The sequence below is a fragment of the Apteryx mantelli genome, chromosome 6 (genome assembly GCF_036417845.1).
Source record: "Apteryx mantelli isolate bAptMan1 chromosome 6, bAptMan1.hap1, whole genome shotgun sequence".
Classification (NCBI taxonomy): domain Eukaryota; kingdom Metazoa; phylum Chordata; class Aves; order Apterygiformes; family Apterygidae; genus Apteryx; species Apteryx mantelli.
The window spans coordinates 36380585-36450029 of record NC_089983.1 but is presented as its reverse complement, the minus strand read 5'-3'; the positions used below and the strand labels follow the sequence as shown (position 1 = coordinate 36450029).

Sequence of the window (69445 nt, the reverse complement as noted above, 5' to 3'; positions counted from 1 at the left end):
TAAATTTCTGGATCCCAATCAGCTTTAGATGGGTGTTACGTGCTGAGCTGCTCAGCCCCAACAGGACTGGGGCAGCTCTGAGTTGGAGAAGTCGCAACAACTCTAAACGTCTGTGGAGCTTCAGATAGGGAGGTGCCGTTGGAGCTGACACATGCTGGAAATCTGTCAAAAGCTGAAGAGGGATTTTTCAGCATCACAATTTTAGATTTAGGCACCCCCATCCCACTTTAGATTTAAGTCCTTTATAGGATCTTGCTCATACTACTTAAGTTAACTTCAAAAACTCTTCCCTTATTCTATGTCTAGGTCCATTTTCCAATGAATGTTCCATTTGCCTTCAGGCTGACAGCCTAAAACACCCCAATTTAAGATTCTTAACTACTAAGTAACATATATTTGACATCAAAGCAAGTACAACTTTTGAATGAGGTCTATATTCTTACCAAAAGTTTAGCTTTCAGCTATTCTTGCTGTATCCATTTATAAAGGTGCAAGTGGGGTGGTTTTTTTTTTTTTTTAAAGGATAAAAATTAATTTCTTCTTCAAGCTCCTGTAATTCAAAAAGCAATTTAAGGACTACAAAATAAGACCCATTCTAGTGCTTTTGACTGTGTCTGCCTATTCTCTCTCTCACACACAAAATTTAAGAACAAAATCCTCAGCCCCAGAGGAGCATCTAGGATGGCACAAGCATGTGAAAATGAGAAGACATGATGCTCAGTGTTTTGTAGCTTTCTAAGTAGGTCTAGAAACATTTACAGCCTTAGCTAATCACATTACATTTGCTTAATTAATGGGAAGAGCCTGTGTTAGAAAGCTGACAGGCTTTGATGGATGAGTACAGCTGCCCTGGCTTCCAGCAGCATATGTGAGAGCTTAATGGGAATTGGGGGGAGGGGGGGGGGTGTCGCAGGGGGTGCAAAGCAGAGAAATAAATGTATAGTAAATATGCATATAGCATATACTATACGCATGCAGAACTCCAGAGACTAAGCAGTAGCTTTAAGTCACCTTTGTGTTTGCTACGGTCGGCGGCTGTGCAGGGGCCTGGCACATCGCTGCTGTCTGACAGACGAGCCTTTGGGCTCCTCGGTGGTGTCCTGAACCGCTTGCCTTGGCCTGCAAGCCCTGGGGAGCAGCCGTGCCCGCTCCCGGTCCTGGCCCCGCACAAGAGACCGAGGGATGCCCGAGATCGCCGGCTCCCACCCGCTTCAGCATCGCTTCAGGCTGCTGGAGCGCCTTCAAAGAGCCTTTTTGTAACGAGGAGCTGGCTATAAACAAGAGCTACAGGAAAGGGAAAGCAGTAGTGGTTTCCTAGGAAGGGGAAGAGAAAGCCTGCTGTGGGTGGCATAGAAAAGCACCTGTGTCGTTCAGGGCTTCCCCTGTATTTAAATCGGAAAGGCGGTCCCGTCTCTTGAATTGTCTTCTCCATTCCTGGCTAAATGACTTCTTGCGTGCTTACGTTATGGCACACGAGCCTGAAACACATATAAGCAGCTGCCAAGCCAAGCGGTCTGATGGTACTTGAGCCAGCTGTACGTAGCTTCATACATCGTCCCCTATCACAGCCTACTTTCACTCACCGTGTTACCCACTGCTTTTTGGCTATTTTCTCCAGAAAATGGACTTTATCAGCATAATTTGCATGAAACCCTCTGGACTCCAGCTATGGCAGCAATGCAGTTTCTCCCTCCCCCAAGTTCCTTCCACCGCTTTCTTCAAGGCTTTAAGTTGCGCGGCAAGGCCAATTAGGAATTCCGGCCAGGTAGAAAGTGAATATACAGTAGCAATAACAGCCAGCGGCATGATTGATGAGGCTTGTACAAATGCTACTGGCTTCAAAAGCAGTGTCTGGGTTGATTCCAGAAGCTGTGTCTAATTTCAAAAGGATCTTCTGAAAAAAGATGTTTAGCAGTGTATGGTACAGCAAGCAACTTCCACAGATTATTTCATCCCCAAAATATCAACCAATTACTAACAGTAATGCGTGAGAGAACTAACAAGAGCTTTCACTCGTACTGATCCTCCTGCACGTTTCCTGAAATAGGGACGAGGCTTTTTTTCTGTGAGCTTCCCAATAGTCAGAGTTGCATTGGTCTGAGTATGATTTTAAACTTAATTATTTACATATATTAGGAATACTGGCTGAAAATTAAGAAAAATTGAGAGGCTACTCACCAGAGTGAGAAAGTAAACACTGGATTTCCTGCTGATGTAACTGTATCTGTGCAATTTTTTTGAGGAAGCAAGACCTTTTCTTGCGCTTCTGTCAGCCTCCAATTTTTACTGAGACCTGCTGGTGCATGCCCTAATGTGCGTTTATGCACAGCTTCTACATAGTTAAGCCCAAACCTGTCATCCCCTGTCTGTCCTTCCTCATCAATCCATGGCCCCTCAGTGCTATCCTGCCACATCCCCTTCTGCCAGCCAACACAGGAGGGGAGCCAAAATGCTGCGGAAAGGCGTTGACCCGGGTTCGCCCTGGGAGCAGGTGAGCCCAGGAGCGATGGAGAAGATGAATGCCGAGCAGGCTTTGGGGAAGCGTGTGCAGACCTGCCAGCTCTACAGAGAGGTGGGTGATGAACTAGTAGATGTTTGGCTCTTTGCCAGCCTGGACTTCTGGACATCTGGAAACCCCAGGCGAATGAGGGGGAACCCCGTGTCCCGGGCACGGGGAGATGTCAGCTGTGCCTGGGATGCGTTAGACTTTCCACGCAGGCATGGAGACTCCGCTGAGCAGTCAGGGTTGGGATGCTTTGAAACACGCTTTTAGACCCAAACAAATTGTTAGGATTGTGTGTAGAGGCTGCAGCGGGATCGGGAGATCCCAGAGGGGCAGGGTGAGCACACGGGCAGACCTGCGCTGGGCAGGGGAGCCAGGGGACTCCGCCGAGTGGTGTTGACACCGAGGCGAGCACTTGCACAAGCCAACTTGAGGCATTTAAACGAGGTGTCCAGTTCAGGAGTGCAGTCTCTTTAGGCCCTTGTATACGCTGTGGAGAGAGGCAGGCTCTTCCAATGGGGCGTCCAAAGCACAGCTCGTGTTTCTCGAGACAGGAGCCCATCTCCCCTGATAACTACAGAAGGACCTCGGTGGCGCAGACTCCCCACTTGCACACTTAAGCCAAAACCACAGAGTTGTGCGCTGTGACGAGCACATTGAGCCAAGAGGGAAAAATCATCATACATATGTGTTTTAGCAGATGCCTGGATGGGGCCGGACATCCTTGGCGTTAGGCACGAGACCCCCTAACCCTCTGCTGGAGCATATCCTAGTGGCCCAAACAAGAACTGTTTCCCCCTGGGCTGTACCGAGCAGAACCGCTACTCCTGGCCAATTCTAGCTCTTGCCAGCATTGTAAAATGTTATTTCCCTTTAACCAGGCGTCTGAATAATAGTGGGATCTGACTGGCACCTAGCGCCTTCAGCCTGTTTCCTGAACTGTGGTGCAACTGGTGTGTGACTCAGACTGGTGGATCATGATTCTGAGCACCATTAAGAGCGGTAAGACCTGGGGCAGCCTCAGAAGTCTCACCTCTTTGAAAGCTTTTGCTCCTTTGGGGACTCCTGCTTCTTTGCATTTAAAGTGGGGGAGCACTTTATCAAACAGGTTTGCATTTTTGAGGGTGCGGGCCATTCTTTTATTTTGTAAATACCTAGTAAGGGAGCTGCAGCTAGATGGGTACGTAGCTAATCACTGATGTTTCATTTAAGGCCTTGTTGTGTGCAGCAATTCATTAAAAAGCCCTGGGGAATGAGAATGAGGGCTTTATTTTAAAAGCTGTAATCTCTAGGACACACACAGTGTTTTCTCGCAAGCCAGATTCGTCACGGCCGGCTGCTATAAAGCAGCCATTCTCTGCTGTAAGCCATCTCCCCTGCATTGTCATTGTCATTGACAGCAGATTTTTTCAAGTGACACTCGAGGAGGATTGGCGGATGACAGCACATGACTGAGTAAAATTATAGTTACGGAAACATAGGAAGAGCCGACTCTTCCCAGAGAGCTTGCGGCTCTCAGGCAGGCTTTTCTTTTTGTGTCTGAAGTGGGATTAAGCCAGGAGGCTTGTAGATTTACTGCTGTTTGTGCTTTGGTCCTTTATAAAATCAAATAAACCCAGGTCTATTCTGAAAACACTAGATTAAGATCTTCAAATTTTGCAGGGGTTTGGGCATCAGTGCACACCCCTGTGAGGGCCCTGTGTGCACCAGAGAGGCTGGAAGGATGGAGCGAGCCCACCCCACTGACCTGTGGCTTTGCAGCGCAGTCAGAAATGGGCTCCTTGGGCTTGCCACGAATGCCTCACGTGGCAGGCAGCTGCGTGCTGCCTCCAAATCTGATTGCAGAGGGTAAATGATGTCTCTCTCTCTCACTAGTGTTTCGAACGCTCAGCGTTAAGCTTGTCTTTGTCTAATTGCTGCTTCCTGTCCCTCTATAAACTCCCACCGCTCATTGAAATGACCAAGACTCTTCTTTGGTCAGATGAAGGCCCTGCTTTGGTGCCACCTTACAGGCACAGCCCTGAGCAAAACGCTCCAGCTAATAATAAGCCTCAAAGAGACGGAGAATCAGTGACAGAAAAATAAAACAGAGACTGCTGCAGAAAGGCAATACAATGAAGAAAGGGTCTTACACCCGCTACGGAGGGAAGATGGAACCTAGTGATGGATGAGTGAAGGGAATGGCTAGGAGAATTAGGGGCTGAAAGGGAGGAGAAAAATGTAAAAGGGAATATGATCCAAGTGCTAATTTGTAGTGTGTGTGTTTACTGTTGCGTGCTGCAAAATACAAGTGCTCTACTTGAAAGTAGATCCTGCACCAGCTAGGCAAAGCAATTTTATCTGTAATGCATGCATTTGTTCTGCACTTTGGAGTATGTTGTAATGGCCTACCATAAGTCTCTTAAGCATAGGTGAATGTACATTCAAGTGAAATGGTTTCATGAGGGCAGCAGATCGGATAGACTACAGCCCCTCTGCAAACCATGAACTTACTGCACTGGCTCAGCAGATATTACCTGCACTAGCTCTTAGAGCTCAGATACATCTCTTTTCAGTTTCACATGGCAAAAATGTGGAAAATAAATGTTAATAGTCTGCCTCTGCAACTCACCACTGCATGTCGTTAGTATTATTAACTGGTCTTGTATTAATAACCCCAGGGAAGACAAGATCCGTGACTGAGCAGGGTACTGTGCAAACAGAGCAGAAAGGCAATTCTCAAAGCACAAGAACTAGCAGCACTCATAAGGCAGATAAATAAAAACAAGCTTTTATTTAAAAAAGCATAAACTGCTGTGATTGATTCACCTGCATAAGCATCTTTCTGCCTGGTAGAAAGATGTTACCAGATGAAGACAGGAATAAATTATGTAGCAGAACTGAATGTTTTATAAAGAGGTCATTTCTTAATTGAAATTGTCCGGTAAGAATGATGGCTATGAATTAAGGGGTAATTGCAGAATTGTGTGCCTTTTTGCAGGAATAAAGAAGCTGGTCACAGCTTTTCTGTCAAAATGATTATTGAATTGAAAATTATTGGTGAAGCTGACACTTTTTGTGGCGTGTGTGTCATTTCATAGAGTAAGTGTCCAAGACTGTTGTTAGAAGGCCAGATGCTGCAACGTTTAAGCCACTTTTTTCCACTTCACAGTTTTTAACTGAAAAATATCAGAATTATATTTTGGCTTTCTTGAAGAAAGTCAACATTTTTCTGCCTTTTTCTCCATTGCCCTCCCCCGTACACTGACTAAGAAATGAAAAGCATAGAAATCGAGCAGCTACAGAGTACAGCCTCACACTACCTCTGAATGGACAATGTGCTTTTGCAGTGACTGAGGGCTCCTTTGAAACCAACAATAAAAGCATCTTTTCTGTCGAGGAGCACAAGGCTCACAGGGGCAAGAGACTTTAATAACACCATTATCTTTCAGGCAATTAGGACTTGCTGGCACAGTCCAGCATCGGTACAGCCACTGTTTTGATTGCACTGAAATGGCTTTGTGAAATATAAACTGCTGAGACTTCTGAACATCGTTAAGTTGCTTTTAATCTCAAACCACCAGCATGGACAAAAATGTACTTACTCAGGCAGAAATAGAATTCACAGGCATATTTTCTCTTTTAAAAACATATGCTCAGGAACAAAGTTCTCCCCCCTTCTCCCTGCCTATATGATCTTTGCAAGCCTTATTGTTTCTCTTCTAACCCGCTGCTAAAATGGGTTTGAACCTGCCAGCTGCGTGTGTTTGTTGTGCATTATGGATTATGCTTTAATGACATACCCTAAGCCTCTTTGGCCCAAATGCACGGGCATTTAACTGTCTGTGCGTTTGTGCTGGTTTATAAAGTAGAGGGGTTAGACAGATTATCCCAATTTCTCCGCGAGGGAGCTGTCCAAGAATTTTAATGGCGCTTTCAAAAGCCTCCCCGCTTGCAAGGTATCCTTAACAGAAAGTAGTCCTGGCTGTGAGAGTTCCCTCTCGATGCTAGCTGCGACGAGCCGCAAGCCACAGGCTCTGCAAGGAGCTCCCGGCTAGCTGGTGGCACAGGCTGGAGAGCCGAGGCGCAGCACGACTCCCACCGCCGGCCTGCCGCAAGCGGGGGCATCCATTTCATTAGTTTGGAAAGCTCTTTCGGAGCGCGGGGAGGTTACGTGGGTCACCCGTTCATGCCTGCTGCCTTGCAAAGAGAATTCATTATGAAATTTCACTTTAATTAACGCAGTGCACCGGCTCTTAATAATATTTCATCAGGACATCTGGTAAAAGCACATTAGCTACGGTTTTATGTTAAGGCATAATTGAACAGAACTCCTGGCAGAGCTTGGCTTTTGCAATATGTTTTACTTCTGCGGCTCCTACAAGCTTCTGATTAAAGGAATTGGGGGACTCCTTTGGAAGAGGGTGATGTAGCCCGATCCAAAGCCTGTTAAACTTAAAAGAAGGGCTCCAGTTAACATTCGCAGGCTCTGAAGTGGACCTCTGAAGAATAAAACAAACATCCATTCTATATTTACATACCAGGTACTCTCGGTACTGCTGCTGCTCTATAATCCTGAATATAAAGCAACTCTGGTTCTTTGTTCTGATTTTGTTTGAAAGGCCAAAGTCAAATGGTCTTTATAAACCATTTTCTTTCGGCTTAACTTAGAGCTTTTTTCCATCCTAATTTTATCTCTGCATAATTGTTTGTTTTAATACTTATTTGATTATCCTCCCAAATTAACATCAGAGCAGCAGCTTTCCAAACAGCCATATTAAATATTCACATCCAAATGAGATTTTTCAGCGCTTTGTTTTACAATGATCTCCTGCAGTATAAACGTGAACTCTCAAAAGATTTTAGTTACTCAGTATGCGCTAGGTCATGACTGTTTAAGTCTAATCAACAGGCTAAGAATCTTTGGAAGATTAATGCATTCAGAAAAAGTTTGTGAACCATTTCAAATCCTCTGTTTTGTTTGAGCCTGACACCTGCACTTTTTTCTTACTTTTCTTTTTTTGGGGGGGGGGGTAAGTGTCTGAATAACAAGTAGCAGTAGTAATAATAAACACCCTCTGCTAAAACATTTCAAAGCAAGCGAGGATCTTGGTTTCTCCTTTACATTCTCGCCCTTCAACAGTTTTTCACCGTTGTTTCCCAGGTAGTTTTACTCCCAGCCTTTGCTGAGAACTAACACAACGGAGTAAGATGTTTGAGATGCCTTCTCCTGCTGCTTATTTATTCTTCGGGTTATTTTATGCATGGGTTTCCAAAAATCCCTGTGGGTTGCCTGTGGTGCCTAGCACCTGCTAGTGCTGCTGGCAATGATGTTCTCACCACCCCTGAGCAGAGGGGTCCTGAGGACATTTCCACGTTCCCAGTTACTCCAGCCACCGTTAGTGGTACAGGTGGGCAGTGACCTTGATGCTGTCCTAGAAGCTGCTCTGCACAGTGGCCACAAACACAAGCCCGCACCACCAATTTGAAGCACTCGTCTATCTCCAGGGAGAAGCCCCAGCTCCATCCCACCTTCCCAGGATCTGTTGTAAAAGGATATTGCAGAGAAGAGGCAGCTGGGCAGTAAAAGATGCTGTGATGGAGCTGAACCGCCTCTCTAGTGATCTTTTTCAATGCTGCAAGCCCCATACTGACCGCAGCAGGAGGAAACCCAACTGAGACCATTCCTAAGGCTGAATAAACCCGCAGTTTGGCTTTAATCAGCAATAAAGTATAGGAAACATAGGCAGCCTTCCTCACTGTAGTGTCTGTCAGGCTGATGCTAACTCTGGCCCAAGGGGTGGAAGCAGAAGGAAGTTTGAACAGCAGTGGCATCATTAACATTATTTTACATGGCCAGTCCTGAAAGTCCTCTTGATGTTAAGAGGAATGGCCACTCTGGCATCAGATAGGATCTTTTGTTTGTTGTTGCCTTAGGACAACATTGCCAAAGGACGTGTTTTCATTTTAAAAATAAGCATTACCCTCTGCCCCTTGGAAACTTGAAACTGCGACCCAGCTGTGTGCTCATGTGGCTTATGCTGCATGCTTGGTACACACTTATATGCTCTCCTAGGGCAGCCCATCACCCATATAGCCATCAGTATAGGGGACTTCATGGAAGAAGCGGGATTCAAGCTTTTGTTCTATAAGAAAAAACAAAGCAGTCATGTAAATAAGTCCAGTGGCATTTTACAGAGTTACAAAACATTTTGTGTTTTTTTTTTCCTAAATTAAGTAGAACTTGTGTCCTTTTCCATTCTTAGTTATCTCCACAATGTGATAAGCTGAATTGCAAATTAGGAAGGAGATTGGTTGTTCAGGAAAATAAATCAATTGAAAAACCTGGGAAATATGCCATTTCTAGAAGGAGCAAAGATCTGGTAGGTATTTACAGTTATGTATCAGGGACTGAATCTTGCAAGATAGCTGGTCCTTAGACCCTTTCTTTCAGCATTTAGTATTTATTTTCAGTTAAATCTATGCTAACTGTAGTTTCTCAGCTTGAGGCAAATTGAGCCCAAGCCCCGCAGTGCTAGGTGCCCAGACATCTCACCAGCTTCAGCTCCTTCTTTCTCCATGCTGCTGACCTCTGTACTCTCATTTCTGCAGCTTATAGAAGGAGACCTGCTGCTTCTGAGTGTCCTGACTGCAAAGTTGTGAATGCATGCCTGAAAAATGCTTTAAGATCCTGCAATGAAAAATCCTTAGTGCCACTTAGCTGTTCTTATGGGAGCAAGTATCTTATGAATTTTCCACGGGTAATTGTTACATGCGAGAGTAAAACCAACAAAAACCTAGCAGAGGCTCTGCTCTGACTTTAAGGAGTTAATGTCGGTGGTGTGAATACTTTGCTCGACTCCTCTCCTGCTGCACACATCCTCCTCCCCATGCGACACCTTCTGCCAAAGGATGTCCAGACACCCACGCATCAGAGATCTAACCTTTCTGGCCAAAGGGTGGTAGAGGAGACAAAGAGACTTCACCATGCTGGGCAAAAACATGGGAACGAAATTCTGTGACCAGCTCTGTGGGAAATTCAATGCCAGACACCAGCTTAAAGCTCTTCTCAAGGTTTGGAAACCAATATAAGGGAGAGGCAGGAAGTTCCCGGGGGAGGGAAGGGGAGCACTCTGTCCCCTGCGCACACCATTGTGCTTTGTTCAGCCTCCACAATTGTGTGAGCAGAGCCTGGTGCATCAGCCTTCGCTTTGAATTTCCTGCTTTTTGTCGGTTTGCATCCAGGGACTGTTGTTTCAAACACAGCTTTTATTATGAAGCTTACGGAGAAGAATGCCCGGCACCATGAGCATGTGCCCAGGCCTTTCAGCAGGTTCCCAGCACTAAGGCACTGCGCTTTAAGGGGACACGGGCTATTGAGATGCAAAGAGGCATGCCAAATACCTTGGTTTCAGACTGGTTAGGCATGATTACTGCCGTCAATAGGAACTGCTGTTAGGCAAAAGTTACATGCTAACCACCGGGCGCATGCAAGAGTACCGGTTTAGCTCGGCTGACTTTGCAGCAGAGATCGTCCTAACTGTCCTACAAGCGTCTCTTACCCAGACTCGCAGAGTGATTGGGGTTCGGTTTTACAGAACAGGCTCCCATCTCACCAAACCCCTTCTTCCTCCTCTTGCTCCTGGTCTTTTATTGAGCAAATCTAGGATTTTTGATGATTCCGTCCTCTTTGGCTTCTAGACCTAATCACATACCCAGTTTGAGCACTCAGCCTACGTTGTCCATGCCCCAGTCTGCACGATAGAGACCTGGGAGGAGGGATGGAAATCAGGCCAGAGAAATAGTAACACTTGCGTCAAGTCCGGCTGCTGTGTTAGGCTTGGCACTTTGCTCTGCCTCGTGACATTGCTGGTCCCCCTGGGATTTGGCAAAAATAAAGCGTCCTGGATTCAAAACAAATACAAAAGCTCTCCCCAAACCGCCAGGCTGTGTGCAAATGGGACGAGGTGATTTTGTACTCTACTCTGCACGCACCTCTTCTTGCCATACCCATCCCCGTCAAAGAGGTTTAGCCCTCAGCCCTGCCCTCACTGCCCTGGAGGGGCTCACGGGCTAAACATGAGCCTTCCTCTTCGCTGTCCCCCTCCCTTTCCCCAGCACCGCAGGCAGCTGCGACGCAGCACCCACGCGTTTCTCCTGCTGCGGGAAGTCTTGCGCCGTAGGCAGCCGTTGGCCTGTCTGATCTGCTGGCCGCTTACGTGACTTCTCGGAGCTGAAGGGAAGCCGTTGTGATTTGCCACAGCAGTGGGAAAAATCAGACGCGAGCGTACCTCGCGCTGCAGCTCGTCTCCGCTCCCCGTCCCGGGGTCCTGCACACCCAGCACCGTCTCCCAAGCCTGTTCTGTTGCAGGCATGTTCCAGGTCTTCACAGAAACTTGAAACTGTGTCTGTGAGATCATTTGTGAGACATTTATTCCCCTCACATGCAGGGGGGGGAAAAAAAGCCTGCATAATATCGATGGAATCTCTGATAGCCAAATATTGAACTATTTATAGCCTAATTGTACAAGCGATACCCACGAGAACGCTTAGGCTGCAAGATGCAATTAATGCATTATGCAGAAAGGGTGACTTCTCTTTGAGGCTTTGTTTTGAAGCAATGGTGAGTCCCTAAAAAACAGGTGAGATCACTTTACAGAAGAGAAATGAGAGTATACACAGACTTTTGCAACTTTCCTCAGGGCACTGCTGTGAAATAGGAAAGGGCACAAAAGCCTCTCAGATCACCTTGGGCTCAACTAGCTGTCTAAAGACAGGCATCTAAAGCAATTTCAGGTGCTCAGGAGACTCTCACCCCTCCTCTAGCTGCTGCTCCAGAAAGGCTCAGGTCTCCCATAGGTCCCATGTTGCATCTGAAAGTCCCATCCTGGATATCTCAAGGCACCCCAAACGGCACTAGATAAGTATGTGTGAGAGACAGAACTGAGCCTACGTGATGGCTGGCCCCAGCACACCTTCCAGCACTGGGAGCTGCTTCCAAAAACTTCAGCTCTCCCTGTGTAGCAGCATCCTAAGTCTCCCTGTTACTGTAGTGATGAACATGGAGATGTAATGCAGCACTTAATACATGCTCCTTCCTGCCCAACCTACAGCAGATACAGTAGCTTTGGCCATTGAAATCCAGCTCAAAAAGCTTGGATTTCCAGATGCAGAGACTGTCCACTTCCATGAGTTTTTATGGCAGTTGTCACAGTGCCTTGGATGTTTCTCTACTGCCAAGTTTTTCTCAAGCCCTCCACATCCTTAGTAATTAAATAGCTGAAGCCTGACATGCGGAGCAGTCTGTAAGCTGAGCTTCTTAAAAAACTCTTATATTCTAATGGCCGCTTAACAGAGCTCTGGGGCAATCACTTCCTTCTCAAGCACTTCAGCAGCACTTATAGTGACCATCCCTTGAAACTACCGGGGCTGAACAAGGCTCTAGGCAGTCACTATTCTGGCTCTAGGATGGTAACAATTAAAAAAAAAAGTCTGAACCAGTATTATAATGCTGTCCACTCCATGCCTAATAAAAAATGCTGCCTGCTCATTTCCTCTTGAGACTAGACACATAATACATATCTAAACCCCTCAGCCTATCCCAATTTACAAATTCAAGTAGAGCTGTAGGTTTAAAGATTCAGCCAAAATTAATTATGACAGATTAAGGAACAGAACAGCATCCTGCAGTGGCCTCTTGTTAAACGGAAACATGTGATTCATGCCAAGTAATTTCAGCCTCCTGTTAAGTTCTTGCTGTTGTCGTGTTCGCCATCTCTGCTCTTTCTGTGCTGAGCACCATCATCTGAACATGGTTCGTTCAGACACACCCAGACCCTCATGCAACAGCTCTGACAGTGATAGCACTGGCCTTGGCTGAGACAGCCAAGAAACGACATTTGCAGGTAGCCCGCCACCTGTAGGCATGAACAGGCTTGTATTTTTTTTTTTATTCTGTTATTTATATTGTTATTTTGTTCTGTTTTGTTCCATTTAGAGTTGGCAGGGCAATTAAATCCTCTGCTCATGTCACTCACATCAGAGGAAAATGTATTTATTTCAGCCAGGTCCTTCCCTTCCCTTCCATCCCTTTTCCTTAAGTGAGGGACAAAGGTAGACAGACAGACTACTTTGCTTGTACAATAAATGCTATACATCTCAAAAGCCTATAACAAGACAAGCTGGTGTCGTTATCCCTGCTTTACAGACAGAAGACTTGAGGAAGAAAACAGTGCTGTGATTTATCTAAGGCAATGGCACATCTGGGACGAGATCCCAGGTTGCAATTTCTTTCATAAAATTTGGAGAGGTGAAGTATGCCTTTTACGAAGCCAAAACTTACGTAGCTTAAGAAAATTTTTGTGTTTGACAAATACTGTTCAGTGTCTAAAATGAAGAAAAGCTATTTGGTTATCAAATACAAATAACTGCAGAGTTTTATCCCCTCTCCTCTCAACATTTTCGCTTTCTTTGAAAATACATATCGAAAATAAGATAAGGCTCTGGTCGCCTCTACTTTCTAAATTGTTGTCTAGTGAAAGAGAAAATAGATTGCTACGAGACAAGCGAATGCAGATTTTACCCAGAGGCCGAAGGTGAGGTTAAATCACTTAGACCATCAGCTTTTTGGAAAACAGGCCCCCAGCACACGCTTACGAGATCCTTCCCCAGACTGCCCCTGACAAAAGCAGAAATATCCTTTTCCATTGGATATTCCACAGAAAAAGTAAGCTACCACCAGCACACCTAGTGCTTTCCACGGCGTCCGTAACAGCAACCACTGTCTTGCAACCCTGGGCTCAGGGCGCTGTACATAGCGGGAGAGAGGCTCTTGGTTTGGTAACGGACCTGGATGCAAACGGGCCAGTTGGATGGCAACAGGCTTTGTGTCCCTTCGCTGTTTGAGAACCCCGGACTGCTTATATCCCTCACAATGTTCATTAGAGGTGTGATCCCCCCTGGAAAACACACCTTGCTCTGGACTGATTAAGAGGAGAGAACACGTGTGCTTTCCTCATTTGCCATTATACATATTGAGTTGTTCAGCCGCTTCCCTCCCCCCCCCGTTATTCTGCAATAGCTGCTAGTTGCTAAAGAAGCTGAAGAAACAATTAAGATGCTTCAGAAAAAGCAGATAATTTCTCCCATGCTGCGTTGAGTACCCAGCAGATGTGACTCAAGATACACACATGCTGTTTTCAGGCAAGCGTTCCCAATGGTTTAGATAAAAATAATAAGGATGAAGGGTTTCAGCAGAAACCAGGTTACTTTCAAGTGGAAGGAGGGCTCTAGGGCCTATTAGCAGCCCTGCCTGAAAATACCATCATCGTCTTGCATGGGGGATACCATAGCATTAGCTGTTCATAATTAAAAAAAAATAAAGAAAATCAAGCTAGTAGCCAGACTAGAACGGGATTCTGGCAGGGAGGCAATAATGGGGTTAAAGTAAGTTGCTTTGGTTGTAAATATTAGATACCTTGTGATTTGCTAGAGGTTTTCACGGCAGACAAATGAGGTATCTACAGGGAGATCTCCACCCCACAGAAGATAAGGGCAAGTCTGAAGAGTCAGGATTTTACTTTTATGCTTTCAGGCACCACAGTTCAGCCAACAAGGAAACAATTTAGTGGGAGAAACCCTGTGATGTGTTGGAGCCAGATCTCAGCTGACACAGGGCGTTGAAACTGTACTGGAGCATGTGGCCCCTATCCAAAATAAGAGTCCATGAAAAATATTTTTCCAATATCCCCTCCCTAATCCATCCTCAGCATCTGTCATCACACAAAAGAGGACGGAGACAGTTGAGACAGCATTATGCTAAGCAGCCTGTTGAGATTGCTTTAGACATTTGCCATCTTTTGGTCACAATGAAGAATGACAAATTAGGAAAATGTTTTCATTAGCTGCACTCACCTGCAAAATAATCAACCAGCCAACTCCAATTCCTCATCATTTTACAAGGTGGCCTGGCAAAGAGTCAAGAAATGAAAGCCGGGGCAAATAGATCACACAAAGCAAATATAAACAATTAAGTTTGTGATGATCCACCATGTTGAAAGTACTTTCAGTATCCAATACCAGGATTTTCTGCACCCAGACACACAAATCTCAGGCATTCACACTCTGCCAATATTTTAAGCCATGCCCATAAAGCATATTTGAATAGGATTCAAGCTGATGAAAAGCAAGTTGTTACTTTTAAAGGGGGTTGGTGACCCAGTGAATTGAGCTGAGGGCTTCAGTCCAGCAGATGACAATCTATTAAATTATGAAAAAAAATTGCCACCCCAATTCTTAGTGCCAGCAGAGGTGCGAAAGAAAATGTGGCCCCTCCAGGATGTGCATGACCGTATTTCTGGTGTTACAGATGGCAGCCTGAATTACTGCAGTGGTTTTTTTGCCTTGCCTTTTCATAAGGCATGAAGATACTTAGACTCCACTGTTTTCAGTGAAACATTTTAGATATACTAAACTCATGAAGAAACACATCCCACTTGAGTCATTTTCAAAACACCTCTTCAAGTCACCAACTTTGTGGGACAAAAGGGGAAAAGAAGAAATGAAGAAATGTTGAACCAAAGCCCATAAACAGTTTTTTTTCTTTTTTTAAGTGGGATGAGCCTGGGAAAAGCAAAACAATTCATCGACCCGAGAGCAGTTTTGCAGGGGAAGGTGAAGGAAATAATAAAGAAGGATTTAGATCGCACTGCTTTACATACACTTATGAAGGAGAAATTCAACACCCAGATAACAAATTCAGTCCAGGTTTTACTTCCTCTCTCCTCCTCTTTTACCCCTCAAAGACAACATACCCTTCCATTTGTAAATTATTTTAATTTAAATACTTCCAGGTTAACAAAATGTCTTAACTTTGACATGCCCCAGATTACAAAACAGAAACAAAACCTCTCGACAAAGGGTAAGAAAAACCACAAAACAAACCCCCCAAAGCCCAAGCCCGAAGCTCCTTCTCCACGCCGGAGTTTCTGGTCTGCGAGCTGGCTGCCCTCCAGAGTCTGACACAATGTCTGGAGCGCCCAGAGCAGCTGGGATTCATTTTCTTCCTTCAAATCTATGCACTTTCATATGAAGTCGTGTTTTGGCACTGCTGCGTAAGAGAGTTCAGTGCAAAAAATCCAACCCCAGCCACGTTTCTCCCCAATCCGATGCTCACTGAGCAAACAACGAAAAAAAAAAGGGGGGGGGGAGCATGGGGGAAAAAAAGAAAAGAGAGAGAGAGAAAGAAAAGCCCTTTCCCTTCCCCCACACACCCACACGCGACTGTACCAAACAGGGGGGCTATTCATGGCTGCTTCTAAACGGGTCACACGGCGAAACGTCTGCAGATAAAACCAACACTTGCTTTTTCTCTTGCTTTTTCCCCCCTTTTTTAAATAAACACCGCGGAGGCGGCGGGAGGGAGCCGGGGCCGCGCCGGGGGCGGCCGCTCCCGGGTCCCACGTCCCACGTCCCGGGTCCCGCGTCCCGGCCGGGGGCGCCCGCGGGCCGCAGCGCGCAGCGGGGCCGCGACGGGGCGGCCGCGACGGGGCGGCGGCGGCGGCTGCTCAGTTCGCGTGGGGCCGGGGGGCGGGAGGGGGCTGCCCTCGGTCACAAAATCACGCACTGCAGTTTGTGGGAGCCCGTGGCTCTGTCCCCGCGCCACTTGGTCTTCTTCTTCTTCTTCTGGCTTTTCTCTGGGACCTGCTGCCTGTTGTGGAAGACGGAGAGGAAAAGAAGCGGGTGAGACACAGGTGCTCAGCAGGTCGGGGCAGACACCATCTGTGTATATATATATATATATACACACACACAAATATATACACACACATATACATGTATATATACACATACCTCCATACCTGGAAATGTACACCATACATACAATACACCATATATACAACTCCACATACATATATATCTCTATATTGCTATCTCTCTCCATATTATATCTATCTATCTTCATATGCTCTTCCTCCACCATACAATTTCTCACCCTGCACAGCTAACAAGGCAACCGCCTCAGTTTTCAAGGAAGGAGGGAGAAGCCATAAACTATTTAGGCTAAAGGCGGGATGTATGGCAGGGTGAGAGGGCGCTTTGCTTCCCGGCACCCTGGGTAAACAGCCGCCCGCTCCCCTGCCCGAAGGCTGCTAAACCCACCTGGGAAACAGGGAGACTGAGAAACGCCACATCATTTATCACAGTGCTGTTAAGGCTCATTAGGGAGGGACAGGCGGGGAAGAGGGCGAAAGAGAAGCAGAGTGTTTAAAAGAGAGTTGGCTGCTCAGTGTGGGGTCAGATCCGGGCTATACTGACCCTTCTGCAACATCAGATATACGCTGTCTTGGCTTCCCTAAGAGCATGGAGAACTGCGCTGGCCTCGGGGGAGCCGTACCTCTTTACACCAGCCACTCATCTAGCCCAGAGTTGCAAACTCAACAAGAAAAGGTTTTGTAATTCAAACACCCAACAGGGAGTCCGTAGACTTAGATTTTATTGCATGATAAACCATATGAACACTAGCAGCTTCCTCGGATTCAGAGAGAGCCTAAATAACAAACCTGAAAATTTGAGAAGTTCACAAACCAGCCTCTTTTGCTATGTAATATGCCAGACGCTAAACTGTTTAGAACAAGTTATCCAGACCAGAATGAGACATAGCTGGGGAACAAATTATTATTGCTTTTATGTTTTTTTTTTTTGTTTTTTTTTTTTTTGTTTTTTTAACAGCCTCAGCCACCAAATGCTTGCAACAATCTGAAAAACTTAACTTTGATTAGTAAGACTTTTTTTCAGCTAGTCTGAAGGCTGGAGTCATGAAAAACATGAAACTCAAAGGCTCAGAACTAGAAAGCAGAAATAAAAAATATTTTAAGTTAATCTGCATAAACACCAAGCAGCAGCAAGCCGCTTATAGCATTCTAGAACTATTTTAGAGATCCAGAAAACCACGTCCTGCACGTGTTCAAGATTTCTACTCTGACAGCGCGTACATAAACACAGCGCTGTTGCGGCGTAAAAAAGAGATCAGAAAATGTAAAAGATCTGCTGGGTGGACACAAACACCCCACTCCTTTCTGGGTTACTTTCAGACAATACGAGCTCTTGCAAGAAACTAAACAAACTGGAAATTGGCCAAGTGCAAGGAGCACAGACACTGCCAACCCTGCATGAGAGCCCCCGCCCTGCAAACTCGCATGGGCTGTCAGGAGCCTCTACATCTGTAAAGCACTCCAGAAATGACACATTTATTAGGGAGCTATAAATTTACATTTTATTGGGTAAAGCTCACTTAAAAAAAAAAAAAGCAGCACTATTTGCTGGGTGATGGTATCCCCTAACTGCAGAGAGTTTGCAATGTCCAAAGACCAAGCAAATTTGCTTTGTGGCAAGCGATCAGGTAGGTCACACACACAACAGCTCTCTGCCCTCTGACTTCACCACCGTTCAACCTCTTCTGAACATCTCTGGTGCCCTTGATGCCATGGAGGGTCTCATCCACTGGTAAAAACTTTCATGATAACTATGAAGGGAACTGAAGTAGATCACCTATTTCTGAAGTTATGGGGTGCATTTTCAAGACTTGAACTTAGTGAATATGTTATTAAAATGCTCCTTCTAGCCTGTGCCTGTCTGGAGTGACATTATGTAGAAAAAGCAAAACCATCTTTTTTTTTCCTCCAGAATAGATTGCGGTAAAAGCTCACTGTAACACAAAAAGCAGCATCTAGCCAACTAATGCTGAGTTACAGAACAGTTGGGAAATAGCTTGGGACATTTCCAAGTCAGCTCCATAGCTCTCCAAAGATTTTGTGCCCCCTGCTTTTGAGATATGTGGGAAGAGTGGGCAGTACCATCTGCTTTTGATGGAGGCTGACTCGAGGCTGTGCTAAGATAGTCACAAGTACAGAAACGCCGTGAATAAATGCCGCCTGGCTGAATTGCCGAGCAAGCCCCTTCGGCTGCACGATGGGGAGGGGCGTTATTTTAGGTCGCATCTCTAACAGCACCTCCCCCAACCCACAAAAAAATTGAAGGCCCCTAAAAATCTGGCCGACAACCAGTGTCCTAAAAACAAAGCTTCTCGAGGGAGATTTGAGGCTACCAGTGGAGAAGGAGAGGTGCGCGCAGCTCCTCTCCCGGCGGGCACTGGCAGGAGGACATGCCGCGCCGGCAGCCAGGGGAGCAGGGCTGCACCCAGAGAGCAAAGCGAGTTGCCAAAGCGAACAAAGGCAGCTCGTGCCAAAACTGCAAACAACCCACTGCCGTCTGAGGAGGAAACCTGTGGCTTAGCCATTAGATCATACAAAACGGCTTAATTTTTTCCATTTAGTGGGCAGAAAATGTTAAATGTAACCTATGTGATTAGAAAATAGCCAGCTCTTTTAACCTCTGGCAATGCATGATCCCAAGACTACAAAGCTATGAAAACCCAAATTACTAGTCCCAAGCTTTTAATTCTGTCCTTTTAAAGCTGATTGTTATACTAAGTTTCATACTGCTCATTGGCTAATACATTTTTGTTATGGCCACAGTCAGTTCTCAAACCGCCTAGCACTATGTCTTACAGAGGTAACTAAGTGTTAGTAACATCCATTTGCAGATATGGAACAAGAAAGTTTAATAAAAACCAGAAATCCCCACCCCCAACCAAACCACCTCTCCCCTGCCGCCCTGAAAGCTGGCTCCCAGCTCTCCACACTAGGACTCCTGAATCATCAGTGGGCACTAACGAAGTGTTTATAGCTTACCTGATTACTCTAACGAGATCATGGAAGGCCTTGTCAACATTTAGAGGTGGATCCTTGGCACTAGTTTCTATATAAGGAATCTGAAGGACAGAAGTGAATTACAAAAGATATTAGTAACAGCTCACACGTTTCTAAGCAAACTAGTTTCAAAATAAAACCCCAAAAGGCTGCAGAAATTAAATGCCTAAGAGACTAGAGGAATACAGGTATATAAAGCGTTGTCCTGACACCACTATCAACAACTTCACGCTCACAGAAAGGTCAGCAAGCGCTTACAAAAGATACGGAATAAGTGACATACAAAACAGCTGCTCCAATAAAGTTCCAGGTTTGGGGAAGAATGATCACAGACCTCATTTAGTCAGATGTTCTTTTCCACTGAGTGCTGCTTGCAGACATGAAAATAGCTGAAGGTTGCTGAAAGCCTAGCACTTGCCAAAAATTCTTGCTTGCCACATTTTATTAGGACTACTGCATGAATATTTCATGACTACAATTCCCCGTTAAGTGTAAAACGATCTTCTCCTTCAAAGCCTGACAGCCAGATGGGGCCTTCTAGAGTGCTTGTCCAACACACTGGCAGATTTATAAAACTGCCTTCCGATAAGGTATTTTCATACGTGGCCTTTTTCCCAAGTGCGTGCGTACAGATGGGTGCAACATGTTACGCTGCCGTTTAGGTGGACTGGCTCTTACAGAAATCATCTTCCTTGGGGAGGCGAGGCAATGAGCACGCCCTGCTGAACTCCCGTTAGAAACGTAGCGCAGTTTGCCGTTTGGGCATAGCAAGCCGCCAAAACGCCTCGGGCTTGTTCGCCTTTACCTTTCCATTAAGTTCCTTCTACTGGAGTTGCTGCCTTCCTCTGGGTGCTCAGGACTACAGGCATTTAGAGGTGATTAGGGGAGTATCGCATGATCTATACCAATCCGAGACCAATTTCTTGGGCTGAACTACAGTACAAGTGATGAAGAGCTCACACAGGGGGCCACATTTATATAGGCTTTACAACACCCTGTTAACTTCATTGTCTTCAACACGTTGACTTCATACGGACGGACACCTGGCTTTACCGCCTAGCTGCTTCCTCTGCCTTTTCGCCCTGGGAGGGTGTGCTGCCTTCCCTTCGTTTTGAAGGTTTGCATTTCACGCCACGCGCAGACAGCCGGTACATGCGGCTTCCTGATGGTCACAGCTTTGCTAGAGTCTGGCGTGCAGCAGAGGCTCTAGTTTCAGCGATGAACTGGCCCGACTGAAAGGAGACAGTACAGCTCCTGCTTTGCAGCATTTGAAACGGTAATTGCTAAGGTGTGATTGTAAGAGAAATACTTTAACTCAGCTTCAAATGAGTAGCAAATTCAATTTTGAATGCCTGAAATGGGACTTATAACAACCAATTAACCAATCCCACAAACTTACATTATGTTTTGTTGCCATTTCTCTTCCCTGCTCTCTGGTGATTTTCCGTAAATGCATTAGATCAACTTTGTTTGCCACCAAAATCATTGGGAAGGACTCTCTGGAAAAAACAACAACAACAACCACCAAGTTATTAGCAGACTACAATAAAAAAAATGCTCAGTGAAAGTTTCACTTTCTAATGCTGCCATCTAACATTTCCAGCTCCAGAGATACCACATACATATCAAGAAATATAACGAAAGATCAAAAAATCACACAGCAGCCCTAACGCTGTGCTGCAGGTGCACGTTCATGTGTTACCTGTGTGAGAAATTTAGCCTGACAACCTGCGTGCATGCACACATTCACCTTTATTTGCAGGCACTTCAGGGACTTCGCAGAGCTGCCATTTTTTCAAAGTCTAATAACTGAGATCTAAGATCCAACTGAATGAAAAACTACAGAATGAGCCTGTACATGTAAAAGGGAATTAGCTTAGGCACAGAGACAGATTTCGGGCAGGAAAATGGGACTCTCTTACAACAGTTAAGGCTTTTTGCTAAGCACGTATCTTGGCAGCTGCTAGTCATCGCCAGGTTAAAAGGTGTCTTGGAGGGCCTCTTTGGGACGGCCCTTAGTGAAGCTCTGGTGAGGGAAAGGAACTGCGCTTGGGCCCCAATCGCAAGAGTGGGGGAAGAAAAGACAGACTCTGGGGGCTGGCACTTCGGGGGATGCCAAACAGGGGCAAAAAAGACAGCATCACCATCAGCTGTTACCCTAACAAACTGAGGGACTGGCGGTGGTAGCTGGAAGGAGGCTGGAGGGAACTGCAGAGTCTTGCAGAGTTTCCAAACACTATTACCTACCGTCTTCTGCTTCTAACAATGGAGCCAAAACCAGATGACCAACTGCCTTTTTGTGCCAAAAACATCTAGCTCTGTAATAACGCTCAATATTTCTTTATCAGGCATGTAAGGGATCGCCTTCAGCCAGTGCCTGAAAAGTGACCCATCTGTCCACAGCACACCATGTTTAAGTCTCTCCTGACAAGCTGTGTGAGACAGGCCCTCAGCTGATACAATTCTCCTTTACTAACTGCTAGTAGTGATGGGGTGTCTTGTGATAATTGACAGTTACTACAATATTATTTTCTTATATTTATCTTTAAACCCTCCTAAAACGATTCCAGTATCCTCTGCTTTAACAGAGCTTATTTTATGGGTGTAAGGACCAGCTGACCACTCATTTCGATGTAAAACACTTTGCTGAGTAACTTTAAATTTTCAGAGAGAGTTTCTGTGTCATTTTTCATTGAGACAGATAGGAGCTCCATCTTCTCTCTGGCATGTTGCCCCATTGCTCTGTATTGCAGGAATGCACTGTATTGCACTCTGCATTTGAATGAGTCTTACAGTTATTCGTTCTGATCATTTGGATTTAATTTTAAAACCTGAGCATTGATATATCTTGACTCTGATTATTCCAAAGCCAAACACTCGCTTGTCTGAATTACTTGATTTCTTTTGCCTTGTTCACGTTGGTGAGAGAGGAATCACATTTGGACAGTATGTCATTTGTTTTCTTTACATCAGGCATAAAAACTCGGTGGGCACTTTGTTCCCTGTCGTGAGCTGTACGACTGCTAGATGGACAAAGCTACTACAGTTGGAAGTTCTGCTGTAATTAAGGATATGGAAAGAAACAGGACAAAAGCTTCAAGCAACTCTGCTGAAGAAGCAAACTGTAACTCGTTTAGATGTGAAGTCGCCAAAGCTGCCTGCTAGTTTGAAAACCTCAGCTATGCTCTGTTCCCAGCTAAGTGCAAGCCTGGCAGGACGTTTTCTTGATTCACACTGTTACTATTGCTGTGATTTTCTAAACAATCTCAAGTTTTAGATGAAGTGTTAAACTCCTTGCTTTACGCACTTCAGTCGCATTGAGCCGGGAAACAAAAACAATTTCACCAGCCTGTTTCACTTCCTGGTTCTCACACACTAGCTGTTACGTTTTTATGGGCATGAGGAGGGGTAAAAGTTTCAGTCCGAGACAAAACAATGAATACCACATCTTATTTTCATGAAGTTAGATAAAAGCAACATCTGTTCAGGGCAGGTTACAGGAAACACTGTCCTGTCTTCTTTAACTTGCAAAGCCATATTCAGCTGTGGCCCAAGCTAAGTTGTCAGTGAGGACAACACTGTCCATATCGAGGAGGTGGCCTGAATGACATTTTTGTTCATTTAGATGAAATCAAAGGGTGGGTTTTCCTTTACTTTTCACCCTTGTGGGCTCTGCTTTGGATGCTTTACTGGAAGAGCTGTCAGCTGTGAACCTCACATGATACGAGTCCACCCTTCCTGTGGGGAAGTTATTCAGAACTGTGAAAGGAAGCCAGCAACAAGGACTGAACCCTCTGGTGGCTTTGCTTGATGACTTCCATAATTAAAAGCCATTATGAATGGAAAAACTAAGTGTTTTAAAGCTGCAGACATCTAAGGGCTTAATTCACACTCCACCCAGTAAGACTAGATTCATCTCTTGAACTAGGATGGGAAGAGGGAGTTATCTGGTTGGTAGCCCCGAGTTTCCTTTTCAGCCTGCCAGGATGCATTTGCTTACCATGATTTAACTTCCAGCACTACCTTCTCCAGCATGTTCACAAGGAGAGTAGCAAGGTACACATCTTGCTTTTTCCCCAGTCATGCAGAGATGGATATTACAGCGTATTCATTCATTGAAAATGGATGCTAAAGAGCACAATGAGTTAACTGCACTATGCCCCCGATTAAGAAATACAATTTCTCCTCTGCTGGCCTTTGACTGACATGAGGCGTTTTGCCCTTGAAGACGTTTGCTTGCAGCCTCATATCATGTAAGGCCTTTTAAGGTTTGTTTGGCATATACTGAAGCCAGGGAAACCAAGGGTGCTGCCAGGACACACAAAAAGATCAGGCCTGAATAAACACTTGCTGACTCTCAACGGGAGTTTCCTAAGTGCCTGTGTTGTGCCCAGAGCATCACTCTTCCTTATTCAGAGCCAAACTGGTTACCTTCAAAGGAGTGTTATCTTCCTTTTTCACACTACTGTTAGGAACACTCTGGCTGGAGTATTTCCCTTCCAATATCATTTTCACTTCATCATAAGGTTCTGCTGAACTTGTCCATATAAAAAATGCTAATCAGAGAAGGTAAACTATTTCTTATTTCCCGTATATAGGTCTGAAAACCAGGGCACAGAGCACGCAAGGGTTTGTCCCAAGACACCCAGCAGGCTGAAGGCAGAGCAAGACATGCAACCCCCCATACTGCATTGCCCCCAGAGGTGCAGGAACGGCGGGTGAGGGAGCACCGTTGTCTGTGGCACCCACCTGTCTTTGACTCTGAGGATCAGCTGGTGGAACCGGTCCACGTGTTCGAAGCTAGCCTTGTCTGTGACAGAGTAGACTATAAGGAAACCATCTCCTGTCCTCATGTACTGCTCCCGCATTGCGCTGAACTCCTCTTGGCCTGCAGTATCTAGAACTAGGACAGAAGAGATGAAGGTTTTTAGTCACTACAAGAAACTGTAGCTGCTGTCACTGCTCTGTGCCCTACATCGCATTTCTGCCTCCACTGGCCTTAGTCCTATTGAAGGCTGCAAGATTTGAGGAAAGCAAGTTAGAGAGACAAGCTGATTTCTCATTGCAAAGTGAAAAGCGCCCCCAGACCCCCACACATCACTTTGTCATCTATGCTAGCAATTGAGAAGACAAGGACTGTGTCGATTTTACTTTCCCTCAAAGCATCAAAAACTGACCACTGCAGTTAGGTAGGGGAGTTGTTCCTCTGGCAAGTATGGCTCAAAATATCTGGTAGCCTTTGGTTTTGTCCTCTTCCAGCTCTCTGATCCCTGCATGGGAAAACCCAAGATTGGAAGAGTAAGTAAATGCCAGTTTAAATGACAGGGACTATCTAAGAACTGTGTGGTGTAGTAGAGCTGGGAGATGCATGTATGTATTACTCCAGGTTATCTTCCCTTTCTCAATGCGTGGATATTATTTCCACACAATTCTGTGCTTTCAGAGCAAGATGGTAGAGCCTTGAGGGACGCCCCTAAATATTTAGTCCCAAGTTGTATGTTGCTATTCAGAAGCTAGTTAAAAGAGAAGGAAAAGCTTTAAGTGACCTGTTTATGCTATACAGTGGACGTGTGTCTGTGCACAGGCTTGTGTTACAGGGCAGCCAGTGAGGATGCCTAGACCTAGAATCAAATTCCCTCAACGCTCCCATTTGGGTGGCAACCCAGATGGATAGTTACTGCTGTTGCCCAGTAGATTAACCTGTTCCCTAATATGACCCTAAATCACTGCTTCTCCATTACTCTGCCTAGTAGGGATCCCACCGGCTACAGCATGGGCCACATCCAGCAGAAGCTGCACCTGCCTTCTGGATAGATATCGCATACAGGTGCACATCGTCAGTACCAGTTCTTGGGCCTCAGCTCAGTGCAACTCCAGGATCTTGGCTGACAGGAGGAGGGTACAAATGACTACAGGAGTTATCAGCTTAGGCTATGCCAGTACAAACAAGGCGTGAACTCAAAGGGCATTGGCTGCTCTGAAGTAAATGCCCACATGCATCATTGTATCCTAGAGGCAAACGCAGGATCTTCTGGAAGACTGGGAACATTTTCACTTCCCAGCCTGTTGGGAAGGATGGGAAAACTGTTTCCATCTCCGCTGTAACAGCCACATCGTAGCATCTGCTACCCACAAGTGACAGGGAAAGCCCAGGGAACTGGTGGACAGAGACTGTGCAACAGGTGAATACTGCTGACAGAGCAGCAGTTTCACGCAGGTTTTTCTAGTCTGAGCAGGTCCACATTATTAGCAAGATGCTCCCTGTAGGGACAGGTACTCAGGCTGCCTTGACTTTCAGATGAGGCCAGGATAAAGCCCACTTTGCTGTTGGTGTTACTTGCTGAATCAGCACAGGTGGCTGGCCGTGCTGACATGCCAAACATACCATACACAACGAACGGCGTGCCCCACAACACAGCCCACGTGCTAGACCCGCGTCTAGAGGAAAGGCAGCTGTGCCGGAGGACCTGGAGACCGTATTTTGTAATGGCTGACCCTCCAAAACTGTCACCGTGTTCATCTGTCTCCCATAGCTGTTCTGTCGTGAATGGCCGTTTCCAGGATCCTCTACAATGAGAAGAGCTTCTAGACTCTTGCAAAGACCCTGAGCTTTGGGCTTGCCTGTTGAGTAGCTGAACTTGCTGGAAAGCCACGGGTGTCATTTTGTAGCCTTTTATGCAGCTCCACTCCTCTAAAGCTAGGGAACAAGGGTCTCAGCTCAAGGGCATACAGGCTAATCTTAAGGACTGTACAAAAAAGGCAAAAAAAAGGAAAAAAGAAAAAAAAAAGCAACCCAAACACACCACTTGCACTGGTGATTTTGTATGCCCTGGGCAGAAGAGCTAGCATGGAATAAGGCCAAGACCATGTGGCTAGGATGGAAGAGGAAATTAATCCTTCCTATCCACCCAACATATAAAGAGAGGTTGGGTTGCCCTCATCTGACTCTCGCCCCAGCTGGACGCAACATCAGGGCAGGGCTGGCAGGTCTCCGAGCTGACACCAGCACACCAGCTCCCATCCCTCTCACACATACATGACCTCTGGTGCTGCTCCTGCTGTCTTCTGTCCTGCTGGGGGAATCTGTCCACCTCCCCATGAAACATCTGAAGGGCCCCCAGCTCTCCCATTTCTATCGCACCCATAGACCCAACTGCAGCTCCTGTCCCCCCGCTCCACGAGACAGCAGGACCTGGGCACTGCGGTCTGAAATTATGAGGGCGCCGAGGGCTGTACGGACACCAGACCGACAGCACGGCGCTGTGCTCCTGCCTCGCCTGGATGTTTGCCATGGCATCGCACTAAACACAGGCAGAGCTGCTGCATCAGCAGCTGCTATTTAAAGGGAATTCACTTACAGTATTCATAGAAAGGCAAGCAAGCCCAGGCAGCATTCGGCAATAGCACTTTGGAAATAAAAAGACATGCAGCAGTGAAGGTTAAAGTTAATCTCGGATGGTTATTCATGCAAAGTTAAGTGTCATGTGGTTGGCCAAAAAATGTCCTTGCTTTAACTCTCAGCAAGCTCTTCTAAAGATGAAAAAACACAATCCTAACAGTTCTGTGCTACATAAATTGTGAAAAAATTCAGGGAGAGGAGAGAGTGATCTGGATCCTTTGTACACAGAATGGGACCATATCCTGGAAAGCATCAGCTCTGAAAAAGGGTCAGGTGCTAGCAGCTTTACTTAAACTTCCAAAGTAATCTTGTGGCATAAAAACTTCTATAAGATTCTTGCATATGGCAACGGGAAAGCAGCAAGCAGAAAGGGGGAGGTGATTTGACTGGCTTCCCAAAGGGGTTAGAAGATTTGGGATTTTAGCCAGCATTCACCTTCTTTCAAAATCCCAGCTTCTACAGATTGGATGCCAGAAGACATAGAAAAATCAGAGAGAAAGCAGAGAAAAATTGCAAGCACTCTCTTCCTCTGGTATTCTTTAAATCAGCAGTTGCCTCTTACTGGCAGTTGCCACACTGGCAACACATAAAAGCCAACGTGGAAATAAGCCTGGAACAAAGCACAGCAGGTTTTCCCCTACCTCATTCTTCCAAGAACTGGAATCAAATTCATAAACTGTGTAATACATGGAAAAGGACTTCCAAGAGCAAACTTGGTTAAGTTCCCACAAACTTGACCAAAGAGGAAGTAAGGAGGCACATTAAAGAAAGTGTTTGGGTGAACAGTGAAGAGAGAAAAGCCAATGACTATGTCTGAAGTAGCGATAGCCATTCAATGAAGGCAATGGAAACGTCATTTTACAGAGTTATCGTGCAATCAGCTGGAGAAAAACCTGCAAGCAATTAGGCTAAGCGCACCCAGCATTGAGGTCTCTGGCTTCATGGGTAAGAGGCTGCTGAGCAACAAGATAGCTTCCTTCTCCACTTTTCAGTGGATGCGACCACAACTGTTGTGATGAACTCTACGCTAATTGAATCCTGCCCCATTAGAGCTTTACACCCCGTTTTCCTCTGAATCCTGATGGGTTAGGCAAGAGCCTGGCTGCTTACAGAAAGCACTTCCAGGCAGACATGGCAGCCTGGGAATCGCTGTAGCCCGAAACAGAAGCACTTTGTGCTTCCGGTATACATGTTTTTTATGTGGCACCGTAACCAAGAGCGCTCTGAGCGCCCACCCAGGGAACACAGGCATGTAAACTTAAGACAAGGGCAGAGACATATTCACTAGGAAACCTAAAGCATGGCACTACTTTTTCTAGATAGTAGGCTGGATACGTATGTTCAGATTCAAAACAGCCTTCCCAACCTTAAGGGAGTTCAGATCTGGTTGTCCAGCTGAGTTCCTCTTCTCTTTTCATACGTAGGCAAAATTCCCTCCTATGCCCTTAACTTTACACTGGTGGGCAGTTATGTATGTAGACCAACTCAAGAGAGCATCTCCACTGCCCCGGCATCTAAGGAGTTGAAGACACCCAGAAAAATACTGTAGGCTAAACACATTTTCCATCATTCAGCCTTTGGGCTTAACAGCTCAAATCAGAAGCCAGTGGCCTACTCTAAGGAGGGACTTGCACATCACTGCAACCAGTCATGAAAGCAGCTCTTTATGCTTCTTGGAGAGCCTTGCCTTTCAGCACCCAGAAATGCGGCTGTGTCCCACAGAAGGTCAGGGCCAGGAAGCAGTTGTTTGTGCCCACCTCAATCTCATGCTCAGAAGAAACAAGCACAATGGGCATAACTTGATTTGTGCAGGTACTCTGTAGTGAAATCCCTTTGGCTATATATGTGCAAGCCTTTAAGGGACTGGATGGGTCCCCACGCAGACAGGAATCTGGGGTTCACAGTGTCAGGGAGAAAAGCAGCACAGAAGAGCTGGACTCCAGGCACTTCTTAATGTGAAATACAGAAACAGTCTCTGGAGCAAAGAGCAGAACTAGGAACGTGCCACTGTCAGGGGAACGCTGTCAGCAGTGGCTCACTGAGCCAGACTCCTCTTGGCTTTTTCTCTGTCTGAATCTTGCTTTTTGCTCTGCACAGCAGCTCTGCTTCAGAAGATGGGGCTGGAAAGAAACTCCATTCCCAGCTATCCTGCAGCTTGACAGTTAAGGTCAAGTGAAAACTTGGCATGAATTGACAAGTCAGCCCAAACACTTTCAAGCTGAGGAAGGCCATCAACACAGTCTTCATGCTCCTGGACTTGTGCCCTGACGAGGAGCTCTGTGGGAGAGGGCAGCCTCCCCATGCTTCAGCTGAGGAATTGGTATTTTAGGTGCTGAGTGGATGGGGTGTAGGGGGCTCCTAGTTATAGTCTGTATTCCTGTACACTGAATCACCCCAAGGCGTATCGGAGGTCCCCGTACCACGAGCAAGGAGAAGCAAGCGCTTGGTCACTGATGCTGCTGACTCCTTTGCAGATATGGCCACACTGCCCTCGGCATGTGAGCCCTCCACAGGGAAAAACATGAGACGGGGAAACACTAGGGCTTTTGTGAGCCCTTGTTCTGTGCCCTAACTAAATACACAGATGTTATAACATGGAAAACCCAAGTATTTGAATTCTTGCCCTTTCTTTAGGGAAAAAGAAAAGAGGGGCCTTCAGAAGAGAGACTTCCACATCAATAAACAGAATAAAGATGCAAGTCCTTAAAGGAGTTCCTTCTCTAACAAAGGGCAAGTATTCAAAGCCTTGTGTTTTCCATGTTGCAACATCAAAATTTTCCTGGCAGGAAAAAACCCCCCACAACCCAAAACAAAAAACCCTCTTTCAAGGTTGCAAAATCCAAACAATTAAGAGAGGGAAAATACTGTATGCACAAATAAGAAAATAAAAGTATAAACTTAATTTGCATTTTAGTTCTTTCAATGACGCTATCCAAAATTTGAAGAGAAAAAGAAAGCAAGCCGCAAACCAACCCTCTGCCTGCGAGGCTAAAGTGACCTTCGATCTCTCTGGCCTCCTGGTTGAATTGTTCCCAAGCTTCTTGAAGAGAAAAGTAAAAAAGCAGACAGCCTGTCCCAAGATGACTAGCAGCAGAAACCCTCTGCAGAAAGAGATGCATGAAAGACACTGTGGAAATGATGAAGAGTGAGGGCACAAGGGGAAGGATTAGCACTTGTCATTATTCCCAGGGTACGAACAACAGGACTGCGCAGGTCCAGCCCAGTGTAAGGATGCCCAGGGATTAGGAGAGGAGCTCAAAAAGAAAAGGGATGAGAAAGAAAAAGGAAAACTGAAGCTCAGTAGTAGGAAGAAGACTTCTAAGAAGCCAGATGAGCTAGAAATCAGACTTATGCAAGAAGTCCCCATGACTAGACCACATAGATGAAAGGTAAATACACAGATCAACATGAGCTGGTTTTCAGAGAACTGACCATTTTCATCTCTTTAATTTTAAACTGTCCTAGCAGCAGGACTAGAATTTATGCAGGAGGAAGGGGAGATGTTGCATCTAACTCATACTGGGGGGAAGGAAAGTGAAGAGGAGATCACAACCTCCTTTCATCCAATCCATAGGCACAATTTCTTGCTTCCCCTAGCAGACTGTTGGAAATTTTAGAGTCAGATCCTAACTGGGATCAAGTGGCACAGCTCCACTTACAGCTAAGTGTTCAGCCCTGAGAGCACATGGGGGTAGAAGCTCAGTCTCACCAGGTCAAGCCCAATTCATAGAAATGCCCAAGATGCATTAGTGACCGTTTTATAGTCTCTTCCCCTCCTCTTCCTCACCACCTTTTTATCTGTCTATGGCTTATGAACTGTAAGGAATTTTGAACCATTAGGAATTTTTGCCATACTAATGTAGTCGACTTCAGCTTCATGCCCAGATTAATAATTCCAGACTGGCATTTTTCAGCCATGTAAGAAGAAATTCTCTGCTGATTGCCAAGTTAGCTTGCACACAGAAAGGAGTGTACAAAATTAATGACAGCAACTCAACTGGAGCAACAGCTAATCAAAGCAGATTAACCCTGGCACCCACTTAATTCTGACCTGATGCATCTATACAGCACCTGCGTGCGACTGCATTTAACCAAGCACATCACCATGCTAATTTCAGCAAGAACAGCGGGAAATAAGTGAGGATAACACATGCAGAGAAAATGGGAGGCTGATCTTAAAGCCTTGTTGGGGAGGCAGCATCCTAAAAACCAAGGGCTAGCCATGAATTGCCTGTGCATCCCTCATTCGAGTAAAGTGCCCTGCTCCACTCTGTGACACTTGTCCTCCAAACACTGCAATAACGGTCTTATAAAGCTGGCCTAAGACCACCAATAAAGCATTTTTCCACTCAGTACCCTGTATAGTTTTGAATATGAACAAACCAAGCATTAAATCTCACTGTCTTTTGGGAGGCAGGGAACTATCACAGCCTTTTGATAAGAAAATAAAGAGACACAGAGACCTGCCCATGCCAGAGAGCAAATATGTAATAGAGGAGTTTGAATTTGGGTTTGGCTCCAAGTTCTAAAATCTGAAATAAAAGCCTATTCCATTTAAGTCCACTTTCAGTGAGAGATTTCAGCAAAGGAAGAAAATGCAAGTCAAACATTTCATCTTGCTGCCAGTTAGTACTATTGAATAAGGGTGGGTGGAGGTCTTTATGGAGAGAAGCCAAATGCTTTATGCAAGCTGGCTAGCACAAAGGTTTTTTTTACAACATAATGCTAGGATGCTATTGCAGATACTAAATGCTAGAGCTGCTTTGCACAGAACTGCTCAGCCAACAGCATGGGGGGGGGGGGATGGACTGTGTTTTCTTTTTCTTAATCAAGTTGTTGGATGCTGATGCACTTGGGGGGTTTTTAATTACTATTTCTGCAAACTTAGAAACTTATGAAGCCCCTCACTTGAGGCTTCACTTGGTAGTCTCATCCTCTGAAACCAGTTCCTATTTTGGGGGCAGACAGGGTGAGGCAAATGGTTCTTTTGGTTATTCCCCTTTCCTTTCCCCATCAACCATTGGAAGAAATATGTCTGTAAAGGATTTGACCATGAAGGACAACTGGACAGCCTAGTATTTATCACGATGCATCTTTATGCTTTTCATCATGTGTCTCCCTAATTTTATATCATAAATGACTCATGCAACCATGTTTAGCCATGACAAGAGCAGCTGCTGGAGTATATGGTGACCTCTGAGAACAGGATGAGCTCCAAAACCATGAGATCCAAAACCTCTGACAGAGAACCATGGCAAAAGACACATGTGATAGTCAGTCTTTATGCCCTGTTTCTACTGGGCAGATGGTAAAAGATCACATGCTGTCCCAAACAAAAATATTCCCTTTCTTTGACCTAATGACTGAATTGTGATTGTTCAAAATCTCATGCAGTAGGAAGGAGAAACCACAGTTTTACTTCTATGGGTGCAAGATATCTGTGGGCAGAAGAACTCTGAAATTCAGAGATTCCCGGCATGCCATTCACAGCCACAGCTGAATTCAATTCAGCCTCAGTACAGCCATTAAACTCCATGTGAGTAAAAAAAAAAAAAAAAAAAAGGCTTTTTCATTAAAACAAATGGTTAAATTTCTGCTCCTTGGAAGAAAGCCTCTTTTTCCACTCCCACCTCAGGTCATTTCCCCACCCTCCTTGAATAAACAAGAATTCCAAATATTCAGTTAAAGATGCATTTTTTTTCTTCCAAATCATCTACAACAAATACACTCTTTTGACCAACAGCAGTGTGTACAGCAGCTGGTAATGTTATATCAGAATACGAGCACACCAGCAAAGACAAAGGTTGTTCATTTTAGAGGGCTGGATTCTGCACTAAAGAGACATATGAGAGAGATTTCATTTACAGCAGGATCTGTTCTTTCTTTTATACAATGCTGACATTTAAAAAATAAGATTACATAGGTACCTTATACGCGATAGTTAATTGAGAATTGCTGTCACTGATGCAGATGACACCATGCGACACATTCAGGCACCGATTTCACAAACATTCCCCCATATCAGTGATCAACTACCAATATATTTAAATGAACAAATCTTGGCAGGGTTAAGGGTTTTTAAAATACTGAGTTAAGGCTGTTCTTTACAGACCTTGGAGGGCCATTTGTACTCACTAAACAGTTCTGGTCAGTCTGTCTTTTGCAGCACAAACTAATAAGTTGCAGTTTTAAGGAATATAGGGTTTTACCCCCACCTGCATAATCAAATAACATATATATATTTTTGAATGTTGGGAGGTAAGAGGTGTTATAATTCTTCACTATCAGTGGATAACATTTTTCATTAAATGTTCTTTCTGGTTATAACCCTCATTCAGTTATCCACTTACTCTTATTTCCCAGGGGATAAGCTGAACCACAATGAAGCATCATTAGCAATAGCCACCTCACAACAGTATAACGTTGTGGACACCTCCCCCAAATGCCATTTGCAGCTTGGTGCTGGTGCACAGACCTACTCTACAGTTCGCGTTGTGAAGTTCTCAGTTTGCAAAGCTGTGGGATGGTTGTTTCCTGGTGAGGTTTAACTTACTACAGCAAGTCCTTATGCAAACAGCAGATCAAAAACTATATTCTAACAAGATTGGGGGGAGTTTTTCACCAGACTGGTGCAGCAAATTGAACTCAGCATCACTCCAGAGGAGAAAGCACAGTTTTAAAAAGAAACGATACCGTATTTTTCTTCCTCCTAGTGCTGTTCAAGCATAGGGCAGCCTCGCTGAAGGCTCTGTAGGCGAACTGTTACAGAGGAGGTGGCCAGAGTGGCACGCAGCCTGTCTACATAACGCTACCTAACCCTTTTTATTAACTGCAGAGGATTGAAAGAGGCACCCCTCAGTTATTTTGAGGACTGACAATATATCACAAATCCAAGGAGTCTGGAAACCACCACACTAGACGATCTATAGCTTTTCACGCTCCCACAAGAAGCAATACTGTGCAGAACTGGAACCACCACACCTGGAAGCAGAAGCTTTACTGGAGGCCGTCTGCAAACCAAATCCAGAAGCTCATGGGACCACCTGCACTAGAATTCCCAAGAGCCTACTGTGGACCAGGAGGACCACAGGGCCACAGCATGGTGTAAAAGCCACTGAGGTCCATTTGGGCTTATGTGCAGTTAGAAGGGAAAGAGTAACGCGAGAGGAGCTTGCTCACCATCAAGAATTGCCCACTGCCCGTCTATTTCAGTGTGTTTCAGGTAGGAATCTTCAATAGTCGGGTCATAGTCTGGCACAAAAATCTTCTGGAAAAACTGAATGGTGAGAGCGCTCTTCCCCACACCACCATCTCCGACCACCACCAGCTTGTACGTGGGGAGGTTCTCGCTGGGAACGGCACTTGTAGCCATGCTTCTGGTACGTTAAACCTGCTGGAGAAAGAGATCGTCTCAGATCATTCATCGGCAATGAAAAGATGACAACTTGCACAAGACAGTCTTTTCACCCGGGAACGCAGGGGCGGGAATGAAGGGAGTATGCCAAGGCAGTGCATCAGGATTTATCCTCTCTGGTCCTGCACTCTGATGTCCACAGTCCTTTTGGACAGGACGGCAGCATCTACGCTCCCAACCACCGCTACCATAACCCAGATGGATTACTTCTTAGAAGCGCAGATGGCCTCGCTGCTCTGGCTTGTTTACTCCTGTCCCTGTCTACAGGGATTACTAATTGCCGCCAAATATGCGTGTGTGGAAGTCTTATCATCTGAATATCCTTCCTACAGGGACTGAGCCCACACAGCCATGCCAAAAATCACCCCGGGTCAATGCAGCTGTCAAGTTCCAAATAATTTCCAGTTGCCAGAGACCAAATCCCATTGAGAAGCTGGAACCATGCTATTCTTCACTGCTTAACTCAGTGTACAGCAAACATTAAATAGAGCATCACATTCTGGGGCTGGGTTGCTGGGTGCCAGATTTGCATGCAGAACAGGCTGTGATAAATGAAACTGGAGCTAAAGGTCTGGTCCGGGCTCTGCTGACAGACAAAAAAGCACTTAGCTTCTTTCTTCTTTCTCATTTTAAAGTTTGAGAAACAAAACCAAGAAGCATGCACAGCCGGCAGCAGGCCAGGAACTACAGGTGTTTTTTGTTTTGCCTTTTTTTTAATTTTTTTTAAAAGCTGCGCTGGCAGGAAGGCTGGCTTTTGTGGCTATGACACAGCCGCGCGAGTCAGGAGACCAGCTTCCCCTGCAGTGTGGTCACAGATTCCCTGCCATCTCGGGTAAACCACAGAGGAACCGATTCTTTAAAGAAAGGAGGAAAATACACCGGGTGCAACTGGACACTGACACTTGGGTGTGTGCATAACCCAGGTCTCTGTGCTGAGAAAGCAGAAGAGGCAGCCGCTGGCTGAACTGGCCGTTTCAGCATTCAATAACAGCGACCGCTTATTCAAAATAAAGTCTGGCAAGCAGTTCTGTACATCCGCTTGGAAAGGCAGCTCTCCTGCCCTCCCGCCATGCGCAGGCAACAACGATGCTTACTCAAATCACATAGGAAATGGGGTGGTCAACTCCAAAATTTTAGTGCCCATTCCATTTTCCAAGAGGTTTTTTTTTTTTTTTTTTTTTTTTTAAACAAACACCCACCCTAATTCTGATCAGGCTCAAAAAAAGGTCAATTCACTTCCTTTATACCAGCTCTCTTTATGCAAACCTTACAGCGCAGGCGGCAGCCCCGGCCGATACTTCTGCAAGCAGCAGCCCGTCCGCCGGCACCTGCCACGATCCATTTTGGTTTTGCTGGTGACCTTCCAGTCACCCTTGGCTTCATGTTGCCAAGTCTTGCCTGGGTCAAAGCTGACAGGTGGCAGCGAGAACCGGGCTATTCCACACCATTCGCTGCCGGCTGCCGAGATGTCTCAGGGCACCAATGACCAGGGGACCACTGACTATTCCCATTTTATTTAAGCCTATAGTAGAGCAAAACCATTTTTCCAGAAATTGTTTCTTTTTGCTACTTTACAAAGAAAATGTTTAACTCTTCATTTCCAAAAAGGCACAAAAGCCAATGTGAACCATTTTTTGGAAAGAACGTAAACCCCCTAATGGTTTGATTCCACACAGAAGAAGACACCTGACCTCAAAGTTCAGTTTCTGGTTTCTCTAGTCCCTTCCTTCCAAATCACTATTTCAGTTTAATTCAAATTACTGAACCATAAAGACACTTTTCACCTAGTATGCTAGGAGGTCCCAGTTTCCTTGTTCTACACAGGAGACCCCCATCCCTTGAGAAAGGGCTTTTCACAGTCATTTCACAGCTCTACTAATCAGCTTTTCCCTCCCAACACACACATTCCCATCCGTGCAGGCAAACACATGAAAGGAGACAAAAGTAGCTGCGAACATTCAGGTTTGAGCTTAAATTTTACTTAGGGGAAAAAGATCACCTCAGGCCAGAACAGCCCATGGAGTTCTGGCTGCAAGTCCAAAATACGTCTGCCCGAAATATCCAGGGTCAGCAGCGACCTGAAGCGTGCCTCGAGAGCTACACTCGGAGCACAGCGATGCCCCATACCAGTATAAAGGCAATGAAACGGCAATGATCCACCATGCTGTACGCTTGTGCTTTTTTCTCTCCACAAGGTAGGCACCAGGACACGTTTCTTCACTATTTCTTGCCTCTGATCACTGTACTATAATCACATTATTGACAAGCACACAACTCCCCAGCTACAGTCACAGTTCAATGCCATAACAGAAAAATCCCTCAACTTTTTAAATGAGGGAATCTCCTCTCCTCCTTCCTCCCCAACACCATGTTATGTATGATAACAAGGTGCAGCTTGTGCCCGAGGGACTTTTGCAAATACAGGAATAACTTGCAGAATGCATAATCCATATGTTGCGTAGGTTGAATGCCTTGACCTCTAATTAAGATCATGTACAGGACATTTCTCCTTGAACTCAATTTAAAGGAACTGTTTTTCCTGTAAACAGAAAACCCTGTACGAGCGAGAAAGAAGGTTATCACACAGGCGAGATCACTGAGGCTATGAGGAAACGCAAAGTCTCTTGCCCAAGTTGAGACAAGTCAAAATTTTCAGAGCAAGAAGAAACATCAAGTCACCTTCTTTCTAAACTATCTTTGAAGAAATTGTTGAGAACAGCATTTCCATGGCAAGCAACAGCAGCTGGACAGGGAGAAGGAGACGAGGCACCAGCTGACCTCTCCACCTGGGTTATTCAGAGCCTCATCTTAATCCCAAGGAAAAGTTTCTTATTCCAGTTCTGGGGCACGTAAATGACTTCCTCCTGTTTACACATACAGCTAGGGAAGAGGTAGCAAACGAACCGTCAAAGTCTCACAAGATCACACTGTCGACAAGCAGCGTGCTCAGCTGCAAGCTTGCAGGAAGCTATGAACTTCAACGAGACTGCTCATTTTTGCTCGGAAGACCAAGTTTTCTTTCAGCGCAATTCTGCTAGGGTCAGACACTCTTCACAGGCTCCTTAGGACAGAGACCTTGGACAAAACCCACCCCCAACCCCCGCGCATTCGATGGCATTTTTTTGCTTTGCCCATGGCCAAGATTTCAGCCGTATTTATTTACCCTGCGGAGTGCCGGGGAGTCAGCGCCCTGCCTGCCTCCGGACAGGCCCTGTGAAAGAGCAATTGTACTCGTATGGTAGGGGAAAGGCCACAGATGTGAAACAACATATCCCGTTTGTGCCGAATTTTTGACCTCATCACAAAACCACAAGCTACTGCTCAGCAGACAAGTGTTAGATTTTCACAGACATTTCGCCAACCCCTTTAACTCGCTCCTAAGAAGCCTCAAGCTCATCTTGCATTAAGCACTTCCCCAAGTACTATGGTAATATTTAGCCCAGTGGACAAACTGTGACTCTGCCCAACACATGCATGGGTAGAGCCAGGGCGTTTGGTTCCAGGTGTCTGCAAAAGTTTGGTTAAACTGGCTAAGTTACCAGATTTAAGAATTACACAGCTTGTAGAGAAGCAGCCAGAACTGAATTCGGGGGCGGCAGGCAGGTAAGGAACAAAAATAAATTAAAAACCAACCAACCAAAGTGCTGTAAGCTGGTTTGTTGAGCACAAAAACATATTTTAGGTGATGCGCAGATGAAAACTTCTGTCAGAGTGTCAGGAGGTAGCAGAGTTTAAACGTTTCTACAAGGCCCTTTCTACGGCATCAGCAGCGATTCGAACCAAGCTGCTTCGGCCCCTTTCGCCCACGCTCGGCGTGCCGTTAAAACGGCACCTTCCTCTGAGCGCGGCCTTTCTCTCGAGGCCGCGACGGCCTTCCCCAGCAGCACTCTTTGGAGGCTGCTGCAGGGCAGAAGCCCGTTACTTGGGTCACTTGGAACAGAAGAGCTTTCTGGAGGTTGGGACTGCGTGACAACTGACTGCCGAGACAGCTGCCAAACTGCTCCGATTCCTCACGTGTTTGTTAAGGAGCCTTATTGTGCCCTCCGAACCCAAAAGACACACTCGGATCCAAAGCCAGACAGGGAAACATCTTCACCAGACCTCAGTAATCCTCCTGAAAACGCTCTTCCTTCTACTGAGATGGCAGGTCTCATGTTCCCAACATACAAGTACGGAATACAAAACCCTCTAAAATCCAAATACTTCAATCCCTCTACACCTCCACCTGCCCTATCCTGACAATCAAAGAAAGACGACAGCTCGTGCATTGATGAGCTTATAATCCACACCAGCCAATAAATCAAACCTTAAAAACAACGTATGTCACCTGCTGGAAAACATTAAATGCTCCCAAAGGTGTGCAGAGCTTTACACTAGCTGGTTATGTCGCCACAGGCGAGTGCACAAGGCTCGGGCTCATTTGCATGCTTTTTCGGCAAGAGCACTGACACAGTCCTCAGAAAGGGAAAGAAGGGAGCAAGGATAAACGTGTTTGCTGTAAATCTGATTGTGAAAAATGAAGCGCAGACCTTTTTTTATCTATTGTCTGAATACAAAGCAGCATGTGGTATTAAGCTAATGAGCTCTGATGATAATCATCTTACAATTTATATAGTTGTTTATTTTGAAGGAGCCAAAAGAACAACTCATACGCTGGGCTGATGCATGCTGTCAGGGCTGTTTAAGTCACGGGAAGTAGGCTGATTTATACAGCCTCCTTCATACATGCCAGCAAGATCCCCGTCCGGACACCACAAGTCTGAGACACTGAGCCAGTCAGAAATGTGGCTACTTCTGGGGTAGATAGCAAAGAAAAAGAGAAATGCTGACCCAAGAGCATCACTGAGGTTGAGTCCTTCTCTGCAGGATGATCTCTTACTGGATACGGAAGCAGAATGGACTGGATGTTTAAAACATCATTTATCTGTCTGCAAGTGGAGTTGGAGTAGAAGGGCTGAGCTAACCGTCTAGAGCAGCCAAGTAATATAAAAGTACTGAGGATGGAGAAATTCAGCAAATCCATGAGACTGGACCACCAGGCCCCAGTGGACACTGCAGCATGGATATAGTGTATCTGACCCCCATCCCCATTGCAAAACTCATCCTGAATATAAGCGGGGCAGATCTTAGCTTGTGTAAAGCATTACAATTTCTGCTCATCCAAGCAGAGGTGTGGCCATGTACCACCATAATAAAATCTAACTCAGATACTGGACATGCTAACGCTCATATACACGGTTCCAGTCCTGTTCTCAGGGAGGCAGAGCTCTCAGGCCAAAGTCATTGCAACAGGCAAATGGGTGCAGGTTCAAGCCTTTGACTTGCAGGGGAGGTTAGTGCAATTAAAGACACAGGCTCCTTCACCGAGAAGCCAAGCATGACAATGATTTACTGTCTCCACAGCAACATGAGACACAACTTGCTCATTTCTGTTATGAAACCTTGAGAAAGCTAGAGCAGGGTCTGTGCGGGAACGACCAGCTCCCTCCTCTGCTGCACCTCTCCAAAACTGACATCTTCAGTAAGCCTGCAGCCCCCCATAGTAACAGGCTGAGATTTAGCTTATTTAACCTCATATATATATTTATGCTGACCAATTTGACCAGCCTATGGCCAAGGGATTGTCTGCCGTTGGCTTGCTTTGATCCATGGATAGCTTTTCCCTGCCAGAGCTCTGCGTACCTGAAGACACCAACCTTACCTGAGGCAGAGGAAGACTACCAGCCACCGAGTCTGTCAACTACTCCTACAGTTGCAAATAACAACTCTTCCCCTAGCCGTAGCTCACTTGCTTACACCCTTTTAGCCAGCCACTTTGCAAGCATTAGCAGCTCCGTGCAATGCCTCCAGGGCTGAAACTCTCAAGATCTGAACACTTCCCTCTCTGTTCCTGTTGTAGGCTGCTGGCTGGAGCCCTACAACCACCATGACACACCCAGAGAAGCTAGCCAGGTACCAAAGTAGTTCAGCCTTCATATGTCACAGCCAATCCCTCGGACCAGAGGCCCCTGAGAACCCTTGAAACACGGCGCATGCCCTTTTGGAGGCAGCTGCCTCCCTAGAGTCATGCTGGTCAGAGCTGAACAAACTTCAGGAATTACTTCCTCAAGTTGGCATGACTGTCTCCCAAACCTTTGAGAGCCACAAGACCTGCAGGTGTATGGACAACCACCACAAATTATTATTAAATAGAAATGATTAACTCTCAGCCAGGTTTCCTCCAGTCTGCTGCATTTCCTGCCCAGTCAGTGCCTCAAAAAGGATGCACAGGGCGAAAGCTGGACTGTGTGGGAAGTCAGTATGGAAGAGATCAGTCCCGAGGGAAGCCAGCGCCTCACACCCTTTGTACGTCAGGCATTAAACTGTTCAGAATCCAAGTGAAATTTTAACTCTGAGATTTTTTTAATAAGAAAAATCCTGCCAGGTGAGAGTGCTCTCAACTCCTATCAGCTTCCAGGAGATCTGATGGAGCCCAGCACCTAGCAAGACCTGTACAGGAAATTACAGGCATCTCCTTTTGGAGCAGTGATCAAAGCATTATCAGAGCATTATTAAAGAAGAAAGAAAAAAGAAAGTTATAAGCTGACTGTTGTTTAAAAATGAAATCCTCAACCCAGGAATAAAGATCAGCAACTGGACAGATTTTGAGTTTGGGGGAGGTAGCTGCAGGTCTTGGAAGTAGTGTCTTGACTTCTCCTCCAGGGCAAAAAGATGCTGGACCCCAAGGGCAGCACTCCCTGAACTCCTCACTGCCTTTCCGTGACAGCCAGACCTCTTCTCTCTCTTCAACCCGAGATCACATCACCTCCCCCACCACACAGATGCTGCTCAGATTTACTGTAAGAGAAAGAAAACTCACCGGGGGAGTAATGAAGCACTTGAGATTCACACAAAAGGCAGCTAAAGGCAGTAGCTGCCTGATGAATGCTTGGTAGTTATTTCAGGAAACATAAAATTATAGCCTGAACAACAAAAAAAATAATAAAAAACCACGTCACTGAAAATTACTTGGGTGGTAGGCGGCTGCCCTTCCCACTCCCTCCCAAATGAATTTTTAGGCAGTAACGAAGAGCCCTCACTGTAGCACTGAGCTGTAACGAATGGCAGGAGCTTTCCCTTGGCCTGGCTGGGCTTGAAGGTTCATTTATATTTACTTTTAAGCATGTGCTTGTCAGTGTTCTGATCTACATGTAAATAGAGCACAGTACCCATCAATCACCTTGACAAATGTCATCTGAAATGAACTCTACTTCCCTCCCCCAAGCCCTCCTCTACCTCCCACAACAACTCCATTAATCCTCAGCGTGTTTCTCTCTGTGATTTAGTGCTCTTTTCAAAGTATGTAAGAAGATTCCTGTCATTCTGACAAGCCAACAGTCAGATGTAGAGGCCAGATATTTTTTAAAACATTTAAGTCAGGTTTGGATCATCTGCCGAATTGGAGCGCTGCCACTAGCGGTTTTGTAGGAGGATCCAGATATGCAACTTGGAAGCTAACAGAAAGCTCCACAAGAGCCATTCCTTTATCAAACCTTGATTAAAAGTGTATGATTTTAATTCAGGGTTGTCCACTTGAGGTTGTTCCAACCGTTCCGTAAAGAAACGAAAGCATCCCTGCACGTTAGACTAGAGATGGAGGAAGTGGATGGCTCAGCTACCTTTACTTCCATCGCTTCTTGTGTAGTTAAATACAACATCCCTTTCCTTACTCATTTATTTCCAAAGCTCTTGGGAGCCATCAGGGGATGACGGATTCCTGTATTACTCTTGAAAATTCTATACTAGTGAGGCCAGGAATGCCTCTCCTATGTTATCATGGAAAACACGAAGCTGACCTAAACATACTGTAGCAAGAAATCAGACAGTCAAGATGTTCTCCTGCCCTGCCCAGCTAGAGATAACACAACAAGAACAAGCCCGCCATGGAGGAAGTGCATTGCAACTCCAATACTGCCCTTCCTGCTCACACAATCCCTGGAAATGGGCAGCTTCCCTCCTACACATCACGGCTTGCTGACACACCAATAAAAAGACTCCAAATCCACTGCCCTCGGTAGTCTTTCTAATCTGTCACGTTGCTTAGCAAGGTTTCCAAAGCAATAGCCCAGGCTGCTGCAGCCATTCTCGGCCCAATCCCATGCTGCGGTCACATGGACGTCACGCCGTGCAGAGCGCGGGCACAGCTGAGCTGAGGCAGAGACTGCCTGGTACCGACGCTTGCTTTGGACATGCTTTATGGACGGAAAGGGTGCAAGGACACCTCATTCCAGTCACCCTCCTCATAAATCAATGAACATGCTTGGCTCCAAGTTTGTCTTCCAGTCAGGCTCAAGTTTGGTATTTAATGCTTTTTACATCTCTACTGTTGCTACCAGACGTCTTTGGGGATGTAAATGGCTTTTTAAAGACTCCCTCCCCTCCTGGCAAACACCTCTTCAGGCAGCTGTGAAGAGCTGAGGGCTGGGAAGGTCCCTGGTAATGGCATTTCCGCGCAGGGATGAGTGAGTCCTGTGAAGTCCCAGGATGATGCTGCCTGAGTCTTTTGGGGGCAATAGAAGAGGACACAGAAAGCGAGAAGAGGGGGGATCTCAAGACTATTTCCAAAACCTTTGCTCTACTGCAAGTCTCCAAAACTTGACTCAAGAATACATACTTTCTAGGCAAAAAGACTACTGCTGTCCATATTATGGAAAAATATGTGTATGGACCCCAATGCTCCCTTGAATTACCTGTGAGCTACAGAGCACCACAGATTTTTTGGCAACACTTTTAGGCCACAGGGCAAAAGAAAGGCTGTGTTGGGCGCTCTGTCAATTTTACTAGACTCCTGAGTTGAGGGCAGTCCTCCTGCTTACCTGCAGATCATTTAATGCTCGTTTACAGATACAGAAGAGTGCACAGTCCCCACCCCGGCTAGTCGGTGACATCCAAGCAGGTCTGAAGCTTGGAGTTTTAGCAGAGCTTTGCCAACGTGGACTCAGAAGACAAAGGAACAGCTATCTTCAGGTTTACACAGATACTTGGCCATTTTTAAACAGAATTTAAGGGCTACAAATCCTAGAACTGTGTGGAAGGCTGTTTTCTAGGCATCTTCTGTGTCAGTGTCATTACTCTGTCACTTAGACTCCAAAATCTCATCACTGGACTAGGACCTATAGTCATTTTTTCCAGGCTCATTACAATAGCTGCCAAGAGCATGTGCCTCTTATTTACGTACGACATGCTGGGAAGGCGACTCCATACTTGGAAAATTCAACAGGCTTGCTTGAAGGGGAGCCATGGGCAGAGCTTGGGGCTAGCTGCGAGCGCAGAGGGGACGAGAAGCAGTGCGCCAAGGGCTGTGCAGCCCCATTCTCTGCCCCATACAAGGCAACACGCATCGACGCCACAACTCCCCCCGCAACCCCAGCTGAGGACATGGTGAGTTACACCACCAGCATTCAACCACGGGCCAGGCTGACCCTGGCACCTTTCCTGAGCTCCTCTCCTCAATACCCTGGGCTGCTCTCCGGCTCCCTGCCCTGCTGCCCTCCTTGTGCTCCCTTCCAGTCCAGGCAGGCCCTCCCCATGGCAAAGGCACACCTCAACGCTCAGACATTAAACAGGTGCTAAGGAAGCAGCGGGCAACCATCCAAACCACCCTTGAGCAACAGAGTTTAAAAATGCATGACTCAAGTCCTTGCTCCTCTCAAGCGTGTTTGCCCTGCCAACACCTGAGAGGAACAGCTTGCGTGTATGCGAGTCAGCAGCAGAGTCGGGCACAGCTCCCTCCGCACACAGCGCTGGCTTTCTGTCAGAAAAGAGTTAACCAGGTCCCAGCATTTACCTGTCAGCGCTGCTTAGTACCTCAGCTTTACTCTTGGTTGTTCAGGTTTCTATTTTGGTGTCATGACTGGATAATTCCATATATTAGAGAGAAGTAGCCCAAAGTCAACACATCTTGGAAACCACTCTATAGGTCAATTCACCCAACTTGAGACCCCTACCACAGCTGGTTAGGTTAGCTAGGTGGTCTCCCTCTGCAGTCACTCAGTGCAAAGAGACAGATGCCTCCAGAGGGTAATTCAGAGCCAGAAATAACTGATTCAAAACTGTGCAGGCAGGCTGGGGTCATGGCTGGTGGGGCCACCACCTCAACTTCAGCAAAGACCTACATTAGGAAACACTAAGCCTTTTCCTTCTAAGTTCAGTCTAAACCCTCATGCCTCAATTTTTAAAGTCATTCAGCTGGTAGCAGTGTGGGAGGGTATATACATGCGTTCATTAACACTTCCATTATGCTCCATGGTTTGGCAGGTGGTGCTGCATTATGGATGTAAACAGTGCCAGCAAATGAGTCTACAGCACTTCACTAGATTAGTATGCTATGAAAAATCATACCTCAAAAGTCTATGGCACTCAAAGCACCTTGGATGACTGAGGCACCACAGCTGGGCTCCAAACACCACTATTCTGTGTAATCACATCAGAAAATCACTCACAACTTAAAAAGAAAAAAAATCTCCATTAATAAAACAGATCCCTTCTATTTGCCAATTAAAAGGAAAAGGGAGAAGCACACCCCTCATTGCCGCAAAGCATCTTTCCCATACCGAACTGTAACTTCTCCTGCTTTTTCCATATATAAAGGTTCTAGCATCCCCATCAGTGAAACACGCCACACAGTTACATCATTGTTATTATTATACTAGCAGATGTCCAGAAACTGTGGGGTCAGATTCTCTGTGGACAGCTGTCCCGGGGGGATGAGATGTGCGTGGCTACCCTGACCAGCTGACAACTATGCAGTGCTACATGCTGTTACACGCGCAACCGTACAGTGTGCTAGCTCCCACAAGCCTGCGCAACTCCTACTCTACTCTGCCAACGGGAAGAGTCATTTTCCACATAACACCATGCGGGAACTGAACAAAACAAAGTAACTGGATAGAGTTTGAGGTCAGGCTCACCTAGACTACCGAGGTCAAAGTGAGAGCCACTTTCAAAGAAGAGTCCCTGGTCCTTGACTAGTTCTGCCAGGGCATCGTCTTGGTTCAGTTACTCTGCTCTCCAGAGTGTTAGCATAAACACATTTCATTGCTTTGATTCTCATGAGTTTTAATCCCCTGTAGACCTCTGCAGAGAAGTTTCATAGAAATGCTTAGGCTCTGCCTTCAGTGCCTAGAATGATCCATTTTTCCTTCCATTCATCACACAGCTAGGATGTACAGCTATCCTGCTGCAGTCACCGCAGGGTAGAGACATCAAGGTCTTTTCCTCAAAATACTGGGCTGCAGCATTGTGTTGCTCTGACCTTACTTTACCTCCTAGTAAAGTCATGTGGTCTCATTTGCCATCCCTGTGTCTGTAGGGTGCCATTATTTTTAAACACCGCTAAGACAAAACGCTAGCCTTAGTTAGTCTTGGCAACTCAGCTACATCTCTTGTGTATCACTTTTTAAATATCAGGCTCATAGAAAGAACAAGAAATCGGGATCTGGCCCTTCTTTGAACCACTGAGTTCTCCTGCTAAGGAACATTCACTCCGCACAGGGTTTTTTTTCATATGCTTCAGTACAGTCAAGGACACTGCAAAAATAAAATCTGAACTGAAAGATAACTATAGATATCCTTATGTTTTATCTTGACCTTGTGAGCTTGAGTAACATAACATGAGATGACTTCCCCTGACAGCGTCCTGACATGTTTCTGCATATAAAATTCTCTCTATTAAAAGCACAAAAGCATAGATAGGGATGGCATGGATTCCAGCCACTTAAAAAAATAAAAATAAAGCCCCAAAGCATTAAGGGCTGGTAAGGGACAAGATTACTTTCATCCTGCCACAGCATGTTTCAATTTAACCACTGCATCTCTCAGCACTTTTGGTTCATATTCTTTTACCACACAGACACACAAGTTTGGTATACGCCCAGCCTTAGGAAGGGGAAATGATATTTTGGGTCATCAGCTCCACCCACTGTGTCCACCCACCCCCCACTTGACAAAGCTTTTGAAGTGCACTGGTCTTAAAACAGGAATTAGTGCACGTTAGCCTGGGGTCAGGAGGGCTTGGAGAGTGAGAGCTCTAGGTTGGGAGGCATTTCAGGAGCTTGCTGGGGCCAAGTGCCTCTGTCAGCAAGTCTCTCCCTCCTCCGATTGCTAACTAGGACAACCTGCTCTGGGCTGCCTGCCTCTCCCCACCACAGAAGGCCAGCAGGCATCTCCTCAACCTTCCCCAACTCCTCTTTTCCTGCTCTAAAGATGGCAGACCTCCACCCACCTCTTGAGTTTGGAAACCCTTCACTGCTCTGATGATTCATCTTTGTCCCTTCCCACCGCTTGGTTACTCTTCCATCTCTTGCAAATCTTCCCAAGCCCATGCTAACTAGAGCCACTATTATTTTTCTCATGGCTTTTAGGAATGGAGGAGGCAATCTGACCTCTAAACAAGAGGATTCCTCCCAGTGTTTGCTGCTGCAAAAGGAATTATTCTTACACAGCATGAAACCAAACCAATTCTTTACGCAGTATGCGCCTGAAAACATGATTTTTCTCCTTTTCTTTGACAGCTTAACATTTATTCCCATATTCTTGTGAGACTGGTGTGTAAACAACAGGGAGTGACTTGCTGTGCTCAGGAGGCCTTAGAAAAAGAGTTTTATTTCTCTGCCCTCCCAGATCCAGTAAGCCATCCTCCTGAGGTTCAAAGAGTTTCTGAAGTTCTTAATTTTAAAATCCAAGGAATAAAAATGGGTTGCCAGAGATCTTTAGTAACACAAAAGTAGAAAGATACTGTTCCATTATTAAATAATTCAAATCCCACATGCTTAATTAAACAGACTTGCTACACTGCAAAAAGAATAAGAAATCATATATCCCCTTAGCAAACTTTACTGATTAACATGAAAGACTTTTCATGCTCCACAGGCATTCAGTGCAAGCCAAACTTTAGAAGATAAACTTAATACTCCACAGGTAAATCTCACATAACAAAATACTCACAGCTCACAGAATAGGGCTAATGCAGCATCTTATCAGCCTCTCTATGCCACATTAAGCCATACTGCAGAATGCACAAAGGAAGCGATGCTCAACAGAACTTTTTACCAGAGCGTTCAGTATCTTTTTAGACAGGACCAAACCCCAGGAAAGCAAATGGCCCGCTCAGCTCCTCATGCACACTACTGTGTCTGTTTGCAGACTAAATGTAAAGGCCTTGGCATGTGCATAAAACAAAGAGAGAAGTCTCTCCCAGTGTTCTGCCCTTGAGCTACAAAATATTTTCCGCGGGAAGAGCTGCAAGTACTTATTCAAGCCTACCCAGTCACTATGGCTAATAGTAAACCTTCAGATTTTCAATCTGGAATTACAGTCCTTCACCCAGCTACCAACAAGGTGGAAATGAGGCAGAGTGGACACTGGATGGGCTCAGGCAATGCATGCCTTGTTTGCCATGGCTGGTCACATCAGATGTAGAGCTGTGGTTGTACAGAGACTAATGGCTAGATCATTTCCTACTCTGAGAGCTAAGATCGTCCATATTTGATGTGGTGCTGTTTCACAAAAACAATTTGCAAAAGTTTGGGGTTTTCCCAGAGCACTGAGGCATGTCTCCTTCTCCTCGATTAGCGGGGGACTCTTGTCCCCACCTAAAGCCAACACCCATCAAACCAACTCCCAGTCTGCCCCTTTGCAGCTTGGCCGTAAGTCCTTCTGAGCCGAAGTGATTCCTTTGGTGACCTCCCCCTTCCCCATTCATTGGCCCATGGCACCAGCTCAGTGAAGGCCCTTGACAGCTTCTTCTGGGATTGAATGCCATGATTCCTATGTAGAGATAGATGTCCCCTCCCCAGCAAATCTTGTACTAACACTGGTGGCACTAATGCACTGTACCAAGTATTACACAAGATATCGATTATACATTTTCTGAAGATCACAATCTCTGTTGGATTGCCAGTCTTTGCAGACCACTCAAGAGTTATTTGGGTATGTTAAGTATAGATGATAGACCTGATAACAATGTCTGGATGAGCCTGAAATTAAATTCCATCTACATCCTGTTACTTTACCTCATTCTGTACCTTTTTGGAGTCTTTGTGTCACAACAATCAACTGGTAAAGGGACTTGTGTCACAGCTCACAAGCTTAGAGATGAAAATGCCTCCTGCCAGCGCTAGTTCATTTTTAGTTTAAATGGAAACATGAATTTAAGTCTTACTTATGAACAGTGCAGTCAGAAAGCAAAAAGTGGTATGATTACATAATGCATTATGGTTCAGTCCCTAACTTTACACACATGAGTCTGAGCTACTTCAAGAACCCATACCTGGGCATTTCTAGGTTTTTGAGTTCTTGATTTTCAACCTGAAACTTTGCATAAAGTCATTTAAGTGTGAGGAATACATGGCCACAGAGTGGTGCTGTTTGATTTGCTCTTTTGGAGTGACTGGGCGCCTTGAGACATGCGGCAGTGGATAGGACTCCCACTGCGGGAATGGCCATTAGCATCCTTTTACATTGGGTTGGGTGGGTCATTGTTCCAGCTATTGGATATCAGACTTCTTATTAGGCTTTGTGCTTTCAGCAAGGCAAATAGATCCCTATTCAACAGCTTTTCACCACCTCTTTTGGTGGCAAGATGAGCAAGTATTTGGTTCAACAAACCAGCCTTACATCATCAGACACCCTTCTGTTTTCCAGCATATCCCTCAAAAATATACTGAAGAAAGCTTAAATAAGCTCAGTTTCATATTGATATGACACATTCTTAAAAAAAAAAATTCAAAACCCCCCTATAAACCTGAAGATTTCACTTTATTATTTTCAGCTCTCTTCTACAACTCCTCCTCCCAAATAAGTGGGTAAAGCAGAGGAGTTTGCAGAGCACTTGGTGTGCCTGTAAAATGCAGATTTGGTAACAACAGGCGTTCGTTCGCTGACTTTGTTCACACAGCTTGGCACAAAGCCCATCTCCATCATCTGTTCTTGGCCTACCTGGTAGAGAAGTCCCAGCCCCAACCCCTACTCTACCTGTGCTCAGAGCTGAGCCATGCTGGCAGGCAGACACTTGGAAAGCTGAATTCATTGGCGCTCTCAGGCAGACCAGTATTTCATTAAGAGGCTTTCAAAAAAAAACCCCAAACAAAACCAAAAAACCCCCCTTACACTTAATTAAATGCAAGTCAACTGAACTCAATAGCATCATGACATGCCATAAAAGAAAGTATCCAAAATCTGGCATCCCTGTGCCCCTAGCAGGCGCTGAAAGGAGAGCTCTGGCAGTTTGCACTGCAGTGGACCACAACCTTATTTCTCTCTGGGACAGCTGCTCCTGCAAAGGGCCTGGCAGACCGCAGCGGAGGCGCAGGCAGTGCCTGCTCCCATGCATGCCCCAGACACCAGTGCTGCGGCGGGACCGAGAGGCAGCGGGACATCCCCGCTCTGCGGCCGAGGCTCTCCGCAACTGCGGTGAGGGCATTGCACAGCTGCAGCCCTCGGCTTGGCAAGCTTGAGTCCGAGCTCTGCCACTTGCACCAAGGCCTGGGGAAGCTGATAGCACTGAGCACTTGCGGGGTTTTCAAGGAGAGCACTTCACTGTAACTAGCACAAGGTGCACAACATGGGCCCGGGATAAGGCACAGCATGTTTTATGGCTGACTTCAGCGGGCTTTAGTTTGATCCGTAAATCCTCTAAACACTTCACAGGAGTGTTACTCAACTCCCGCTGCCTTCAGCCTCACAAGAGGTAGACATAAATATTGAGCATTAGCACAGTGCCCCATGACTCATTTTTTTTCCTTTTTAAATATAGCATCCTATAAATGTGAATACATTCTGGGAAATAAAACCCATATTGTTACTGTTCACCATACAACAAAAAAACCAAAAAAACAACAAAAAAAATCCGTTCTGCAAGCTGTACAAATTTCCACCACCCCAAAGGAAACACTGGTGCCTCCCAAAAGGCTCGACACTGAGCGAAAGCAGATCTCAGCGGGGCAGGAGACATCTCCCAGGCAGCGCAGAGACAAAGCGGAGTTTGCAGCGCCCTTACGCCGGGTGGGCCTCTCCTGCTCCCAGCCCCGTTGTTCCCACCAGCCTCCATCCTGATGCATCTGCCTCCAGCTGCGAGGCAGAAGGCTTCAGTGTAGTCAGCCCAGATGCTTTTAGTAGCCCTGTCAACAGGGAAGGCAAGCAGGGCTGGCTCTAGGCACAGGAAGAGCGGGGGTTTGCCAAGGCAGCAGAGTTTCGATTGCCATGAAGCAGTCGGTGCCACATTTGGGAAACTTTGATAGCTGTGAAGCAGCGGTGGCTCCTCAAGCTGGAGAGATGTCCCTGGGTCCCCATCATCCTCCAGACATGCATTTTCTTTCTCTATTCCTCCCTCCCTCACCAAGCCCGAACTTTCCTCCTCTGAAGAGCAAAACTCCACATCATCTATCTGAGGAAATACCCTGAGCTGGCTCAACCACCCAGGAGGAATCTGTCGGAAAGAATATGGATCAGAGCTGGGCAGTTTTCATGGGAATTGAGATCCAGTTTCACTACTCTCCTGCCTGTCTGCCTCCAGACTTTCCCATATAAGCCTGTGTGCTTTCTTTTACTTTCCTGAATTCCCCAACTGTAAAATAAACAGCACGTCCCTATATCACAGGTATGATGCAAAATAAATATACTTATCATTAAAAGTGTTCCAAGAGTGCTTAAAAAATTGTATCGCAAGTACCCAAGAGTAATCCATCACCCCTAAAAAAGAAATCTAAGACTGAAAGCAAATTAAGGTCTTACCTACGCAAACATGAATATGACAACACGCAAGACTGTTTTCTTAGTCTATTTGTTTCTTCTGATAACCATGTTTGTCCTGGTGACTCAAACTGTTCCAAACCCAAGTTGTTTGAATTCAGTACACCAATTTGCATCTGGAGAAACGTATGTTTTACTCCGTCTACAGTGAAGGCCAGGCTATCTCTTGTCTTCCTAGTTTTCCTAAAGACACACCTGAAAATATATGCATACGCCCACCCTGCTGTCAGATGCCCAAAAAATAGACATTTTTACATCTTTGACCTCTCTAGTAAGATTACCTATTGGAATCTATTTGCCATAGTATTTTTCGAATGCTTTCTTCAACCTCCCTAGTTAATACCTGAAATAAGTAGAGTGGCAGAGCTGCCACACTTGTCCTAGAAACTGACATTTTAAAGACACGATAACAGAAGTCTTTTGGTAAAACTTTCAGGATTCTGGGAAGCTTAAAAACCTGATTCCTATTTAAAACAGTGACTAAGACTCTTAGGAATCTAACTCCCAAAGTCACAGAGGTAGTTTTGAATGTGTTACCCTTTTAGAGTAATTATGCTATCAAAGTTCCAGTCAAAAGCTGATGAGCGTTACTAATATATGCCGATGAGTGAGCTCGTAAATGAGAGACCTTCTCACTTTATTTACACTCCAGTAAATCAGAAAGCACTCCAAGACTTACTTACACGTACAAGAGTAACAGAATTGACCCCAGGAAACACTTAGCTAGGTTAAAGCATACCCCAGGGAGCAGGCTGACTGTAAACTGGCTGTCAGCAAAGTCATAGGGGGGGCTGATGCAGTTCTACTCATTTTCACCTTAGATGATGAAAACTTGGAGTAGCTTTTTGGTCTTCAGTGGAGGAACACCAGGCGCTACATGTTCCACCATGTTTGATCACTGCTAATCACCATTCAGGGGCCCCTCAATCACGCTCTTCACTAAACCAAGAACTAGGCAGATGCAATCAGAAGTTGGCTGGGAGAGAGGGCAATAACCAAGCACAATGAGAACAGAGACGAGCAAACCAGCTGAGGGCACCTCCCCCACTTCCCCCACATTTGGGAAAATACATGGATTTTCTCCTCCATGAAATGGGGCACCATTTTCTAGGGCCCCATGAAACGGGCCACCAACTTACCATCAGGCAAATTTATCACGTTAGTATGGGAAAGAACTGTTGTACATTCAGAAGTGAAGCTTTGTGTGAAACTATGTGAAGGGAGTTTGCAGCAATAAAAAAGGCTTAGATAAAGCAGGGGGTTGAGAGGGATGGAGAAAGATAAGAGAATAATATATGGTTTTTAACCATACTGCATAAAGTTACACATTTGGTACAACATTCTTTCCAAAGCAGACCTTCAGAAAAAGGCACACAACTCACAGCAGGCAAGACAGGCGTCATGTTATCTGGGGGCAGGAGAAGGGAGTCAGCACACTGTTCAAGTAGCTCTTTGTAGGAGCAGAAAGAGAAAGGCGTTCAAGACTAATCTCGAGCCCATGAGTTGGGATCAATGGCAAACAAACTCCCAGAGGCAAATGCAAACGAGGAAGGTCAAGATTTAGCCAAAAATTATAAGAAGCCTCACTTGTAGAAGGGCTGAGCAACTCTGTGGGCTGTTTCTGGCCAGTATTCATCAGGCACAAGACAGACGTAGCAGAAAGGAGAATCCAATCCCAAAGCTTCTCAAAATACCTACGTCTCCTGAGGTAGCTCAGTGTTTACTACTATATTTATGCTCCCAACAACACTCCTCCCCACCATGGAGATGAAGCTTTATCACCCCATTTCAGAGAGAAGAAAAGTGGAATAAGGGGCAGATTCACTGTTAGAGACAGATATAAAAGTTGCTGATTTCAGCCTAACTGCCTGTGACAGAGAAGATATTTGGAGACAGGTTTTCCACCTCTTCAGCCAGCTCTGATTGCTCTCTCTGATAAAATCTATGCACCTGTGCAGCACTAATCACCAGTTATCAAAGAATTAGTGTCTGAAGCAGTAATATCTGGAGGAGGGTCAGTAATAAATACTACAGCAGACTAATTAAAAATAGCCTCCCCCAATCCTTCCCCCACCCTCTTCCCTCAATTCTTACTTCAGCAGATATCCATTTTATTTATCTGTAGTTATTTCATCATCTAACAGCAGTCAGTTTGCCACATCTCTATGCAAGATTTCCATATGTATTACTCCCTCACTGACATTTTCTCATATATACATGCCTGGATCAGCAATTGCTCCACTAAATTCTCAAATAGAGAGTAAGAGTCATAAATCTCAAAAATAAGCATGCCAGGAAATCCAGCACCTGACATTACAGCTGTTCGTTTCTCCCCTCTGCTCAGAAAGAGCCAGTCATAGCTTATTACAGATATTAAAGTTTATGGATTTGCTCTAAATTTACATTAGATGTAAACCATCAATATGTGACCTACTGGGCTGTTGGCTGCTTACCTCTCAATACTTGGTATTCCCCATAGAAAAAAATACAGGCGGTGATGCTCTAGCAGGACAAGACAACTGTATTCCCCCCTCCCCACTAAGTACCTTCTCTATCAAGTCTCTTCTGTAAGAAACAACAGCAGAAAGTAGCAGCAACTCCACGAAGGAGTGGGCCAGCGTTCCTCCCATCTGCCAGTCCCACGCTCATTCTGTTTTCACTTGGACCGAATCCTCCCAACCCCTTCTGCTCTGTATTTCATTAAATTTGGGTGCCTCAGACACCAAGAATAATATCACCGATCTTTGAAAAGTCACTTTCAAGCACATTTCCATATCTTTTAAGACCATTTCTCTTCCTCAGTCCTGTTTATAGCACTGTCTTGGAAGCCTGAAAATGAATTCTATGTATCCCCTATTGAATCTGGCCCTTCAGCCCTGATCTGCTCAGTTCTGACAGTGAAAGCTCCTGCACACACCAGCCTCTTGTGCCTCTCCATTATTGCGGATGCATGTTAATATTCTCCATCTCACAGGCAGAGCCAGGAGTCCCCTGCTGTGAGGGCTGCGTATACCCATGCTAAGGTACGACCCCTTCCTCCTACATACAACCAGCACAGGTAAGGGTGGAAAAAGGGATATGTGGTCATGCAGAAGATGCAATAGTGAGCTAAGACTGAGGGTAGCTACCGACCGCAGAGGCGACACACTGCACCAGAGCCCCAAACAGGCTGCAAAGACTGAAGAAGGCAGAAGCAAGGAGTCACCAGTACCAACAGCTTTGCAGTAGCAGCAAAAAGCAAGTAAATCAGAGGAAGAAAAATTAGACTGGTCCAGTCAAGGTCTGGATTCTAAAACTTTCATAGATCAGACTAATTCATCTCAATGCATTAACCCACCCGTACCAACAGGTCAGCCTGGAGGGCCTGTTTTGCAACCAGCGGAGGTAGGTAGAGGCTCTTGGCTTGAACCCAGCCACAGAAAAATTTCACACCTAAAGAGAGAACATAAAAAGGAAAGGGCAGAAACAGATGAAGCCAAACAGCTTTCCTCAAAGAGTCCTCCAAAATTAAGGCAGAACTGCACAGAGTTTCTGCCTTGATAGTCTCGGCAGCAAGATGCCATCAGGTGGCCACAGAAACCACATGGTGCAAACTAAGGGGTCCACACAGGTCTCGGGTACAGGACACTGTTTCTGTTCACAGTTAACAAAGAGCGCTAAGGAACCCACCGCATATCAGCTATGATAACGATTCACCACATTTGTTTGTCTTACGTTTACTTATCCTTGCACACTGCTTGGCCAATGACAACGCCAGCTCAGGTATGGGGCTCATCCTTTTCCTCCTCTCTCCAGTCCCAAAATGCCAGCAGGTCTCTCTCTGTGCCAAAAGGCATGTGGAGAGAAGGAAAGCAGCAGCCCTCTCTAACTGCTGGATAATCTGGTTTTATCCCTCCCTTTCGTTAACCTCGGTCCCAGTTTAAGAAAAAAATCCCAACCCAACCCCCTCCAAGAGCTCCCCCAATGAAAAAGGCAAGCTTTGTTTCTCTAATTCTTAGTTCCTCTGCAAAAAATCTTGAGCTTGCGAAAACACCCACCAAAAACTTCAACAAATAGAAGCTGCCTTTCACATAAATTCTGAAAGCAGATGCCACGCCAGCTCCATTCCCGTTGTAACTCCTCTGATCCAGCAGTGACACTAGTGGGGTGCTTGGCCCTCAGCAGTCCAGGCTACTCACTGTATTGTGAGAGAGATCTGCTGGAATGGCAAAGCAAAAATCAAAGAAAGTCAAACAAGTTGATGCAGAACTGTAAGATAAAGAACTTCCATTTTCTATGGACCATCTACACTATTTAAAGAGATGCTTGCGGTTTTGTATTTTGGTGCTCGTGTACCACAGATGGAAACCCCATCTCTGGTAATCTGTCCAAGGCTACACTGTCACTTTTTTTTTTTTTTTTTAAAGCTACTGCTTCATCATTTCCTTGCTGCACCTTTGTCTTCTCTTTTACCTTACCTTAAAATATTTTTGTACAAGGAAACACTAATAGGACTCTATTTTTGTAATAGTCCTAACAGACTCAGAGCAATAGAGAAGCACCTCTCGCAAATAAAAATAATGATAGCTGACCTATGCAGTCTTAGACCTTTGAAATAGCTCTCTGTCCTGTGCAGAAAGGACCTGAGCTAACCCGATAATTTCATACCAAAAATATAAAAATGCCATCTGCACACAGGTATGACTATAAAAAGCCGGTACATTTGTTATTAGTACTATCGTATGAACAGTTTCTACATCAGACATAAATAGATATTTTTTCCCAGTAACCAGCATCTCTTTAAGACTGTCACTAAAATCCTAACTTTAGATGACTCATAAAATAACCAAGGAGTAGATAGCTTAGCTTTTCATACTTTTATAACATAAAGCAACCAAAGCAGAAAACTGCCAGTTGATTTGTGCCTAGCAGTGCTGCAATTGCCCGTACTAGGGGAGGGTCTCACACGGGCCCCGACTCCACTGTGGGGTTTGCTCCTTTAACAAAACCCCAGCCTTTACCCCAAACAAGCCCACAGTATAAAGTCCCGATCGTAAAATCAGATTGACAGAGATAGTTACTACACCAGCCTAAGACCACCAATGTGCACGATGCTGGAACTGGTCCATCCAGGGTCTAACTCTAACTTGCTCCTCAACTTCCAGTCAGCTTACCCTTATGTATTAGTTTCTCTGTCTAGGAAACAGGGATTTCTAAACATTGTTTCTAGAGCTCTGGAGCCATTAGGGAGAAGAAAAAAAAAGTTATAGGTTTTCTTTCTAATTACCAGTAATCCCAGGCGCAAGAGCTGAAAACTCCCAGTCCTTCAGCTGCATTTCAATTCTTTTTCCCAAAGTAAAGAAAAATTAAGATGTAAAAAGCATCCCCTCCTTGTTCCTCTACGATAAAAGATAGCATCCCCATCTTTCCTTTAGAAGTCTAGCAAATTAACAAACAAATGAAATACCGAACGAATCTGGAAGCTTTCAAAAAGTATCTAGTAGTCTAAAATCAGTTCTAATACAAGATAAGAAATCTTACAATTCAAAGACCAGAACGTGAAAGCGGTAGTAAACAGATTACTGGGCAGCCGAATATGCTTGGGTGGGGGGGACCAAACTCCAACAAAACCTAAAGCTAATAAACATCTTTCCTTAGACAGTGTAATTCAGAAGGACCCCTCTCCCCACCGCACACTCAAAGGAGGCAGACACACAACCCACAGCGGTCCAGCCCTTTCACGTTCTATTTTTAAGCGTTCACCAGAAAAAGAAAGAAAGAAAGAAAGAAAAGCCAGCCCAAGAAACCCCAAGCCCCCCCCCCCCCCCACAGCCCCAAACCACCCGCCGCACAAAGCCGCCGTACCATGGACAGGCGGCGGGTTCAAGCTCTCCGGAGGAGCAGCCTCCTCCCGGGCTCCAGGGCTGCAGGCGGCGATGGCCCCTTCCTCCCGCCGCCGCCGCCAACCCCGGGCGCCGAGCGAGCGAGCGAGCGAGCCGCGGGCCGCTCCTCCTGGCAGGGGGCTACGGGCGCCGCTCATCCGCACCGGGGCTCCGCATCTCGGCAGGAACGCTGCGGAAGGGGAAAAAAGAAAAAGAAAAAAAACAAAAAAGGAAAGGAAAGAAAAAAAAGGGGGGGGGGAACCACAGCAGTTAGAGATGGGTGTTACAATAAGTTGGCTAGAACAAGCGCGCTGATCCCACCCCTCCAAGGGGCATCGCTGAACAGTTCAGCGTTTCGTATGCAGAGTCCCGGCAGCTCTGTAATTCTCAACAAAGCTATCAAACACCCCCGCGCGAGGTTAAAAAAAAAAAAAAAAAAAGCCAGTTTTTTCCCTCTTCTAACTGGAAAAAAAAAAAAAGAAAAAGAAAAACCCACAACAACGCAAGCCACCCAGCCCGCCGAGCGCTGCCCCAAACGCCGCCGCGGCTCGGCGCCCCGCCCGGCCCCGCTCACCGCGGCCGCCCGCGCCCTCGCAGCGCGCCGCAGCCGCCCAGAGGCGCCCGCGACGGGCAGGGCAGCGCAGCGCAGCGCCGCCCGCTCCGCTCCGCCCGGCGCGGCCCCGGCCCCGGCGCGGCCGCCGCGGGAGGGCAGCCCGCACCCGGCCGCCCCTTATAGCGCCGCGGCGCCTGCTATAAATAGCCGGGCCCCAGCGAAGGGGGGACGGCGCTGGGTGCTGCTGCCGCGGGGTTTCCGCGCGGCGAGGAAGGCCCCGCACCCCCCGCGGGCTCCGCTGCCTGTTTTGGCGGGCTTTAATTTTTTTCTTTTTATTTTGGGGGACTTGGCGCCCGACCCCGCCGCGGCCGGGCGGCGGCGCGGCCCCAACCCCTGCCCGGGGAATGGGCCCGTCCGCGGCGCGGCCTTAAGGTGGAGCGCGGCGGCGCCTTAAGTGCGGCGGGGGGCGGCCGCGGCCCCAGCCCCGGGGGGGACCCGGCCCCGGGGGGGGGGGGCGCTTGGGGCGGGCGCGGAGCCCGCCGGCCCGGGCACCCGCAGGAGCGGGAGGAGAGGAAAGCATCGCTTCTGCCGAGGGCGGGCTCGGGTGGACGGGGCTGCAGCTGGGGGCACGCTGACATAAAGGGGGCTGCAGCGCCTTCGCCAGCTCTCCTCGTGAGCACATAAGAACGGGCTACTATATGCATATATACATCTTTATCCTAAATACACAGAAGCCTTATCAAGTTTTATCGCAATAAGGGAATCTGCGTTTAATACGCAGGGGTTTATTCCAGGTGAGACCTCAGGGAACAGGTTTACTTTTTCTACCCCTTCTTTCTGCCCTTTCCTGGCTCTGGGAAACCAAACCAAAGCAACACTTCACCTTCACGTCTCACCTGCAGTTTCCTTCGCCTCCACGCTCCTTCCTGCCGCGGCTGCGCGGAGCAGGAGTCCTGCTTCTGCACACATGCCCCCCTGCTCATTTACACCCCTGGCTCTCAGGGGGCAGGATCAGCTGTGTGAGCGAGCATAACCTGGGTGAGCCAGGCCCGGGCAGTCAGGCTCTGCCCCTCTCTCCCCCCAGCAGCGCCTGGGCCACAGTCCTGCAAGATGCCCAGGCAGTGCCAAGCGCCTAGGGCACGCGGCATCGCGGGACTGGCTTACCTTGCTGGGTCATGGCCCTTCTCCATGCTGCTTTGCAAAGCAGATACGTTACTTGGATTGGTTCTTACAGGCAAATAAACATCCCCAGTTCCCCTCCTTTGCCAAATTAGCATTACTTACGCTGTAGTACTCCTTGGAAACATCTGCCCAAGGCAGTCGTGCACTGTGCTGCGTCCTGTACATTCACACAACAAGAACCTCCAGAGACTTCACCACATTGGCAAAAGGCAGGCGGAGAAGCAAGTTGCCATTTCATGAACAAGAAACTCGCATCTCCACGTAGAAATCTGCATTGGTCCGCAGGCACTGAGGACATGAGAGGGAACAGACACACAGCAGGCAATCAGAGCCGGGCTGCCCGTGGCAAGCATGCCAGCGCTGACCCCCTTGCACAGCAAACGAGACTCCTCCGTTGTGCCCCATCCCCACCAGAGACCATGTGAGCAAATGGACAAGCCCCAAAGACTGAGCTCCTCAAATAAGACCCTCTCCGTAACACGTACGCTAGGCAGGCCTCCTTCATTTCATTGAAAGGGGGCCTAAGCTAATACAAACTATTCTACATTTATTGTGAACTAGGAGTACTGCCACGAACACGTACTGCAGATCAGCTGGCTTTAGTTGGCTGTAAATTCTTCACTAATCCCACTCCGTCTCAGGACTCAGCAAACGAGTCCAGAAGAACCCCATAAGTTTCTCTGACTAAAACAGAGGACTGGGACAGTTTGTTCATATGAATCTACGGCTTGGCTTGCAAGACAAGCATTTGTCAACAGGAGTCACAGGTTTGCGTGTGAATTTGATGCAATCATTCAAACTTAACTCCTCTGCTGGCTACAAGTTTCCTTGCTGGCCAAAGCGCATGCAGGGCGGCAAGGGAGGTGCTCAGCTCCGAGCAGTCCCGCTCTCTGCCGTCAGCACGGACCGTGATGAGCAAGTGTCATCCTGGCAAAGCTGCCAAGCATGCACGTGCTGCCGCGAAGCACAGTGGGTTGTTTGTACACCCTTGGAGGCATGGAAATGCTGTCAGTAAGTGCTGGGAAAACTACGGTCCCGACACCTTGCAGGCCAAGGGTTTCAGACTTAGATCTTGAAATCTGAGCATCTGGCTTTGCACTTGGGCATCTTAAATAGATCCCCATTCAGAGCAGGCAGATTTCTACTTCTACTGAGACAGTTGTATTTCCAAATCAAAAGTAGCCCAATATTCAGACATCCACACCTGAAAACCTTTGATGAATTTCGTACCAAAGTCAGTAATGTTGGAGAGGAAATCCACGTGTCCTGGCTCCTGCACTCCAGTTTCAGGTCTCCTGGGTATTCTTCAGTTCTCAGTAGTCTTCCCGCACATATGAAATACTGAAATTACATAAAGGGGAAAAGACCAAAATTCTTATTTCAAACTTTCTTTTGATTCCAGCCAGTATCTGGGGCAGCATTAAATTTCTTGCAGTGTGTATTAGTTAACAACATGGCTAAAGGGGAATTGCTCCTGCGGTTGACAGCTTACACGGTACGACTCCTGTTTAAGTGCATTTTTGTATCCTGCTGAGTCACCCCAACGAGCCCTCAAACGAAACTTCAGGTTCAGGTTGCCGACAGCCCCGTTGCCACGAAGAGCCCCCCCTTTACCAGCCCTCCCCTGGAGGCCGTGAGTGCAGAATGGGCAAAATTTCAAACTGCAGAACTTAATACAAAGCAAAAAGAGTCCTAGAAACTTCAGCCAATGTTTCCCCCTGACATTTCTTTCGCCATCTGTTCTAGCTTCAGAGATGATAGGTTAAAGTGACTGTCCAGTCTCTGAACTGCTCAGGTCAGAGCAAACGTCAAACAAACCGTCTGTGAAGATGCAGGTGTTTTACTTACTTGCACAATACTTCACCATTAGAGCTAGCTGAATGTGGCTGCGCGTTGTCCATAGCAAAGCCGAAGCGGCTAAGGCAGCTTGTTTTGCCAGCGGCTGCCTTTCAGGCTGGCCGAGGACACTTCTCTCGCCAGCTCCTGGCGAGCTGCGCGCCGAGCTGGGCCGCAGCAGCCGGTTGCAAACGCACACGCTCACGTAGCCAGGCGGAAAGGCAGGAAGAATCGGGACCGTTTGTGCAAAGTACTGCTTTTCTCCGCAGCGGCAGTGCAGCGGGTAAGATCGTGCCTGTAAAAGTCCCTGCTGGTGCAGCTGCTCTCGCTGCAGTCCAGAGGAGCAGAGCCTCGTGGGCCTCACCGTTGGCACTGAGTTTGGAGAAGAGCACAAGGAGACCAAAGCCTGAGCTCTGCCCATGGCTCCGTCTCAAATAGGCAGCAACGTAGATAGTTGCAAAATAACTCCTATGACATGCCAGGTGTCTCCAAATCTGCATTAAACCGATACTACAGCTTTGCTATCATTGTAACGCCAGTCAGTAAAAGTTAGTAGACCACTCCTTCAGGCTATATACCTATAGGAGTATCATTGCGCAGCTATAGACTAGAAACTATGAAGCTATATTAAAAAAAAAACTTAAACAAGATTCATTTCACTAAATTTGTGTAGTGCTTGGCACAGACTGCTATAAAGCTGCTTAGCAGTAGAGGACATCTAGTGATACTCAGATGCAACTACATAAACCCAACAGAAGCTCACATGTGACTGCTTAAGAGGCACCGTGGCTAAAGAAGGGATATGGTGTGGCTGTAACAGCTGCAGGAGCACTGTGACAAGCTAACAGAGCAGGACTGTCTATAAACAGGCTATGAAGGAAAAACACATAAGATTTTTTTATATATATATATATATACACACACACACATATTTTATATATATAAAATACACAGAGAAGGCATAGGCAGAAAACTCTGGGTGGATGCTGCACCCACCTTTTAACAGAGAGACATCACGGGGAAGCACGGTGCTTTTATTTCAAAAGCAAAGACCCTGTAAGCAGGGATACAAAGATTAAAATCAGTAGTCTTCTCGCAGGACTCTGCTCTTATCTCAATTTGCCTTTCATGTGACTCAGTCTGAGCACACACTGCAAACATCAGCCTCAAGATCAAGATCTTTTTTTTCCTCCAAGAGATGAGCCTTTTTTCCATTCTATTTTGCAGCCTGCAGCTCTTTGTTTTGGGTAGGATACCTAGAATACTTCCCCTCTCCATGTTGTTTATAATAGGGGATTCTCCAGAAATATTTTTCCATAAATATTCCAGGCCCGGGATGAGGAATTTGGCTGCAAAACAAAGACTACCAATTTGGTTTGTAGAAAGACAAAGATCAGCAGAGTTTTATAGAAGAACATGCTTCCCTAAGGAAGCAGACCTTCATTTTATCCAGTACTTCCTTTGACTGGAATTACATTAAGATCATCATTAATTTAGGAGTAAATCACAGTTGAGGTCTCACCATCTTGCACTTATTTCCATGTCAGATGCACTCAATTTCCAAGCATTCAGGGAAGGGAGGACTTTATTAGGAGTAATGATATGCAAGAGAAGAAAGTTTCTACAGGCCAGATTAGATCCTCGGGAATAGCTGTGCAAACCTACAGTAGACAACAGTTTGCAGTTTAACTGCCTTAGCTGGCTTCAGCTTAGCAACAATCTGATACACAAGCTGAACGGTACCTAGCTATTAAATGATGGCACCAGACCAAGACTGGGAATAAAATCTGTCCAGCGCAACTGCAGAGTGACCCACAGTGTCAGAGACAAGGCTTTCTTACAGAGTAATTTTTCAGGGCTGAATTGTACATTGAAAGCCTGATCCTGGAAACTCTCGCAATGAGAACTGGTTATTTGATGCATTTTGTCTACTCAAAATGTGAAGGACACTGTTGAAAGGCCACAAAGACATGAGTAAAAACAGAGGAAAAGGCTATATTAGCTAAAAAGACACTGCAATAACTGTTGGCTCTTGCACCCTTCGTGCATTTGCTTTATTTATCAATGGCCTCTATATTTAGCAATCATAAGACTGGAGCGTGGAGCAGCCTTAGCTCCCTGCTAGCCAAGGGCGCTCCCCGGGGAGCTGGTGGCAGCGAGAGGCTGGTACCGCTTTGGGAGTGCCGCGAGCTGCGATAGCTGGTCAGAGAAGGCAGGAGGCACTTCTCCAGCACACTGAGTCATTGTAGGAAGGAGACTGAATCTTACCCAATTTCCAAAAGCAGAACAGCTCTAAGCTCTCGTGTGATGAAACAAAAGCTGGCAGAGCACATGCTGTTATGCAGCAGGCAGGGAGGCCGCGCGAGACACGTTCAGGAGGTCTTCATTGGAGCAGCAGCAGAGGACACTTCAGAGGCTGAAAGCTGCTGGTGTTGAGCAGGGAAGGCACCGTGCAGCTGCTTCAGTACTGGAGAGCTGCAAATTAATCTATGATGTGAGTTTTAAGAAAGAGGAGATGAGGAAATCAATGACCCAGACAGAAGGGGAGATAATGCCAGATGAAGCCTGATGACGACATTTCCAGGCAATTTGTTCACACTGCTGGGTGAGCTGCTTGTGGAGAGATGGAACAGATTAAAGGCGACTGCATATACTTTGCCCAAGAGCAAGACTGTGAGATTCGCAGTTACAAGGGCCTCTGTGGCTGTGCTGCCTCCGTGTAAAAACATTAATAACTGATTCTCTTAACTATCAAAGCATTAGCTCCAGCTGACTTTACCGTTTCTGCATGTAAAAAGGCAATTACTTTCCCTCTTAGGAATTCTGAGCAAGATAGGATGTTACAGTCAGTTACATGTTCACTCACAGATACAGTCTTATGAAAAAGGCAAGCTTTCATGGTATTTTTGAACCTGAAGGGACACTTGTCAATCAGAGCATTAACAAAATTTAGCTATGAAAAGTCTTATTCTAAGAAACACTGATTGCCATTTTACTGGAAAGAGAATGACAAGGGCTTCTTGCACTGCGCTGGCAATCCAAAAGCAATTGTGGTGCGCTAATGGGGAGAAACCAAACATCAAACTGGAAGTGAAACTAGCTAATCTAGTTAATACTCAGGTTTCTGATCGGACACTTGCCACATGTCAAGAGCTAAGGCAACAGAATTACACACAGGAAAGAAAGGTGGACTAGACTGTGGCTGCGCACTGTGTAACATGAACACAGAACTCGAGAAGTGGGATTTTTATTAACATTATTTCTGTTTGAATGATTTCAATTGCACACAGACAAGAGAGCTTATCTTCTAAAATGCTTGAGCTTTGGGAAGGTCAATTCAAGCACCAGATGTAAGATGCAGCACCAAGACATGCTGGAGTGCTCTGTGTCTTAGTCCCCAGCTCCAAATACCAACCAGGAACACACTGAGAATTATTATACCGGCAGAGCTGTAGCAGCTGCATTGGCTACAGTGGTGGCCTTGTCCTGATCATCTCCAACACCTCCCTCAAAGTCTTGTTCTTCCCCAGGCTCCTTTCAACCATCTTACCCAATGGCCTTTCTTATGCACCTGGTTGGCTGCTTTGATATGGTTAGAACATAGGAGAGAAGATCCCCAAAGAGAAGAGACAAGACATGGGGTCTGGGAAACAGAGGCATGAACCCAGGATTTCCCAGGTGTCTGCCTTTGCACCTAGAGATTATTTCTGCTTCTGCTGCAAATGCATCTCAGATGTATGTGCAGTAAGCCCCATGCTGAGGGGACTCTCTGCCTATATGCTCTAGAATTGGCAGGGCTAGCCTGTCCTGCCCTTTACTAAGGGCAATATCTTAATAAAGCAGTTGAGCTTGTTATGGTTGTCAAACATACACTGGGGCAGGGACCCTGCCCTTTACTTGGCCTCATTTGCCTATATACAGAGCAGAATGCTGTAAACAGAGCTATAAATACTTCTGTGCCCACTGTGTGCTGGAGGTCAGAGCAGATGAGCATAGCAATTCCTTCTGGCTTTAAAAATAATCTATGAACCAATGCATTCATTGCAGGCTGAGTATCCCTGGAATAAGGTTGATAATGCAACTCCAAAACTTTGGCATTTGGGGCAAGAGCTCTGTTGAGAACCAGGTAAATGGTGGTGAGAAGCACAGAAAAGGGGATGGAGCAGTCAGGTCTCTAAAACTCACCTCTGTCTGGAAGCAATGCAGCACGACACTGGATGCCAAGCCTGGAAATACCTGTTGGTTTGGGGAAATATTTATAACCCTCTGAACAGCACTGACCTGTCAGGTTACATCCCAGATTTCTCTGCTGCATCTCCGCCTCCTTTCTCTTCAGGAGAAACTCACTCTATCAGCATGTAGCTGAGGGAGCAGGATAGTTGAGAGGAATGGGCGGCTGACCTGGAGATGGAAAGGCAAACCTCAGCCTTAGGTAGGGCAGCACCTCCCCACTGCCAGCACATCAGCTACCCTGCAAGTCTAGAGGATGCAACAGAGGGAGCAGGATGTGTCCTTCTCAGCACCATCAGGAGCAAAGCTAATGCTCTGCAAACTCAGTCAAGTCCAGACTCCCTGGGCTTGCACCTTGGATCCAAGCATTTGCCAGAATTATACAATGGCAGAATCCAGCTTTAGATTAATCCAGCCTTAGCCACACATGTAAACTAAGGCCTAATTTACCTACATTCTGTATGGAAAAGCCTTATAGATGATGCACCTAAAAGTGATGCCCTTCAGAACCAACCTTGGGCTTTCCCTCCAAGGAAACACCTTCTCTGGTTGCTGAAGGATAGGTTTATGTGGAAAGAATGACAGTCTGCATTTTTCTGGGCCAATGACTATGGTAGTTAGTATTTTGTAGAAAAACATTTCAGAGAGAATCCTCCCCTGGATTCTCTTTCTGATTCCTACTGCACTTCCCCCCGCTACTTACCAACTTTACAAATTCTGTGGATGAATAACATTTTTGGTCCGCTGCCTGTTGCAATCAAGGAAAACCTTTCTATTGACTTCTGGGACAGTCAGGCCCAGCTATTAGCAAAACATAAAAGCATTCAGACCCCACATTACTGGGACTGTGTGTGTAAATGGCATTACTTCCCTCCTTCTGTGGTTGCTCATGAGATCAGGACACAAAGGCAGTCTGTCTTTTGGGAGCCTCCTTGCCTTTAGAAGCCTGTTTGCCTTTCTATTTTATAATGAAAGTGAGAAATCCTTAAGGGTTTTCTAACTCCCATTCCCCAGCAGAGAGCCCCAGCAGGCAAAGGCTTTGTCAGGCAGCATATTAATGAAACAGAAAACATGACCTGAATTTTTATAGCTTGTACTTAGCAGGTCATTTACTTGTCATGAAAAGGGACATTTTGCATTGGTTGCCAATAATAGCTTCAGAAAAGCAAGCACTTAGCTTTCATGTTTCATTCCCATGAGGAAGAAGGGAGAAAAGAGACCCAGACTGCCTCCTTTTCCCCACCCCACACTTGGGATATTGGAGCTGTGCAGAGGGCTCTCCTAAAATTTAGTTACGAGAACAGGAGAGCTCATGTCAAACCAGTATCGAAGCCAACACACATGGCCGAGCTGAGCCCTGACTCCCAGCCTTATGGCCTGCTGAGCCGTCTGGCCCTGAGCAATATCCTGCCAACAGGGGCCTCGGTGAGAGCAGTCCTTCCTGTCTTCCTCCCTGAACAAAGTCACCCCAACCTCCCAGCTATGCCCTGGGACAAGAGGAGGAGATCTCATCCTCATGTCCTGCTCAGCAGCAACCAAGTAGACCAGCTCTTCACAGCATGGGACCTGCGCCATTCTGGCTGGTCACACTAGCTTGCTGGGCCAAGGCTGAGGGCACCAGATGTATGCTAAAAATGTAGCTGTAACATTTATTAACATATAAAAATATGTATATAAAATATATACAAAAGTGTCCTAGCTGTGGGCTGATTCACAGACTGGACAGTCAGGCTTTCTAGTTTATCAAGGGGAATGGTGAGGCATGCAAACACCCTGAGAGATAAGGGTGATGCTCTTAAACAGTCTCTACAGTCAAATTAAAACATCTATCAGTTGCAAGGCTGAACTGAGTACAGCAACAGACTAGGCCTCTGCCAAACCATGTGTGTTGAATAAGTGCTAATAAACATTTTGAGTTTCTAGAGAAAGAGCACAGGGCCCATTTCACTACTTATCTCTCCCTGACCCTGTACGCTTAGAATAAGAAAAGTGGCTGGGATGAACCTCCTTGAGGGACCTTTGAGCACCTTCAGCAGTTCCTGTGCTGGACAAGAGGTTTCCCACTGATTCCAAGCACTGGATTTTTGCCTAAGCAATGTTTTCTGCTTCTCAGGGGAGAACCTTAAATCTAAGGACCAAAATTTTGTGATTTCCAGCCTTTAAAATGGAAGAACCTCAGATTTTCATGGAAAACACTGGAGACTAGATGTCCTCCTTGTTGCCATAATCCCCCCCCAGCCTCTCCTTGATGCCTCTGATTAGCTTAGTCTCTTCCAGAGAAACATGCTAAAGGCTGATGAAGAAAAAGAAAGCAGCACTATGATTCTGTTTCCAGCTATCTCGTGGCTCCCTGTGCTTATACACAACATCCCCACCCCATCCTCAAACCTTTCCTTTCCCTGACATTAGGATATGAACATTTGTGCGTTGTAAAACATGACAGGACGCATGGGCAGGGTCACAGACTCCTAGAAAGGTAGGCTGGAAAGGATATCTGGAGGTCTAGTCAGACCTCCAGCTCAAAGTGGGATTATTGCCAACACGGGATCAGTCAGCCATGGCTTGGAGCCCAGACACAACTGTAGCACATTAATTGCTGCCCACTGCATTCTCTCTCCCATAGACGAGCTATGTGACTATTGGTAAATGGCAACAAAATGGCATCACAATAGGCTCCATCCATTATTCCATTAATTCCTTCTGTCCTACAGTTTACTTCTATGTAAGTCTTGTTGTCTATACCATAAATGAAGTCAGGGATCCCAACTAAGATCATTTTTCTGGAGGACATATAAAACCAAACACCAGTTTTCTCATACTGCCACCAATTACTAGTCCCTTAGTCCATCACTGATCAGTGGGGCTGTTGTTGAATAGTGCTTTGCTTAGAAAGAGTCAAGGGACAGAAGACAGTCCTCACTGAGAGGCAGCCTCTGACCTCAAGAGCTGAGGTAGACCGAGCAGAGGAGAGGACGTGTGTTTGCAGGAGATGGAACCCAGGACAGATGATGTGATGCTGCTCTAACTCACATCCACACACTTCACTATGCATTTCTATCGCTGAGGTACAAATCCATGTCTGTCAGGCTGACCTGATTGATGACTTTCACACACAAGTAATGGAGCTGCCAGACCCACCCCAGCACAGGGTCTTTAAGACCCTGGTATCCATCTCTGTTCACCAGGGCAGGATCATTGAATTACCGAGTGCGCTCAGTGCAGGATATTTAATAAGGGCATGAAAAAGCTACCGAGAAACAGAGATCATGACCCTGCTTCTGCTAAACCAGTTTAATTTTAAAATTAAAAAAAATCTACAGAAAAATTTTAAGGGACCTGAAAACATGGATAGGATGGCTCATAGGATTAATTACAGGACAGAGTGCATTTCAGATATTGATCATGGTCTGGAAAGAATTTAATAAGATTAGTTAGGAGTTACTAGCACAAGATGCAGATATCCATCCGTTCATAGCTTTGCTGAAGTCAGTGTACTTGCACCAGACAGAGGTTCAGCCCTTTGAAGCCCTCAAGCAGAAACTCACAAGATTTACAAACACAAGCAAATTGAGCCTCAGAGTAACTATTATCTCATTTTATATATGGGAAATGTGTGTGTGGGGGGGGACGAAGACTCTGCCCCACAGTTTCAAAGGCAGCTGATGGGAAACTTTCAACCACAGCAAATTTTAGGAGACAGCCTACTCACAGCTCAGGGCACCTGATAGGGTTTAGATCAGGTCATAAACAAATTTTTAGTCCTTACCTGATAAAGGACTGTCTTGAAATGGAAAGTCACCAAAATTGCCACCTTGGTTGGTAAAAGTTAGCTCCTTTCTCAGTGCTTCCTGAAGAGGAGTTCAATCTGGAACAGTTTCAAAGGCAGACTGATTATTCTAGTCAGAAGAGTCACTGCTCTCCAGCATCTGGGCACCATGTGCAGACCTTATGGGGACACTGCTTGGGTTGCACTACTCTTCATGTTTCTTCTGCTTGCTGCTAACTTGTAGTAAAACTGAACTATTGCTTTTCAGAGGGAAGTCAATAATATGCTCTCTGGATGAGCAGGGACTCAACCCTTCTGCCCACAGCCCTTCACTCAGTGGGCTTGGGTGGGATTTGTGGAAGGCTACGTATTTTTGCCAATATCTCTTTGCAGGAAGCAACACCGAGGGTCACAGGACTGCACTCGTAGATGGAACTCCCTGATGAAGGCTCCTAATGTGCTAAGAATTTCTGCTTGAATTTTAGCTCCACCTCACCCTCAGCATATATACCACTATGAAATCCATTTGGGCAGAGGATGCTGCTCACGCAGATTAGATCTGAGGATCTAATCTCTTGAATTCTGTCACACTCTGGGTTCCAAGGAATAATCCAAAGGCACACTGAATGAATACATGGGGGTTGTTTCCACTGCCATGAAGCTAATTTTATATAAAAAGATGCTTCAACATGCTCCAGTAATTCAGACTGCACACTAATTCAATCCTTGGCCTCTTTTTTGTTGAGTCTGTCACTAAAATTTCTAGTATCCGGTAGCAGTCATGCCCCTTTAGAAAACAGATTTAAGCTGCCAGCTCATTTCAAAACCAGCTGTCAGAGAATGTCAGCTTTTCCTCAGACCCCGGCCAAGATCCAAACCAGAAAGACTAGAAATAAAGGATTCTAAAGTGTGCTACTAACCTGGACCTATCTAGTCCTCCTCAGATGTTCAAAGAACGTAAGGAGTTATTTTTCAAACAGACAAGCAATGGAAAAGAGGAGTCCAAGTGTCATGACTCAAGGCGTTTGTGGAAATATAAGAGGATGAGGAAAATTCAGTCACTTACAGACAGAAAAAGAAAAAGCTGGGTCACATGGGCAGGGGGTCTTAATTCACTCATGGGTTGTAGAAGGTGGTCTAGATCATTCATGAGAGCGCTTTTCCT

General features: G+C 46.1%; 1 protein-coding gene across 2 annotated transcripts; it reads right to left on the bottom strand.

The window, feature by feature from the left end:
- Positions 1-15296: 15296 nt before the first annotated feature.
- MRAS (muscle RAS oncogene homolog) lies at positions 15297-57391 on the bottom strand. 2 transcript variants are annotated; one of them, XM_067299263.1, is made up of 7 exons: positions 57288-57391; positions 56697-56903; positions 33830-34043; positions 24001-24154; positions 20651-20750; positions 19234-19313; positions 15297-16190 (listed from the first exon to the last, which is right to left on the bottom strand). In XM_067299263.1, the coding sequence occupies exons 3-7, from the start codon at positions 34020-34022 to the stop codon at positions 16091-16093; spliced, it is 627 nt and encodes a 208-aa protein (XP_067155364.1). In that variant the 5' UTR covers positions 34023-34043; positions 56697-56903; positions 57288-57391; the 3' UTR covers positions 15297-16090. The 2 variants fall into 2 exon arrangements, with proteins under 2 accessions (XP_067155364.1, XP_067155365.1); XM_067299264.1 differs by having other exon boundaries at positions 33830-34040.
- Between the last annotated feature and the right edge of the window lie 12054 nt (positions 57392-69445).

Coding starts and splice junctions, on each gene's coding strand:
- MRAS (XM_067299263.1), bottom strand. CDS start 34,022: ATGGCTACAAGTGCCGTTCCCAGCGAGAACCTCCCCACGTACAAGCTG. Junction 24,155..33,829: donor GCAGTGGGCAATTCTTGATG/GTGAGCAAGCTC, acceptor CTTCTGTCCTAG/TTCTAGATACTGCAGGCCAA. Junction 16,191..19,233: donor GATCTCGTTAGAGTAATCAG/GTAAGCTATAAA, acceptor CTTCCACAACAG/GCAGCAGGTCCCAGAGAAAA.